This window comes from Tauraco erythrolophus, chromosome 9 (genome assembly GCF_009769465.1).
Source record: "Tauraco erythrolophus isolate bTauEry1 chromosome 9, bTauEry1.pri, whole genome shotgun sequence".
Taxonomy (NCBI): domain Eukaryota; kingdom Metazoa; phylum Chordata; class Aves; order Musophagiformes; family Musophagidae; genus Tauraco; species Tauraco erythrolophus.
The window spans coordinates 21,813,458-21,883,229 of NC_141473.1; the positions used below are offsets into that span (position 1 = coordinate 21,813,458).

At 45.2% G+C, this 69,772-nt stretch overlaps 4 protein-coding genes across 8 annotated transcripts in view; 1 reads left to right on the forward strand and 3 right to left on the reverse strand.

Moving 5' to 3' along the window:
* Positions 1–4,188: 4,188 nt before the first annotated feature.
* Positions 4,189–11,537, forward strand: LOC104369883 (cytochrome P450 2H1). Of its 4 annotated transcripts, XM_086616888.1 has the most exons (10): positions 4,189–4,368; positions 5,807–5,969; positions 6,850–6,999; positions 8,708–8,822; positions 9,004–9,024; positions 9,247–9,448; positions 9,889–10,030; positions 10,318–10,505; positions 10,721–10,862; positions 11,352–11,537. In XM_086616888.1, the coding sequence occupies exons 1-10, from the start codon at positions 4,189–4,191 to the stop codon at positions 11,531–11,533; spliced, it is 1,485 nt and encodes a 494-aa protein (XP_086473014.1). In that variant the 3' UTR covers positions 11,534–11,537. The 4 variants fall into 4 exon arrangements, with proteins under 4 accessions (XP_086473014.1, XP_009983061.1, XP_009983062.1 ...); XM_009984759.2 differs by lacking the exon at positions 9,004–9,024 and having other exon boundaries at positions 8,708–8,877; positions 9,272–9,448; XM_009984760.2 differs by lacking the exon at positions 9,004–9,024 and having other exon boundaries at positions 8,708–8,868; positions 9,272–9,448.
* Positions 11,538–18,296: 6,759 nt separating this feature from the next.
* On the reverse strand, positions 18,297–22,367 carry BLOC1S2 (biogenesis of lysosomal organelles complex 1 subunit 2). 2 transcript variants are annotated; one of them, XM_086616607.1, is made up of 5 exons: positions 22,294–22,367; positions 21,312–21,428; positions 20,365–20,484; positions 19,345–19,449; positions 18,297–18,835 (listed from the first exon to the last, which is right to left on the reverse strand). In XM_086616607.1, exons 1-5 carry the CDS (start codon positions 22,343–22,345, stop codon positions 18,804–18,806), a joined length of 426 nt encoding a protein of 141 aa, XP_086472733.1. In that variant the 5' UTR covers positions 22,346–22,367; the 3' UTR covers positions 18,297–18,803. The 2 variants fall into 2 exon arrangements, 1 of the variants encoding a protein (XP_086472733.1); XR_015222339.1 differs by having other exon boundaries at positions 18,803–18,835; positions 19,216–19,449; positions 22,294–22,348.
* Positions 22,368–23,976: 1,609 nt separating this feature from the next.
* LOC104384556 (broad substrate specificity ATP-binding cassette transporter ABCG2-like) lies at positions 23,977–41,027 on the reverse strand. Its single transcript, XM_086616653.1, is given in 17 exon segments — positions 23,977–24,092; positions 24,095–24,123; positions 25,021–25,133; positions 26,072–26,181; positions 27,556–27,699; positions 28,071–28,181; positions 28,184–28,194; positions 29,525–29,614; positions 29,996–30,078; positions 30,619–30,884; positions 31,729–31,845; positions 34,082–34,233; positions 35,334–35,491; positions 36,247–36,399; positions 38,700–38,814; positions 40,107–40,166; positions 40,744–41,027. Coding segments are annotated over 17 exon segments (2,112 nt in total).
* An 18,012-nt stretch (positions 41,028–59,039) lies between these two features.
* Positions 59,040–69,772, reverse strand: part of PKD2L1 (polycystin 2 like 1, transient receptor potential cation channel) — a 17,010-nt gene continuing 6,277 nt past the window's right edge. Inside the window, 18 exon segments of the mRNA XM_009984742.2 lie at positions 59,040–59,252; positions 60,268–60,415; positions 61,203–61,339; positions 61,551–61,668; positions 61,991–62,112; positions 62,964–63,062; positions 63,753–63,873; positions 66,063–66,244; positions 66,969–67,013; positions 67,015–67,122; positions 67,124–67,142; positions 67,514–67,718; positions 67,721–67,740; positions 68,103–68,327; positions 69,200–69,326; positions 69,329–69,371; positions 69,373–69,425; positions 69,428–69,455. Of these exon segments, the coding sequence (XP_009983044.2) occupies positions 59,040–59,252; positions 60,268–60,415; positions 61,203–61,339; positions 61,551–61,668; positions 61,991–62,112; positions 62,964–63,062; positions 63,753–63,873; positions 66,063–66,244; positions 66,969–67,013; positions 67,015–67,122; positions 67,124–67,142; positions 67,514–67,718; positions 67,721–67,740; positions 68,103–68,327; positions 69,200–69,326; positions 69,329–69,371; positions 69,373–69,425; positions 69,428–69,455 (2,013 nt within the window).

The following is a 69,772-nucleotide window of genomic DNA, read 5'->3' on the forward strand; positions in this document are numbered from 1 at the left end:
ATCAGTCCTTCCCGATTCTGTCATCCTAAATGCCTATTCTAAGGCTTTTCAAGGTCTACTCCACTCTTTTGGGATTGCAGCTTCACACTGAATTCCAGCTAAACATCCACCATCAGCTTGTATGGTGGTATAAAGACACGCCCTTTTTGTTCTCTATTCCTTTTTTACTAATGCGTAATGTTTGATTTGCTTTTTTGCATATCCTACTTGGCATAGAGACCCCTTAATAACCTGCCTACAGTGGAGGAAAAAACAATTAATAAGAAATCTGACATAGCATCCTCTTCGATGACTTCAATATGCCAGAAAAACAAAGGGTACGGGACGTTCTCTAGGAGTGCTGGCAGATTTCCAGGCTTCATCAGTTGTGGAGCCTTTTGATTTTGTCTGTCCAGGGTCTTCGCTCCACGGCAGCAGGAAGGGGAAGCATGCTCTTTTTACACATCTTGATTCTCCCAGTCACCTCCCAGCCTCCTCCTAGCAAAGAGAAAGGGTAGAAAACCTTGTAAAGGCTACATAAAGATGAGAAATTTGGCCTATCTAATGAGGTCCTAATGTTGTTGACAATTTTGCAGTTTGATCTACAGTCTTCATGAGATCAGGAAGACCTTTCCCCAACAAAACCTATTGTGGCCAGACAGCCTTCCTCATGCATTTCTTTCCTCATTAAAGCACCTCAGACATACAGTTATGTCTCAGGAGTGAGAAAAGACTGAAATGCTGGAGGTCTTCAGGTGTATGTACAAGTATTGTGCAGCCTTCGCAAAGTGCTTGACTGCAGCAGATAGCCCAGGAGACTTTTGAAAGAGGTTGGAGCTTGCGCAGTTGGAGAAGAGAAAGAGAAGAGAGAAGAGAAGAGAAGAGAAGAGAAGAGAAGAGAAGAGAAGAGAAGAGAAGAGAAGAGAAGAGAAGAGAAGAGAAGAGAAGAGAAGAGAAGAGAAGAGAAGAGAAGAGAAGAGAAGAGAAGAGAAGAGGAGAGGAAGAGGAAGAGAAGAGAAGAGAAGAGGAAGAGGAAGAGGAAGAGAATTATTTCCAGTTGGACTGGACTTACAATGGTCATCTAGTCCAACTGCCTGACCACTTCAGGGCTGATCAAAAGTTACAGTATGTTCTTAAGGGCACTGATACTAGAAATTTGATTGCATATCCTTGCCTCTCAACTTACTATACAACATCATACTGCCTGGGGCTCGAGGGAAAAGCTGTCCTTTTCAGAAGCTGAAGCTGATTTCAGTTTGTTTGTGGTATGTATGTAATTGTGTAAGGATTAACCTATGTAAAGCTGTTCCCAGAACCTTCGATACCCATCACACTTCCCAGTGCATGATTAACCAGAAGGTAAATATTCTGATGTTGTAAATGTTTACAGCCAGATAGTTTCCCTTGCTGGGCAATATTTCTGAACATTGATCCTGAATATTAAAAGGAACAAATATTTGGAATTGTTACTTTTATTTGTATCTGGAATCCAGGGAATAGACCTTAGTTAATAGCCTGCACCAACTTTCCACTGTGGAAACTCTGGATACCCGTCCAGCAGGATGAGGGAGAGACTTGGAAGAGCAAAAGTGACAAAATCTCCTTGGTCAAGATAAAGACGGTTAAGGAAAGAGAAAGGAAAAAAAGATAAACAAGTGATGCAAAGGCTCAACAGCTCGCACCAGAAGACTGATGACCAAACAGTGTCCGAGCAATGGCTACACTGGAGAGACAACTGCCCAGTTTTTATTGCTGAGCATGATGTTAGTTGACATGGATTATTTCTTTGGTCAGTTTGGATCAGTTGTCCCAGCGGTGCCCTCTCCCAACCTCTTGCCCACCCCTAGCCTGCTACCTGGATTTGGGGATGGACAGAGTAACGGAGAAGGCCTCAACGCTGTGCAAGCGCTCTTCATCAATAGCTAAAACACTGGTGGGTTATCAACACTGTTATAGTCACAAACGTAAAACACAGTGCCATGCAGGCTGCTGTGAAGAAGCCAGATCCAGTACACATGTACATGATCATGGTGTACAGTGCGAGCTGTTGTACATAAAACACAGTGCCAGATCCAGTACAAATCCAAGACTTTTGGCAGTTAAATCTCTTTCCAGTGAAACTCACGGATCCCTTCAAGACATTCCAGCTTTGTCCCTTCCTCATTTTGAAACTCTCCAGGGATCAGGCAAGTAATTAGATAAAGAATAAAACCACCATTTCTGGAGCAAAGCCCTGCTTTTCCAGCGCATTAGGCTTCACAGCAGTGGTTCACCCTCAGGGCTGCCAATAGAGGACTGCAAGGTACCTCATCTGCAAAGGCAAAGGAAAAGAAAATGCAAACAGCTGCCGTTTTTCCTTGATGATGATAAAACTGGCTGTTCTCAGCAATATAATCATCCCTCCAGACACAGCCTAGAAGGCTCCTCTCAGTTTCGCTCATCTTTCCACTTCTGGTTTTAAATACCATTGGTGTGCAGAATTCAGAGCAATGCCCGTTGTACCAGAATTTGCAGAATTTGTTGCTGATGAAGAACATCATTAGGACTAGGAGAGATGTGCAGGGAATCAGTCATCTGCCTCAAAACAGATCTCTAGCAGTCAGATATGTAAATCTGTATACTTCTCCTGAAGTTCCCTTTGTAGTCAAGGGAAACAAACAAACTTTTTCAGTGACTGACCCATTTCACACTGAAATAGGTGCATAAGAAAAGTCAGATGACCTGCTCTCTGGCGGGAAAAGTTTTTTTCCTTGCTGCTGTAGAATCTACTAGTCCTCAGCTAATTGGGCTAGAGATAAAATCACCCATCCTCTAAATCCTATTTTGACAACTCAGTAGAAAACAAAGTCTGGTGTTCACAGTATTGCTGGCTATTTTTATACATGTGAAAGTGCAGATGTGAGCATTCAAAAACTGATTGAACCAATGTGGACTCTATTCTAAGCAAATGAGTTGGTGCAGGAAAGAGAATGCATTTCACACCCCATGACCATTACCTGAGGGACAAATGAGAAACTTAGAGAGAGATATAAAAGAATATAAATATGGAATATTTAAGGATATGTAAGAATAGATCTGTTTTAACACTTCCTTCCAGTGACACACCACCTAAGGGATCAGTATCATGCTGGCTATGTATCTCAAAAGATATAATGGGATGGGCTCATTGTTGGCAGGTGGTGGAGCCTGTTTCGCTGGCTTGGAGGAACTGAAATGGTCTCTGATCTTGTCTTTTGGGGAGGATCTGTCTCATCTGACATTAGTTGCCTGAAAGCCTGGATAAGCTCTCTCTCTAGCATGTGGAGAGAAATAGGCAGTGCCAGAGGACACTGTCATCCATTTGCTCACTTACTATCAAAAGGTGCTGGACAGAGACCTAGGTGTCTGAGGTGAAGAGCAGGAGAGTGGTCAGTGTGATCAGAGACTATGGGGTGATGGGGAAGGGCTCTAGGGCAAAAACAACCCAGGGAGTATAGAACTGAAGATTTCTCACCCCTGCTTGGGGATCTGAGGTTGTGAAACACAAAGCTTCTCAAGAATTGGGGTGTGGGGGACAGAAAAAAAAAGTAAAAAATAAAAAAGCAAGCCCTTTCAAACAGGATTGTTCAGGGAGAGTATGCTAGAGAGCACTTCCGTTTGACCCACACCATTTTTCTTGCCAGCATTATCCACTGCATTGGCTTTGAACACGAGGAAATATCTGACCTTTTCTAATCAGAGATAAACATGAAAATAATATCCTTTGGCAGTAATTCTCATTCAGAGTGAATTTAAGAGCAATTCCATGTCTCTCTCTTATGAGATTTCATTCAGTGATGAAACAAATTGTTTTTCCATTTCAGTAATGTTCCCATTCCCTGTAAGCATGAGTTTAAGCATATACATAGCAGCATATATGCATAGCATGTCTGCATTTTGAGTTTGTTTGCCAGCGTCAGAACATGATTTCTTTAGTCCTACATGAGTGACTACCCAAAGGAACACAAGCTGGAGAGGTAAAAAAATCAGTATGCAAACAAGGAGTTCACCCTCTGTTTGTTCATTCCTATCTTGAGCAGATTAATAAGTAATCTCATATCCCAGCAGGACTAGGAAGACACTATTGGCTAATTTCATCCACGTGCTTTGGTATCACAGCATATAAATAAGCATGGATTTACAGGGCAAACATCAGGCTCTTCTGACACACCTTCTCTTCCTCAGCCCACCATGGAGCTCCTGGGAATGACCACTATTTTCTTGCTGGTCTGCGTTGCGTGCCTTCTTCTCTTTGCCACATGGAGAAGCATGTCGCGAAAAGAGAAGGAGCCTCCTGGACCCATCCCACTCCCCATTGTTGGAAGCATACTCCAGCTGAACCCGTGGAACTTGCCTGAAAGCTTGAGGATGGTAAGGGACTGTTTTCTTCTTTCCTCTGTTGCCTCCCTTGCATGTAAAACAAAGTCCGGCCCAGACTATCTCAGCTTAATTCACAAGCTTAATTTGCATTGTCCAAATGCCCGACTCAAACAGAAACAAAGGGGTTTGCAGCAATACATGCTTTGGGAGTTTGTATATTGCAATAAGCTATGTGGCTAATCCTGTATATTGCAAGTCTAAGTCTATATCTTTGCAATCATCACACTAATGATGAGTCCTATGCTGACCTCATGGCAGTACTGCAATTTGCAGTGCATTTGCAATCAAGGCACTGATGCTATTGCACTATTCACTATACTCCTCCCGTGTCCAGCTGGTTACCACGCTCGCAACACAGCCTGGTCCTTTATTGGGGAGGATGCTACTCCATTTTGCTGCCCTTGCTCCCTAGCAATTTGGTAGGATCTCCTGGGAGCAGAAGCAGTGAATGAAAGAATTGAAGCAAAAAAGTCTGGAGGTGAACTGTGCTGTCCATTCCCTCCCCTGGCTGATGTCACCCATCTGTCAAACAAAACCTGTGTGTTGCAAGGCCTGGGAGAGGGTAGGTAGAGGGAGTTCAGCTGGAGTGCCTGTTCCTAAGGGCATTGTGAGGGGATGGTGACGGATGGATGGAAAGGGCAGGTGTCCCTGGCTTCTTCAGAGCAAAATTGTGGTGATAGCTGGCACTACCGTGTGTATCATCAGATGCACACATACCCATATGAGCTCCTTTTTGCCTTGGTGCTTGTGAACATTGAGAATCATGACCACCCTCAGGCATTTTGCTTTGTTTCAGAGCACTAGGTGATTCAGTTTCCCACCACAAAAAAACTGGGACTCTTAGCTAGTTTGCTCTTAAAAAGTGAGCATGAGAAGAAGAGTCCCAGGTTGGACCAAGCAGGCAAAGGATCTTTCTGCAATTGTAGCCAAAGCAGATGCCTGGGAAAGAGTACATGAATAGTGCAAGGATGCAGTGACTCTCCACTGATATAATCGCCCAATTTCCAGAGGTTTGTGGCCCAGGAGATTTGAGAGTCAACTGTGCTATGAGTGTGCTCAAAAGCGCTTTAGGCACTTGCTTCCATAACGGTATGTAACTGCTTCTTGAGCCTGTGTAAACTGTTATCCACTGTGCCCTGTAGAAAGGCATTCCTGACAGTTTTGTCACCTCTATGAAGAACTATTTTCTTTTCTGGGATTTGGAATCGGCACCTCAACATTTCCATTCATATCTCCTATTTCTTGTACAATTCCCTCTTCCCCTGGCTGTATTTCATAGCTGAAAGATCTCTACACTGCTGCCAATCAATGCCACACCTCAGCGATGCTGGTACAATAACACATCACCCCTCAGACCCCTGCGCTACAAACTTCTTTTCACACAATTAACGTTCAGACATGTTGTTCTTTGTGTTCCTCTTGGCTACAGCTCAGCATGAAGTACGGTCCTGTCTTCACAATATATTTAGGCCAACAAAAGGTTGTGGTGCTGTATGGCTATGATGTTGTGAAAGAAGCTCTGATTGATCAGGCAGATGAGTTCAGCGGAAGAGGCGTTCTACCACTGATTAAAAAACTCTTCAAAGGCACAGGTATGACCTTGGTAACATTAGCATAGAAGGCTGATGCTTTCAGTGCTTCAGGACCACAGCTGAGATGGCAGTAGAGCAGGGAAGGCTGGATTTCATTTATTACTTTCATTCATACAAAATAGCAACAAAACACTAAAAGCCCAACTCATTGCTTGGCCCCTTGAATAAACTGGACCCCTGAGAATTGTTTAAGGTCCCAGGTTGACTTCACCGGAGTGCCTTTCTATTTTCAACATGCTTCATATTCTGGCTAAAAGTTTGTTCATTAAATGTGCCTCTAATGTCTTACATTCATTCTCTCATTTGTGAAAATACTGGCAGTATGCATACAGCCAAGGAACCAGCAAAAGGAAAGTCTAGAGCACAACAAAGACAAGATAATACAGGCTGTTCCAGTAAGGGCCACATTCAAGATTAGGCCTGGAGCTTATTGACCAGGACAGTTCCCTGTGTGGCATTTATCTGGGTAAATTGTACCTATTCCGTGGTACTGTAGTACAGTGTCAATGGTTTTGTCAGTAACGATAGGCTGCGTGAAGGTGCACAGCAGAGCGTTTGAGCAGTTACGTCAGTGCAAAGGCCATGAGCTTGAGGCCAAGATCAATTCAGTGCCAGTATTACCTTCTTACTTACATCCTAAAGTAATTTTTCTATTCTGGGAATAAACTCAGCTTTAACAAAAAAGAGCTGTGACAGATGGACCAGATTTGTCACCTCCAGAATTGCAGAGAAGTTATGTTTTGGGACATATAGCAACTGCAGTATAACTCCACAAAGAGCTGTCTTTGTATGTTGAGCATTACCGTCTAGCTCCCTTTCAGGGGGGAAAAAAAATCCTAAAAATTTCCTCATGGAGATCTGTTTTTCTTTCCTGTGTCAGGCATTGTGACCAGCAATGGGGAGACCTGGAAGCAGCTCCGACGATTTGCACTCACCACCCTGCGGGATTTTGGGATGGGGAAGAAGAGTATTGAGGAGCGAATCCAGGAGGAAGCTCGTTTTCTGGTGGAGCGGATCAGGAACACACATGGTAGGACATGGACTTTGTGGCTTGCTGGGAGACCCTGTGTATCTGCAATGAGACAACGAGGGGCGCAAGGCTGCTTCACCAAATCTATGAGCCAAGAATTGGGTTGTGGCTGCTGTTTCTGCTCCTCCTGGGAGTGGGTCAGTCAAAGGCACTGTGACAGTATGGAGGGATAAATGTAGGAGACTGGTGTTGGAAAGCATCCTTTAACCTGTTCTGCTTGAGGAACAAGACAGGAAGCAGCAAAGGGAATGGCTTGGTCCCAAAGCCCAGACTTTGGTGGAATTCAACCATGGAGACAGGTTGGGCACTGCCAAGGAATCAAGAAAAAGGCACTTCTTTGCCTTGTCTCCTGCAGCTTTAAGTAAATGGATCTTGAAGAGATGGGTGACCAGAGAATTCATTTACAGATATTTGGGGTTGGGTCTAGTCCATCTGAACATTATACAATACCTCTCAGTACTGGCAGGGGCATGCAACAGGAACAGGGACTGTAAGCTGCTATTGAGGGCAGGGCAGAAGGTAACCCCCTTGGTTTCAACTTATAAATACGTGTTCTGGTAGTATATAAGACAATGTTCCTTCTAAGTACTTCCCCTGAGAGTGGCACAGTACCAGCCTGGATGTCAGGCTTCCTTTCCACAGACAGCCTTCAATGTGCACTTATTCTGCAAGAAGGATCTAAAAGAATGCTGAAGAAGCACTGTTTCCCATGAGCCACTAGAAAATTCAGTCTGGCTTCACAGATAAACATTCCTGCTACAAATCAGAGAAAACACTCTTACCTGCATTGCTCTTATCCTTTCACTAGCACGGTAATATTGTGTTTCCTATGCTCCACTACAATCCTCCATCTCTGGCTCACCCTGTTATGGCATCTTTTACTCTGTAGTAAAAGGCTTTGCAAGCAAGATAGATACAACTGAACAGTGCAAAGCCGTTATGTACTCTTAATGCAAAAAATAAATAGCTAGGACTAGTTATCTGCTAGGCTTGGTATCAATATACTCGCCATCTCTGATGAGACATCTGCCGAGTATTCAGTATATAAGACAATGTTCCTTCTAAGTACTTCCCCGAGTATTTTCTGACTCTTCGTTTTTCTTGTAGGATTTTATACCTTTTCATGTTGTTGCTTCTCCTCTTGAAACCATAAGATGCACCCTATCACTGTCTGCAATTATATCTTTCCTTTCATTCTTGGCCCTAATCTCACTTCTCACACTGTAGTTCTCTTCTCAGAAGCTTATGCAGCTGTCAAAACTAGCCTTTGATCACAGGTATCTATATCCCTAGGAGAGGGTTATACAACCGAGTTTATGCTAATAGGATTCATAAATAGGGTGCAATAACCTAAAGAAATGGCTCAGGCAAAGTCCTTACGGCTTCATTGAGTTTTGTTGGGGCTTTTTAGGTCATTTCTAAGAAACTGTCTATAAGGTGGACTAGCATGTGTCAGCTGAAGAGGAACCAAGCTGCTCAGACCAGTGTTCTGCTGAGAACAAGACAAGAGATATTTAAACCATTCAAACAGCGAAATTAGTTCACTTAATGTCAAGAACAATAAATTGGATAAGCCGTTCACCATCCTTTCAAAGCACTGCAAAACTCTGGGTCTCAAGAGGATGCAAAACTTCCATGGAGTGTCAGAGGAGGGGATGGTGCTTGAAATACTGAAAGCAAGATATGAGGGTCTTTTTTTTTGTTGCAGAGCGGCCCTTCAACCCTGGCAACTTTCTAATTCACGCTGTTTCCAACATCATCTGCTCCATTGTCTTTGGGGATAGGTTTGACTATGAGGACAAGAAATTTCTAACTTTAATTGAGTTGCTAGAACAAAACAACAGGCTCCAGAACTCTATCCAAACACAGGTATGTACAGTTTTATTTAATTAGTATATTTGTTAATGATTAGAATATTTTATTAATGAATATCTATTCATGTTTTTCATTTCAAAACAGAGTGGATTTTCCTAAATTTGGAGAACATTTTTGAAAGCCAAAAAGGCAGTTAAATAACCAATTCCTGTTCTTTTTTGTTACTTCATGGAATTGGGATTATGTGTCCAAAGAAAAATAATAATTGCAAAAGTTGCTTGAGTGAAGTCTATCCTTTAATATAATGAAACCATATAGTAAAAGGCATTAAAATCCAGTTGAATAATAAAGACCTACTGTTCCAAAAAGTTTAATTGCCCCATTTTCATAGTTAGAGTTAAGGGAACATTTTATTGTATCCACATTAATCAGAATGTGCTTTTCCATTGTTTTACAGCTATACAATTTCTTCCCAACTGTCATGGAGTATTTACCTGGGCCTCATCAAAAAATGATAAAAAATATTGAAGCAGTTGATCAATTTACTTTAGAAATCATAGCAGAACACCAGGCAACACTGGATCCCTCTTGTCCTCGAGATTTTATTGATGCTTTTCTTAACAAAATGGAACAGGTAATGTAAGAGTGAGAGATTTATTGAATTGTAGAGAAAAACACTGCTTGAATCCCAGCTTCTTTTCAGTTGTGGCTGGGCACTTGGCTTTTGCAACTACAGAGGGGAACTTGCTTTTCTTGGCACATCAACTTCATTCTGTCCTCTCCATTTTCTTACCAAAGATTTTTAAACACAGAATTAACAGCACTAGCCAAAGTTAGGAAAGCTGAATACCAATCAGGTTGATGCAATTCGATGTTCCTTCCCTATTCAAAAAGATTCATAATATTATTTAGTAAAAGAACCATAAATGCCGGAGTTCTGGAGAGTAAGTGTCATATTTTTGAAAAGTCATTATTAGGTGTGTTTAGAAATATCCATTATGAGTATAGGACTCTCCTTTTTAAACAAGCTGCTTATCTTTGACATTCAAAACGTTCTGTCAAATCTTCCTCCAGGAGAAAGGGAATGGTCACTCAGAATTCACCGTTGAGACCTTGAGCAGAACCACACTCGACTTGTTCCTTGCGGGAACAGGGACCACCAGCATCACACTGAGACATGGACTCCTAATTCTCCAGAAATACCCAGAGATAGTAGGTAATAGAAAAGGAAATAAAGAACTGAAAGCTTTTCAGTCGGTCATGGGATCAATGTGGACAATTCCTGTCACTACCACATGTGGCAATGGTTCCCTGCCTAAGGAAACACAGATTTGCAGTGTGGAAATGTGTATTAGTCTTAGTTCTATTCACGGGAAAGAGATATTTGTACTAAGTACATTCATTCCTGGTGCCCTAAAAGCAAGTTTTGCAGTAAATACGGGGAGAGGCTTAGAAAAACAGATGGGGGACTTGTCCATTCAACACTTACTTATTTCCTAACAGAGAAAATTCAAAAGGAGATTGACTGTGTGATTGGCCGAGAACGAAGCCCCTGCATGGCAGATCGGAGCCAGATGCCCTACACAGATGCTGTGGTCCATGAAATCCAGAGATTCATTGATTTCCTTCCACTTAATGTTCCACATACCGTGATCAAAGACACCAAGTTCAGAAACTATTTTATCCCCAAGGTCTGTTCTACTGTGTCTGAGAATCAAACTCACCATTAATATTAATTAAAATAAATCTTTGCCATACCAATGGCACATATTTTTATTCATCAAATGCTCATGTTAAACTGGATAAACTTTGATTACCCTTCTGTTCAGCTCTGGGAGCTTCTCAATGCCACTTTGCTATAGTGTATCTCCATTTAAACTTTCTTTTCCTCTCTTTGTTAATTCAGGACACTATAATATTCCCTATGCTCTGTTCCGTCCTGCATGATAGCAAGGAATTTCCAAATCCAAAAAAATTTGACCCAGGACATTTCCTGAATACAAATGGTACCTTTAAAAAGAGTGACCACTTCATGCCATTTTCTGCAGGTAAGACCTTTTTGTGTTTCAGATCCTTGACTATCCTCTCCTAGAACCTCTTTGAAAATTTTACTGGCTCTGTCACCATGGTCTGTACAGTGATGTCTGGTGATCTGCTAGAGTCGCTCCTGGGCAGCTCTAACCCCTGTACTAGAGTTTCAGTTGACTTCCTTTTTTACCAATCAGAGAAGCTCCTCCGATGCATTCTACAAGAAGAGATGTATGAAGTGAGACTCAGCCCTGCAACTTCTCTCTCTCCAAACATACCATCAAACAGCAGCAGAACATGAGAACCCAAAGCCTTCAAACTACCTTTGTGCACTGAACACTCGCATTGTCCATGACACTCAGCCCCTAGTTTAATTTGTTTGCTTCCCCAAAATGCTGTAGCACTGACTGTCCATTCTGAGATGTCTGAACTTTCATGGAACGGGGGTTAAAATAAGTTACCAGCAAAATACTCCACTGTCAGCTCACTTTTTACTGTTTTGCTTTCAGGAAAACGCATCTGTGCAGGAGAAGGTCTGGCCCGGATGGAGCTATTCATATTTTTAACATCCATCCTGCAGAACTTTACTTTGAAACCTGTTGTGGATCGCAAAGACATTGACATTACCCCATTAGTCAGCACTCTGGCAAACATGCCCCGACCTTATGAGGTCTCTTTTCTTCCACGTTAGCCAAGTGAAGACAGTTGCCAGCTCCCAGACCCATGAAAGCCCTGGTTGAATGACAAAAATTTCTTAGTCTCTTGAGACTGAAGCACTCAGATCATTGCTACATATGTATATTATGATGCTTAGGAAAAAAAAAAAAATTGTATGGTGCTTTTATAATGACGACAGCCAGCTCTAATTAGAGACCAAGTAGGCAACTGCATAGGGAAGAAGACAGCTCCCTGTGCAAAATTATACAGGCTTTCCTCTGCACCTATCACACCCAGCTCAGGTTCCTATCTGGTTCCTAATGTCCTGACATGTCAAAGTGTGTGGACAAATGCTCTGAGAGCCCTGCTGCTGCCGTCCCTGTCACCTGATTCTCTCAGCCCAGCAGGAACAGATGCTTGTAGCCCAGGGTTTCCACAGACTCTGCTTGAGGTACCTCTCTCCACTGTATTTTCAGTTTGTTTCTAACTCATTTTTATGGATAAGCATAAAACAGTAGGGTTTTTTTTCTATTAGAAGATGACCATCTACTGTATTCTTGCCCCAATGCATATTATCTCCTATGACAGGGATGGAGTTTATTGATGACTGAACAGATGGGTCCTCTCCTGTGTGATTATAATGAAGGTTTGTGAAATTACAATTTATATTGCAAAATAAAGAAGTAGCTCCCTGAACTGTTGTTTTTCTGAGAGCCCAGAAGAACATCTTCTATTGAAAAACCTGCCTCCACAAAACTTGTACCTCCAAATGTCTTCCAAGTCTTGTACTTATCTGGCTGCTCCATTTCACTCATTTATATGAAATGTATTATGGCTTGAGGACTGAGCTGGCCAATGACCTATAAAACTTCCATCCTCAGTAACAATGAGGGAGAAGGATGGACTGACCCAACAAGACCTACCAGAACCCCAGCTGTGGTTACAGAGCTGTCCGTTGTGGCTAAAGAGGACAAATTAAATAATACTGGGATGCCCCTAGGGCCATTTACTAGATGATCGGCAGCTTGAATCTTCCCATTATTTTATGAAGTGCATAAAGATCACTAGAGCAATGTTACAATCAGGCAAAAAAGACATAAAAAGAGTTTACATGAATTGCCCAGCACACCTGTACAGATGCAGGACTGGCATTTCCTGACTTGATCAGATGTCCTGCAATTTATAATTTATAGCAATTACAGTGAAGACAGAAAGCTGAATCTGTGCCACATGGAAAAGGATAGCAACTGTAATACTACCACTATGGCATTAACTGTTTATGTGAAACAGGCACAACTTCTTTCCTGTCAAAGTATTAATAAGCTAGATAAACCATGAGGTGGTAGCGTGGCATTGCAAAGGCAACAGCCACAAATGTCACAGAATCACGGAAATATGAATGAAAGAAAGACAGATGAAAATATCATCTGGTTTGCCACCAAATACCACAGAGGATCAACTATCACAAGTCTCACCAGATAAAAAGAAGAAAGCATGCCATACTTCCTCTTCAGCTGTGCCATGACTAAAATAGGCAAAGCAAATGGCCCAGGAGCAGCTTGCCTGTTCCAGACACCTTCCTCCATGTGGAAAAGATAAGGAGGCAGCCAATGCAAACCAGCAAGAAAACAGCTTTAGCTCCCAGAGACTCCACCATGATACACATAGGCTTTGAGATTAGAGGAGGGCTAAAGCTGTGCCCTGGAAGCCTCACTTTGTGTCGCCTGTGGAACAAAAATCGGTGCAATGGTAACCAATAACTGCCCACAATTCCTCTGGGTTAACCTGCTTTAGCACCAAGCAATATTGCCACCTCCTGGGAGACTAAGGATTAGATTTGTCAAAAGTCAAATGCTTAATGAATAGGATTTAGTTTATCAACCTTTGTTGATCACTAAGCTGAAAATCATCAGTTTAAAAAATTAACCGTCCTTGAAAAGCTCTACATCTCCCACAAAGTCATACTGTTTGCCCTCTCCCTGCTGGCATTCAGTGTTGCCTAGAATTCTTCTACCGGGACGGCACAGACAGTGCATTGCTTGGTCATGTGCAGGGCTAGGCAGGGCTACGTGAACGCGCAAACCTGACAACTGTCGCTTGGCCACATCAAGAAGTGACTTCCAAATTCAATTAATCCAGTCTGTGCACTGTTGCTGTTAGGTCCCAAATACTTCTTGCAGAATATAAGCACCTCTGTGAGCTCAAGTTTCTAAGATGTTTCTAAGAAGCTGGGAGGCAGATACAGAAGCAACAGTCAGCTGGGAAAGCACTACCGAAGAAAAGAACAGGCAAGTTCTCAAAACCACCAAAGCTGTCCCCGAAATGGCCCAGGAGGCAGCCTCTCCATTTCAGACATCATCCTTCATGATGAACAGACAAGGAGGCAGACAATGCAAACCAGCAAGAAAATAATTGTGCCTCCCAGGGGTTACACTGCAACATGGAACAGGGATCTGCAATGGTGAAGGACTGAAGCTGCATCCTGGGAGGCTCATTTTATGAAGCCTACAGGAAAAACAACAGTGCAAAGGTAACCAATAGCTGCTGTCATTTCATCTGGATTAAACATACTGGCTAGAAGAAATCACTCGCTGGCAACAAACTCGGATGAACTGCTTTACTTTTTAAAGTCTTTGTGACCCTTATTAAAGTCGGCTTTGTTCTACTGTAGTATCAGAAAGCAGGGACAAACGTTACTCATTAACAAACCTTGCATTAACAAACCCTATCATACTTTCACAGTATGCTTGTCTTCTGCCTATTACTGTTGCTTATTTGTTTGTCCTCTGATAGCATGCTGCAGAAGAGAGATTTAGCCTCACCCTGTACCCCTGCATCTCCTCTGGAACTTCTCACAGACTCTCCAGGTGGAATGTTTGAGTAGCAATCAAGTTGTGCCTCTGCTTTTGGGCTACACATTTCCCCAGTGCAATGCAGTTCACACACACCGAGCGCTGCCTCTTCTGTGGTGCTACTCTCCAAGGACCTGCCATCCTTGCTGTGATTTGAATTCCACCAGTCACACAGAGGGCCCTCAGGCAGAGATGGGAATAGTTACTCAGAGACAGAAGTGGCAACACAGCTGTCAGCTCCCGGCCTAACTGGGATGCCACCGTGACTCAATCCTCCAGGCAGTCAAGTTGTCAGTCTCTAAAATTTTCTCCCAATGAAGACTCACTTGTGGCACAAGCTCCTCTTCCCATTTTTGCTTCCTGGAGGTGGGATACTCAAAAGTTTGTGAAGGAATTTGCTATTTCTTAGCTCTCTTACCTGAAAACACCAAGCACTCGCTGGCAATGCATGGCTAGATGGATTTCCATCTTCAGTGTTCCTGGAGGTTTTCATCTTTAAATTTTTAAAATAGCATTGCATTTTTCCTCACATAGAAAAGCAACTTTTTCAACAGACACAACATTTGCTCCTTACTTGGCCTTTCCTCCTTTAGCTGGTCAAAGCTTTCTCTGCTGACACATCGCTCCCTGGTGGCCCTCCTGCAATCCTGTCAAGGAAAGACCATGAGCAGAGAAATGCCATATTATTTTTCTTTGAAATTTTCCATGTCCCGATCACACAGAGTTCTAGACCTTCCAACACCATGCTGGGTTGCACGTGGTGAGTGGATGTCTTCAGCAAAGCAACTGTCAAATGCACCTGTGATTAAAGCAAGACGTGGCTAAGCCAGCAGTTCTACAAAACCAGACCCAATCAGGACTGTCACTGGCGTGTATTTAAACCTACTCTTCAGCCTGCACCAGGACTGTCAATGGCGTGTATTTAAACCTACTCTTCAGCCTGCTCTTTGCCTTGCTATAAACATACAAACCAGACACGGGGCCTCTGAATAAGAAGAGGAGGGATGGGGCAGGCCCGGAAGCTCCATGCAGACTGAGCGCTCTCCAGGTGAGGCAAGTACAGAGGGAACGAGACACACTGGTTTTACTTTCATGTGACCGTATTTACCTATGCACTGTCACAAAGTCCCCTTGATCCCTTTGGCATTGAGGGGTGAAGAGCAATACTGGTCGGCAATGGATGCATGGATGCTGAGAGGGCACCATTGCGATTTTAGTCACAACACTGACGGTGTCCTCTGCTTTCACACGTCCTTGGAGACCTCAGGGGCGCCAATTAGGGCTTACAGTCAGTATGTGTGTACTCCAGAGTGGTGTTTTGCACAATGACAACCTGCTCAATCACAAATTTCAAGTTCTCTGCCAAGGGCCCTCGTGCCCCTGAGAATGTGTTCTTGCTTGCCGAGCACTAGCCTGTCCTTGAGTGCAGCCCTTTCTGTCCAAACACTCTGGGAATCCTTAAACCTAACACTCATGTTAGAGAAACTTCCTACTGGGCTGCTGTCATGTCCATAGCTGCCTTTGGCAAAATAGCATGCTCCCGGCACACGTTATGGAAGAAAAGTCTTGCTGCTTCATACGTTAAACCATGCTTAAGAAGGGTGAGGTACATAGCTGCTTCTTCTTTTAAGAAGGACTAGCAGCCCCGAAACATCTTTACTATTATGTGCTGCCCCATGGCCTCAAGATGGAAAAGTGCCCTACTGGGTCCAAGGCAGCTGAAAATGCTAGAGGATGGAAACACAAAACAGAGAAGAGAGCTGTGCTGTTCTTCATGGCCACTTCAGGAACTGACACAGCAAGGCTGCTGTGATGATCCCAGTGTCAGGGAATCCTTCTTACTATGGAACGATGAGGTTTGGCATTCCAGCGGGAATGCGAACAGTATGCGTTACGGAAAAGGGAGGGTGACTGGGGCACATTTTAAGGCAGAGCAGTGCTGCCATACATCCAGTTCTGTACCCAGCTTGGATCTGTGGAGTATGACTCCCATTGAGGGTTTGAGCATATGGTCCACATCCAATAAGGGAGTGGACTTGCAACTACATTGGCGGTGTGCTGCCATCAGAGCACAGAGCACGTCCAGGCCATTCTCTGTTCTATGTTCAACACTTGATTTGCAGGTTATCTGCCATGAGCGGAACTTTGCTTCCCGCCATGTGACGGGACAAGTCGCTGGCACTTAAGGCTTGATATTACTTTTATCACATGGAGATGATCACAATTCTCTGGACAGCAGACGGCCAGCTCTCCATTGTAACTCCTTGGGATACAACTCTGTCACCCCTTCATCTTGGCCTCTGCACCTTGCCAGAGTGCAGAGTCAGCTGCATCCCTGCGGTGGAGAACAATCCCTTTGTGTGCCAGCACCTGCTCTGTGCCTCTAGCACCATCTTCCCAGAAAGAGCTGGGAATCAAAGAGATCATGACGCAGAAGATCAGTGGTCTTGTTTCAACCCTAGAACAACCTGCTCTGGTAAGCATTTCAGTGGATGGTCAGCTCTAGGTAATGTCCACCTATCCAGAACCATTTCCAACCTGATATGAATCAGTAACTTTTCTGTTCTTAGCCATGGGTAGGGGCCAGGGAGGGGACGTACAGGGAATCAGGGACTAAGCTCCCAGCCACATGCAAGTGCTATATGCTCTAATGAAAATCCTTATCTTCTAGGGAATAGAGGAACTCCAAGTGGCACCCTCAAGCTTTTACATCACTAGCCAAACATCTGTGATTCTCCTCTACAATGACAGAGAAAGGAGAATACGATTAAAAACACTGGTGAGTCTTGCTGACTCACCTCTACCTCTTGTATTAACTACAGATGCATGAAACACTGGAGAAACAGGACTTAACAGACTGTTTACCACCTTGTGGTACCACTTCCCAACATCAGAGATCACCAAGCAGGCCACTGATCAGGCTGTCATTCAAATGCCACACTCTAGCCACAAAAATTTTCCATCTGGCTGGCTAGGTCCTCTTGTCCAGCAGAACTGCCAACACACCATGAATCCTGAGAAGATGATGATCTTGGAGGATGTTGCTTTGATAACAATACTAAAATGTTTCATTTGCTTTCACAGGTAGAAAAGTCATCTGTGAGCTAACTATAGATAAAAGCAATACAGATGCAAATGGCTGGATACCTCCTGGAGACTCAATCCTGTTCTTTAAAGATGCCCATTCCAAAAAGGCCTTTCATCAAAGTGAACTACACCCTCTCTCAAATCCCAAGTCAAGGCCAGAGAATCATAGAATAGTATTTTCTATTTCAAACCCCTGATTTTTAAAGTGATGGTGAAGTCTCTCAGAGGTCATCTGCTTCACTGCTTTTAAATAGCACTAGGGAAAAGTATCCATCTTGACTATCTACAGTGGCTGTACACTGACAGCATTACGGGCTTTACCACACTGGCACATGACTAGACATTCTAAACAGCCTGTAGGAACTCTGAACTACTTCTTTCCTACATCAGCATTTGTACCCTCCTCTGCTGCAACTTACTCAAAAGCCAGCTTGATCTAATCAGGGTCAACAGGTACGGCTCAAAAAAAATTTGGAATAGGAGTACTTGTTCAATAAGATGGGCTCTGCCAAATTAACAATTTGGAACAGTTAATCTGGTAGAGAAGCAGCTTTTTGTGCTGAACATGCCTCTTCAAAAACTACTAGATCAAAATTCATTGCTGAAGTAGAGGAAGGATCTGCTAAGTGAACTGAGTATGTGATAAAGCAACACTTCCTGCAGTTTCACCTGAAGCCCAGTCAAAGAATGTAATTCCAGGAATACTTGACACAGAGTTTAAAACATGTGTTCTCTTCTAGGATCTCCAGTAGCTGGAAGGAGTTTGTCTTTCTTTACAGAGCCTTTGGAAAATAAAAAGACAATTTACATAATCTTTCCAACAGGAATATGAGATTCCAGAGAGACAAATGCAGCAAGTTGTTTTATTGTAAATTTATAATAATTAGTCTCTCTATTTCAAACAGATAAAGGGATACCAGAATGAAGTGTTTTCAATATGATGCTCATAAGCCCAAAGGCCCCAGTATCTTCTCAACGCAGAGCTCAATGAAGGAAAAAAATGACGTGTAGGTCCTGCTGCTACTAAAGGAAAATGTCTTTATAGGTTGTGGGGGGCTTTTCCTAGGTAGACTATTTCATGTGGCACATAGGACTAATACACAGACAGCCAATATATCAACACAGGGGTTAGGGACAGGCTTCTACTTTTCACTGCAGAACAATGGAGGCAACAGAGCCTCTTGAGAAGACGAAAATATTATTCAGCCTGAATACAGCCTACTGTATTCAACAAATAGAAAAACTTATCAGTCTTGATGTTAGCTGTAATCAAATTCTTGTCAACATAAAGAATTGCTGTTGTGCGCCTTAAACAGAAATCAGTCTGACTCAAAGCCCAACTCCAACTTAAAGACTGCTGTAATTTCATCGTTTCTCCAGTTTTTTGTACTTGGCTTCTGCAGAAGAAAAAACAACAATATTTCAGGCCTGGATAGGTAAAAACTTCGAATCCTGTAAGCTGCTATACATCTTAAAATTCAAGTTAATTTACAGTCTCACTTAGGGTCATTCTTTACTAAGCATTCAGGCAAATAAAAGTGTACAATTAAAATTTTTAAGAACCAGGTGTGCTTAAGTCAGACAACAAGTATTAATTAAAGCCAAGGGGACTTGAGTGTCTGGTAGAACTTTATGAATCCTTCTATTTGCAGGATTAAACATCTGTCTTTTAAATTTGGGTCACTGCATATTGTAGAAGAGAAATCGAGCCTCACAAATAAGATGTACCAGTCCACCTCCATATAACTTGTTATATTAATCTTTTCCTAATGCTTACCACTTCACATACAATGTTCATTGCTCAAAAGCAGCATATGCAACTCTGCAGCTCAGATTTGTTAAATAGAGGAAATACACTTGCAAGGGACTATGATGCTAGGCAGTAACAGTAGAGGACAACAGATACCAAGTTTTTTGGAATACGCATCCAATTTATAAGCTGCCTGCTCCAAAGCTGCAACTTGATCCTCAATTAGGTTGATTTGTTCCAGATATGGCTGAAGAGCAGCATCTTAAAAGAGCAGAAAAATTGTATCTGTCAATTGTCAGCAACTCACTTCCAAGAAACAGTTGAAACACAAGAATTTCTCATGACATTCTTCAAAATGAACAATTTAGAAGCTCCTTCCTTCCTCTGACCCAAAATCAAGTGGTGACACTGATAGCAATGTTCCAGGAAAATATGAAATGCTTAAGAGTACTGGCTAAGCTCAATACAAGTAATATTAAAAGGTGAATAAAAAGAAGTGCTATTTCCTATCAGATCCAAAATTTGGTGTAAAATAGGACATAAATTCAGATGTATTTTCTCTTATGCTAGTCTACATAGTTTATAGCCGTAAATATACTGGAGCACCTCTGCTACGAGGACAGGTTGCGAGAGCTGGGATTGTTCAGCCTTGAAAAGAGAAGACTTCGGGGGGACCTAATAGCTGCCTTCCAATACCTGAAGGGAACCTACAGGAAGGCTGGGGAGGGACTTTTTACAAGAGTGTTCACTGATAGGACAAGGGGAAATGGGTTTAAGTTGAAGGAGAACAGATTTAGATTAGATCTTAGGAAGAAATTCTTCAGTACGAGGGTGGTAAGACTTTGGAATAAATTGCCCAGAGAAGTTGTGGATGCCCCCTCCCTGCAAGTGTTCAAGGCCAGGCTGGACGGAGCCTTGAGTAGCCTAATCTAGTTGAGAGGCGTCCCTGCCCATGACAGGGAGGTTGGATTAGATGATCTCTAAGGTCCCTTCCAGCCTATGCCATTCTATGATTCTATGATACACAAGATTGGCATTGTATAGTAGCATGTCTATTTCAGAGAGTTTTCTTTCCTTCAGCACCTAATAGAGTGTCAACTATCTGACTCTTAGATAACTTTATTTCCCAAACAGGTGTACTGTTCGTTATACCCCTACCTTATTTGGTTTACTTACATTTTTGATTTAAATCCTTCAGATTTCTACTGATGTTTACAGCAATATCTTTCATTTCTAGGTACTTTAAGCTAGTCAACTTATTCATGTTTTCCAAGAGTTTGTAGTCTTCACTGGTGGCTTAAAAAGAAGAGAGTTTATTTTAATTAAAAGTTGATGCGGTTTGAATTTGGTGCAGACTTCTTTAAGAGGACAAGATATTTCAAACCAATAGCCAAATGTAACAAAGAATAGTGCAGATGTGTAACAGGTATTAGTGTAATGCTCTACAAAAAGAGAGATGACATTTTGTGAATTGTAAAAATCAACTGGACTGATGAACACTCATTCACTTGCAAGTCTTTTTTTTGAGAGAAAAATTGACTTATTCCTCCTATTTCTACTCTTCTTCTGTCAGTTAAACACTTATGTTTACAAAACTGATAATCCAGTGGTGTTGTAGAATGCTTTAAAAATTAGAGCCTATGGAATCCACTAACTTGCTGAGCAGTTTATTTTTCTCCAGTTAATGATGCCCAACAGTTTATTCTAAAGCATGAATGTTGGAAAACATACGTATGATCCTTGCTCTCACTCAGAAACAAAACAGCTGCACATGTTCTACTAGTTGTGCTCCTCTTCTAGTCCTTCTTAACCTAGACCCCTTTTGTTTGTTTATTCGTTTGTTTTCCCATGTACAAGCTTCTGCAAGACTAAAGAATATTTTTTTTTTAAGTTGCTGGTATCATACTGAATTCTTTTGCAAAATATTTGTGCTGTTCTGGGATTTCATTAATATGACTAATCGCAGTGCTGTTAGTAGTCTAACAACATGCCATGCTTGAACTGCCAGTCTGGCTAGATATGATCTAAATAGGTATAGTTTGTAGAAACTACACAGCAGATTTCTTTAAAGGAAATGAAAAGAAACAAAAACTTACTTGCAGGTCAGTATTGCAGTGCCTTACCTGTCAGTTCACCTGTTAAATAAGTGGCCATTTTGTTGAACATGTCTTTACACAGTTCATTGATGTCTGCCTCTGCTGGTTCCTTAGCTTCCTCTGCTGTTTCAACAGCAGGATCATCTAATCAGGTTACAGACAGGGTTAAGAAAAAGTCAGCAGGTACAGAAACATACTATAAAGATTAAATGGTCCCATTTTTTTCCTTTCAAATTGACTACACCCACTTTCCATATAAGTTGCATACTTTACACTAAGGTATAACAAACCTAAGCAGTTTACTTGAAGTAGCGCCAAGATTATTTAAAAATACTACTTTAGGGAACATTTAAGGGATAGGCACCTGACGAGACACACTTGCAAGTATCAGCCTGGTCCAGTGCTTCGAACAACAGGAAAGGAATTTGGGGAGAACTTTTGAGTGACTTTGTGCACAATGCTACTGATGTTTATTTCCAGTTACTGACCCAGAACAGAAGTACCGCCCCCCTAGTCAGTTTCACGAAGCCCTACAACAGACCCCCGCCTGTGGAAAGCCATAATCACCGCTTTTCTTCTCCAAACCCATTCCTACAACAACCTGCCCCTGTTCTGCTCCTCGCAGGGACAGTCCAGCACCTCCTTCTCAACCCGAGAGGTTGCTCCTTCCTTTGTCGGCAGCTTTTGCCGCCTTAAACACAAAGGCTGCCCCGAGGCTCGCGGGTCCCGCCGGCCGAAGCAGCGGCGCGGGGGGCCGGCGACAGAGACGCGGCAGCAAGCTGCTGGCGGGACGCCCTGCCGGGCGCCAGGGGAGCAGCTGGCGGGCCGACATACGCGAAGCCGCGGGCCTGCCCCGCGGCCGGCCGCCGCCCCCCCGCCGGAGCCCTTCCCGCCGCAGGGCCGCCGCTGCCGCGCCGCGCCGGGAGCGAGCCGAGGCCTGGCAGGGCCCGGCCACCGCCGCGCGGCCACGGGGCGAACCCGGAGACGCGCCCCGGCCCCAACTCCTTACGCTTGGCGGGCTGAGCGCCGGCCTCCGGCAGCCCCTCCGCCGCGGTCGCCATGGCGACGAGCCCCCTCCCGCCGGTCCCGCTTCCGCCTTCGACCCCGCTCAAGGCCGCGGCCCCGCCCCTCTCCGCCGCGGCGCCTGCGCGGCTACGGGCGGTCAGGGGAGGCTGGGCAGCGCCGGGCTGGGGGCTGGCCGCCCTGCGCGCTGGGTCGCAGCCGGCGGGGCTGCTGCCGCCGCCGCACCCGGCTGGCTTCCCGCCGGGTTGCGGAGCAGCCCCGCGCGTAGAGTCGTGGCCTGCGCGCCGCACCGCCTCGGGCCGCGCCGTGACGGGAGGCCGCTTCCACCGCCTGCGGCGAGCGTGTGGTGGCTGACAGCGTCAGTTGCGGCAACAAGCACGAACGAGCAGCCTTCATCACAGCAGGCGGCGGAAGACAAATACCGAGATGTAAAACGTGGCACGAGTTTCCTTTTTACCAGCTGCCACAGGCAGCGGAGCAGCGTAGAAAGAGCATGGTTTGTGCTCGGTGTGGCCGCGCTGCCAGTTTGGTAACTTCCCTTCCACCACGACTGAGTCATTTATTGCAAGAGCACCAGAAGCACTTCTCACACTGCAGGCCAGTTTCAAGGGCTGCTGCTAGACCAGCCCTCACAAGCAAACTCTCCAGCCTCGTGTTTTGAGGATGTCTTCCTTCAGCTTAGCTGGTCCGCTTGCTTAATGCAAGGGAGGGGCTTAATGTGGCTTAGAAGTAGCTTTGCTTTTGCTAGTGATGTGATGAGGATGCTACAGTCTGTCCTGTGGTGTCTGTGGTAAGGAGTAGCTGCTGTAACTGACTCAGCAGTGTCTACATGGATTCAGGCTGTACATAGATGGTGCAGCTAAGCATTAAGTCTGTTAAAAAGATCTGTCATTGCTAATTATACACATTTTTATTTAAAAAAGAAAGGGAATTTCCTCCCCTCCTCTTAAGTAGTAAATGTATTTTTTGCTGTTGGTGGTTTTTGGGGGCAGTTTTGGTTTTGGTTTGTTTTGTTTTTTTTTTTTTTTACAGTACAACAGTATATATTTCTCACTCTTCTTAGATGAGATGTCTTACACCACTGCTGTTTAGTTTTTAATCAAGCAAAAGTTGTTTCTGCAAGTAGCTTCCATGGAGAAGCTACTAGAAGTAGAACTGTTCTTTCTTGGCAAGAAGCACTCATTCCTTGTAATGACTTCAAACTCAAAATGTATCTTCAACACACTGTGAATGGTCTCTGGCTCTCCTCAGATGTGACAGGCACTAACAAGGGGCAATATATCAATGCATAAACGCCATCATCACCTATACCATTTGTGATAGAGAAGCTCACATGTTCAAAGGAAAATGCTTCCTTTTGAACATTTCTTGTATAAGTTGGTCACAGAAGAATAATGCTTTACAATATATAGTTTGATATGTAACTAAGGAATTATAAGAATTATATTCTCTTACAAAAAAAAATCACTTATGCAATGTACATTATGCATTTCTTTTTAAAAACCAAAATCATACAATCATGTGGAGATCGCACTCCAGAAAAAAGTAGACAGGGTTCCCAATGGAGGTCCAGTAAAGTCAGTTGAAATCTTTTGGCAATCTCCAGTAGGCTCTAACAAGCTTTGCAATTTTAAGACTGGAGAAGCTGCAGAGCAAGGCAACGCAGAGTCTATGTGAACTTTCTTATAAACCGGAGTTTTGCATAGGCAATGGTAAGGAAGATAACAGTCATGCAGAAGAGAGCCACTATGTTTTCCCACATTGCCCAGTCGGTAGGTGTGATTCTTGGCTGCACAGGTATGCTTCACCAGAACACCTGCAGAAAAACATGGGGCAGAAGGTGGTATTACTATATGGTGCAAGTCTTCAGGTAGTTACTTTTATTCCTGTTCCACAAAGATTCTTATACCCTCAACTCTGCAAAACAGATCACAGAAAAAGAGTAACTTCATAATCTATCACTAAAAAATGCTTAAGGGACAATCTAGATCTCTGATTCTCATCATCTTTCAGTAGTATCCTCACTGTTGTTTACAGCTAGCTGGCAATTTATGAGTAAACCTCAGAACACATTAAACCACAGTAAGTACAAAAGCATTAGTTTCGCACAGGAGTCATTGGAGGTCTGTAACAGGGTTTTGTGGTCCAAAAGCTGTGGAAAGAGTGCTCTAGCACTGTTCCCTGCAATAACCTCAGCTTACCAGCCCTCTAGCATGTGTCGTGAAATACTTGCCTTGCTACACCTTCAGGTATCAATAGTCAAGAGTATTTCAAATGGGGCAGTTAGCACTGGGAGCTAAACATCTTGGCTCTCTGCTGTATCTGCAGGGAGATTAGTATTTACAATAAGCTCTGAGGGGCAGGCGTGTTTCTGATCTCAGACCTACTGCTTCCCAACAACTTTGTAGCTTGCATTTCCATTGCAAGTGACCCTGGGTTTAAGAAAACTGATAAGCCAGGGCTAGGTTATCAAAACCAGAATTTAATTTAGCTCATCTGTCTATTTTTAGGAGTGAAGTTTCATTCCTTCTTCACTCCTGGGTAATCGTGAAGTTTTACTATATAATCCTAAAATACATTATTTTGGGACATATTATTGAGACTTGCCTGAGGGGTTATTCTGTGAATAATATAAAATCTGAAACTGTCAGACTTCTCTTTAAGCAAGCCATCACAATTCAGGCCTAAGAACCACCATGAGTCAGACGCTTACATTTCTCCTGAAGTATCAGAGGGACAACTGCCTGCATCTCCCACAGATGCTGTAACATTTGGATTCTCCTCACCACAGAAGTAGAGACCTCTCAACTCATTCACTTCAAGAGCCTAGGGAAAGAGGCAGACATCAGATTTTTACAAAGTAGTGATTTGGGATGCTAAAAACTGAAACACCTTAAAGGAACTTGATGATTAGAAGATATGTATCTCCACTCTTGGAATCATATATGTTCCTTTTTATTTTGAAGCTTTTAAATCACTGCCTTTCTGAGAAACTCCTCCAAGTTCTACATGCAGGATAGTTTGGTGCCTGAGTCTTTGGCTTCAAATGTTATGTCAGTGACTTAGCCATGGGTTTCTGTCTTGCCAGCTACAAGTTCCTGTTCATCCACTTTCATCTGGGGCAATCTACTGACCCAGAAAACCATGTGGCTGCTTGCAGACTCCCCAGCACCAGCACACTGACGCAGATGGCACAGTCAGCCAAGGCAAGAAGGAAGGTTTCCCTTGCACTGGCATCCTGAGCTAACTGCAATCTCAGGGGAGACTTCCACATTCAGCAAGACTGATAAAATATCTCAGTGATAACCAAACGGGTGGTTTCACATCTCCCCTCTTCCTTAAGCCTACTTTCTCTTCCACTGCCAATCACATGGTCCTGCCCACACCACCCTGCACCAGCTCTGGCATTCGTTTTGCTCATTTTTACTCAAAGGTAGGGAACTATTCCTCCTAAATAGGCTTGGCAAGGATGAAGACAGGAGCTGGAAGCACAACTTCCACCTGTGTATGAGTGGGTGACCCTGCTGTGTCCTAGTTACTGTGTTTGAAGCAGCTGCACCCTTACTTTCTGGTACCCCTATCTCTTTATTAATTCAGAAATGGTAGTAATTCGTATTTCCTACTTCAGACAAAGCCATATAGGGTTCATGTGAGGAAAGAAACCAGATCTGACTTTAAGAGAACTTCATTATACTCAAAACCTCTCCAGGAAGAAGCAGTGTGGCTACATTACTCACAGGAGACCGATACTACTTTTTACTCACAGCAAGGCGTATCGGGGAAATGCTGAAGTACTGGAGCCAGCTCAGCCAGCCCATTACAGAAGGGAGGTTTACTAGAGGGCCTGAAAAAATCTGAAATAGAACAGAAGAGACTAATGATCCCAAACTCTGTTTACTGCAAACCTGCCATTCCTGCAGTTGCCCACCAGGGTACACTGAGATAGATGCTGCCTGTGCCTACAAGCATGAGGTTCAAACCTTGCAGCACTCCTAGTCAGCTGGCCCAACAGCACACCCAACTACTGTAGTTGAACTGCGTGCAAAGAGGTCAGAAAGGTTTTCTACATCCACATGTAAGCTAAGAAGCATGCATACTAACAACTTCTTACTCTAGAAGGCTGTGTCCTATGGCAGAGTTAGCCAGAGGCTAAAGCAGGATGACTGGGGAGGTGAAGAAGTAGAGAATCAAGAAGGGAAACTATGAGGAGCCTTAAGGCTGTTACTGTTTCAGCTCCTTCTCTGACCTACATCTTTTATCTGTGCTCTCTCCTACCTGGAACAAGGTTGCTCTTTTACTTCCGAGCACAAATGTACTAGCTAAACATGACGCTTCATCACAAGTGTTTTTGTGCTTATCCTGTTGTCTTTCAGGATGTCAACAATGCCATCCTTCATACTGTGACTTAACTCACTGTACATCAGCTGCCTTCGCTATGCATGCACACTTCTCACCTACAGCAAGCATTTGAAGTGATACACTATCACTTAGCATACTGCAAAAGCAGGTTAAGTTGCAAATTGAAGAATAAGGGATGCACTGTGGGTGCAGAATATGTACAGACAGCTACCAGGTATCACCTGACAGGAGGTACTTTTTAGTCTAAAGTAAATTGATAGGCCTCACAGTAAAGAACTTTCATCGCTAATATTATCTCTTTGAAAAAGAATTCACATCCCTGATCTATGAGTAGTCAAAACTCCTTTCTCTTTCACTTGCTTTCTTGCTTACAAGTCCTTTAAGAAGAGTATTGAAGTAATTTCTGGAACTCAAGGGCAATGCTGAATTAAAATAAAGGGAGGATAAGCTCTTGGTAATCCCACAGGGCTACAAACATTATGCAATAAAATCAATTGATCTAAAGTTATGTCAATATTTTTTCCTTTTAAATGATATAGTTGATAACTTAGATTGATAATACTGGAAATGCAAGATATTTTTAAAATCAATTTTTGTAAGGACATTAAAAAAAAAAAACCACGCTTTTTTGGGGGCACACTGTTTGCAAAGCTCTGATGGGCATCACACCTAATGAACTGCATCTGAGCAATGATTTAATCCTTAGATTACAAGTTGGCAGAAGTACATCTTTGACCACAGTGACAATAAAAACCACAGCATGGGGCTGATATGCTATTGGACTGTGGATTCTCAGCCTGCTTAGGGCTGGCTCAACCCAGGCCTCTCAGCTGCTTCCTCATCTCCCCAAAGAAGCACACACCCCTTATATACTTACAAGCATCACAACAAAAACAAAGAGTGATGACCAGGTTGGCGACAGCCACCACATCCATCCCAGCACTGATAGCCAGAGACATGGCTGTGGCAGTGTAGGACACCATTACCAGGGTCCGCAGATAGAAGAAGAAGCAGCCTGCATCAGCTTGGTAACCTCAAAAAAAACAGAAAGAAAAGAGTCCAGTAAACAACTACACTATGGATTCCAGAGAGGCACCCTTGGACTCCTATACAAGACAGGGAAAGCAGGAAGAAAGATGACCAAGTTTGGAGTTGGCAGGAACCATGCATGCTCCAAAGGTGCAGAGAGCATTACCAAAAGATGTGATCAAGCAGGTCCCCGTCTTAAATTGCTGGTGTCTCTTTCCCCTGCCCCAGAGTCCTCTGAAGTTATGACGCCAAGCACTTAATTCAGTTGAAGGTTGAACTAGTTTCATGTTGTAGATATAGGAATTAAACTCTGGCTAAGTCAGAAATCAAGCGGGTTGAAAGATGATAGGTTCAACAAAAGCATCAATTCTTTACCAATCATCCAGTAACTGATGCATGAGAATATGATAGCTGGAGCAGTTCTCATGGGCAACAGATCTCCCATCATCAAGGCCAGGAAGTAGGCAGACACACGGTAATATCCATGGTGTATTGATGGCTGCGAGGACAGGAAGGAGGGGAGTTGTACAGGTTTAGGGGGTCATCTAGGAAGCAGGCTCAGCATGTGTATCGGGTTTATCCTGATTCAGTTTCTGTTCTCTCTACCACTGACTCCTTCTCTATATGCAAGTTGCTTATTTTCTCTGTGCTATCACTTTGCACTCTGTAAAGTAAGGGCTGCTCTATCTCACAGGCCCGGCAGTCATATTGAGAGCCCTCCAAGGAAAGTGAATGAAGGCTATGTGACTGCTAAGTATATATTGGAAAAAAGCTCCTAAAGCTTTTTTCAAAGAGAATGATCCTTAACACAATAGCATGTGAAAGTATTAGACTGCTATTAACTGGGAGAACACTTCCTCCACAGCTAACTCATACAGCTGCTTCCAGGGAGAAGGAATGATACCCAACAATGGGAAAAACACTTTTAGGATATCAACTCACCTCCAGTTCAAAGGGCAATTAAATGTCATTATGATTGTTTTGCTGCTTAATTGGAACTCAGGAGAAGATACTTAATCGGCGAGGTGCCACAATCCCCATTGACACAGCTGGTAAGCAGGGCAGACTAGTAGGAAGTGTCAGTGTGGGGTAGATTCACTCCTGAGCAGCTGTTAGGGGCAATATTAAGCAGCTCTGAGCAATCTGGGGGTGGACATGTGCATTCCAGGCACAAATCTCCAATTTCTTCTTTACCACATAGGATCCGTCTCTTGCCCTTTCATCCCACAAGCCGGAGGCTATTCCAAGCTGCGTTTTCAACATATTATATACTCACATGTATCTATACAGATACGTGCAGGCATTTACATACAAATACACACATACAAACACATACACATATTTCTATAGACAGAGAGATGCACTTGATTATTAGGGAGCTCTTGTAAGCCACCCAGAAGCTCTCTTCACCTGAGCATCCCTCGCAACGCTTCTCCAAGAACTCTCCCTTGACCTTCGCACAGTCTTACCACTTCAGGACCATTGCAAGACAGCATTTCAACCCTGTCAGCAAGAAGGCAGGCAGGGTTCACAGTCTGCAGGATTCACATGCAGACTTGAAAAACACTGGCACCAAAAGTGGGTAGGAAAAGCACTTCTCAATAAACTGTGACACAGCAAGCAAGGAAAAGCATGTTATTCCTCCACTCCTTCCCCCACCACTTAGCACTTCAGCTCCCTGCTCTGCAGACCAATTTAGCATTGCTGTTACAATCTGACATTGCAAGGGAGCAATCAAGTCTTTTGTGGAAATCATTTTGTTTAGCCTGTAAGACACTCCCACCACGTCACTCCGGGGTATGAGACAATCTAAGTACCTCACGACTTACAAAAATAGTTTCTTGTCTCTGATGAACAGCTCAATTGCAGAGACACTGGAAAAACACTGGTTTGTGCTGACAAAAAACAAGGATCCAACCCTAGAAGGCAAAACAGAACAGTCAAAGAGTGACAAAACAGCCTAGATCAACTCTGACAGCCTCAGACATCCTCAGATCATTAGGTCAGTGCTCTTCTGTCTCTGTCACAGAACAGACGTATTAATTGTGCTACTGTAGATCTTTGCTGTAAAACCAGGTTTATTCCTTTAGCTTCCTCTTTCACATCTCCTTTGTACCTATGTGTGAGCCCGGCAGAACTGCGGTCCATTTAGGACATCTGGCAATACCATGATGCAGTGCATTGAGGCTTGCAAACCCAACCCTCCTCTGTGGTCCAAGTGGATCCCAAGGCCTTTCCTGTGGCTGAAGCCTGTCTGCTATAGATGCAAAGCCACAGCTTTGCTCATTTTTCTAACTTACCGATTCTGAATGCCACTTTGATCCAATTTTACAACCAAAAAAGATAGCACCACAACCAAGGCTAGAGTCATGGTCACTGCAATCTAGAAGCGGAAAGAAGAAAGGGAGGAGTCCTTCAGATAAGTAAACAGGGACAAACTTATTATTAAGGCATAAGCAGGGTTTAAGATTCAGACCTGCCTAAAACTTTGCTGTTGTGATTCAATGTATACCTATGACACACACAATTAAAAGTCTTATAGCAAATTTTCCGAGTTTATCCTCTTCAATTTTCTCTTTCCTCTGATCTTCTTTGGTTGGGAAAGGTTAGCAGAAGCACACTAAAAGAATAACCCAGCTTAACATTTCATGCCAGGCACGAAGTTAAGGTCACCCTAGAAGCTCCCCATGTGAACTAGAGAATAGAGTGTTTCTCCCCATTCCCCAGTGCCGTTTTCCTTGTGCTAAACCAAAATGGAGATTTTTTTTTTTTTCAAAGGCAACAAAGATAGCTGGCCATCTCACTCCACTTAAGTGGCAGTGGCACAGGACCAGCTGCCTCTGGAAACAAGTCTGTCCTACAAACTGCAGATTGCCGGACTGACAGCAGAGGGAGTCCGAGACTTTCAGCAATTGTTACCCACTTGTGCAAAGGAGGCCTCTGGGCTCCTGATGAGGTTTTTCAGGGAACGATTGGACACCCAGTACAGCTGGGTGAGGAATCCATTTGCGTAGGTAATCTCACGGCCCTGCTTGGGTACTCGCTGCTTCCTTCCCTGTGCAAGCTCCAGTTTCGCCAGTGCTTCCTTTGTGTTCTGATACAGGCTGGAGTTGAGATATTTCTGGTGCAGCACATCTACCACACTGCTGTCCATGTTATCTTTTGCCACTCCATTTTCATCGCTCTCCTCTGAGTGAGAAAGATGAGATATGACTTGTGATTCCCCAGGAACCCTACCTTCAGACATGGCCCATCAACATGCTCAGCCACTTTGGAGGCTGAATGAAAAAAAAAAACAAACAACAGGAATGCCCAGAGAATTGAATTGTTCAAGACTTGGCTCTGATTAAGAGGCTTGCTTGATTGAGAGAGTTTCCCTACAGTTTTAATTGAACCTAGCTAATCTGCCTCTTCTTCGTGGCACAAAACCCACCATATTCGTAATGAGACACCAGAAAACCCTTGTTTCACTGAATTTTGAAGAAATCAATGTTTGCTCAGATCCATTTCCCCATCCCCAAAAAGCACTGTTACAAAAACTGTTCCTTTATAATCCTTCAGTCATGGATATGCTACAGCATCCCCAAACAACTATTTCCCAACATTTCACTCGCTATATTGTTAGACAGTTTGTCCTCTAATCTAGTTCCAGCCTGTCTCACTGCCCTGTAAATCCATTACTACTTAGCCTATCTACCCTGTCTTCTCTGCAGCAGCCTTTTTTGTGACTGAAAACTTCTGTCAGCTGTCTCTTTCAACTAAGCCATTCTAGTTTTTCAGTCTTTCCCACACAGGTTTTATAAATTACTCATTTTATCACTGCTTCTTCTATATTACTGAAGGAAGAAAAAAGAAAAAAAAATTCTGAGCTCTTTAAAGAAGCCCACAGCAAAGTGTATCTATTAGCAGGAAAAATGAAAAGATAATGAAATGCCCTTAGACTGGAGGAAACCCAGAGAATAAAAGCTTGCCATCACCACATAAAACTTTCCTTCTACACTAGCCAACTGTGGATTTCTCCTTCACAATTTACCTTCTCCTGCATCCACAGGTATGTGATCTTCCTTGCTTGCTGCCACAGCAGTTGAATCACCATTTATAATATCAAGGAAGAAGTCAGCTGGATTGTTGAAGGCTTCGCATTCATATCCTTAAAAAAACCCCAAGAAACGCACATTCAACATGTTTGTATTGCACATAGCACAGCCTGGAAGGTCAAATCTAATACTATATCACGCTTCCACAACCCTGTTACAAGCAAACTTCACTGCTTTCCATAAGCCTTAGTTTCCAGCGTTAGAATGGACAGGGTTTAGGAGATGGTGAATCTAAGGTTATCCATACAGAACATCCAAGTTGCATATTCTCCACTGATTTCAGGGGAGGAGAAATCTGTAACTTGTTTCTACACAGCTCAGCATAGACAACTCTTGCCTCCTTCCCAGTGCTGTTCAACCACATCCCACTCTGAAAGACACACCGATCCTCCGTAGAGGTTGCTGGATGTCTGCTCTGCAGCTTCAGATGCTTGGCTCTAGAAGCTCAACTCTTGCTTGTGTTTCCTTGGTCACAAGGGAGAGGAAGGGCTGTCCGAGAGCAGCTTCTTATAATATGGTTCTAGCTATGAGATGCTGAGGAAAGGGAGGTGGCAGGGAGGGGGAAAGCAAGGATGCTTCTTGTATGCCATTCCTGTGAGAAAGGAAGTGAGGTGGGATACTAAGAGGAGGAGTAGCAGTAGTGGGACTGGTTAAAGCATCTCCCTTAAAGCCAGGGAAAGCTTACAATCCAGTGTGTCCATAGCTGCATCTAGACTAGACTGGAAATGCACTCCACATTCTCTGTCCACTAGTCAGACACCCTCACGCAGCTTACTTGGAGAGGGGGCAGCCATTCAACAGTGCCATTATTAACCCACCTCAAGATACTCCATGATTTTTACTGGCTGAAGGATAGAAGCCAGAGAGTAGTGGTCAATGGGACAGAGTCCAGTTGGAGGCCTGTGTCCAGTGGAGTCCCTCAAGGGTCACTACTGGGACCTGTATTGTTCAACATATTCATCGATGATTTGGATGAGGGAATAGAGTGTTCAGTCAGCAAGTTTGCTGATGACACTAAACTGGGAGGAGTGGCTGACACACCTGAAGGCTGTGCTGCCATTCAGAGAGACCTGGACAGGCTGGAGAGTTGGGCGGGGAGAAATTTAAGGAAATACAACAAGAGCAAGTGTAGAGTCTTGCATCTCAGTAAGGACAACCCCATGTACCAGTACAAGTTGGGGACTGAACTGTTGGGGAACAGCACAGGGGAAAGGGACCTGCGGGTCCTGGTGGACAGCAGGATGACCATGAGCCTGCAATGTGCCCTTGTGGCCAAGAAGGCCAATGACATCCTGGGGTGTATTAGAAGGGGTGTGGTTAGTAGGTCGAGAGAGGTTCTCCTCCCCCTCTACTCTGCCCTGGTGAGGCCGCATCTGGAATATTGTGTCCAGTTCTGGGCCCCTCAGTTCAAGAAGGATAAGGAACTGCTTCAGAGAGACCAGCACAGGGCCACAAAGATGATTAAGGGAGTGGAGCATCTCCCTTATGAGGAAAGGCTGAGGGAGCTGGGTCTCTTTAGCTTGGAGAACGGGAGACTGAGGGGGGACCTCATTAATGTTTATAAACACATAAAGGGTGACTGTCATGAGGATGGAGCCAGGCTCTTCTCACTGGTATCAAATGATAGGACAAGGGGATATAAGCTGGAACACAGGAGGTTCCACTTAAACATGAGGAAGAACTTCTTCCCAGTAAGGGTAACAAAACACTGGAACAGGCTGCCCAGAGAGGTTGTGGAGTCTCCTTCTCTGGAGATGTTCCAAACCCGCCTGGACGCGTTCTTGTGTGATCTGATCTAGGTGGTCCTGCTCAGGAAGAGGGATTGGACTACATGATCCTTTGAGGTCCCTTCCAATCCCTAACATTCTGTGATTCTCCTCTCGGTTGCCCACCTGCATTCAGACTAGAGCAGATTCTTGGATCAGCCCCTACAGATTGCTGCCAATCTTCAGGTTCTGGTTCAAAACCCAGTGGCTCTGCCACCTAGGCCTGGTAGAAGTACAAGCATCATCTTGTCAATTGTGCATCACGCTTCTAAACGTCCAGGCAATTCTGGGCTTTGACCTGATGCAAGGCAAAACTAAGGCAGGAGAGAGCCAGGCTGTGTGTTCCCTGAAAAATTTCAGTTTTATCATTTTGTTTTTTCCCTGTTCTAACGTAATGCTGTTTAGACTGTATGTGTCCTCGTGATAAAAGAGCACAGGACTGTTACTCAGTGCTAGGGTAAGAATGTACCCACAGATTAAACCCATTAGCCAGTAACCTTCGCTCTTAGCACAGAAGACTTACCAATAGAACTAAAGTAATCCAGGGCCTGCTTCGCAGGACCATGGTACAGCACCTTTCCCAAAGCTAGTAATGTCAGACTGTCAAACAGCTTGAATATGGAATAGCGGGGCTGATGGATGGAAAATATGATGGTTCGCCCTCTTCTTGAGAGCCTGAAATAGAAACAAAATCTCTTTCAAACACACCACACCTTGCATTTCAGAAAGGCCATGTTAACCCAAGCGAAAAATAAGTATCCCAATCCAAGACAAACACATCAACTTCTCCGGGTCTCGACCAGAAAAGCTGTAGTTCCCCCTTCTCTGTCACTGTGTCAGGTGCTGCCTGCAAGACCTTCAGGACAGCACCCATCATGACAAGAGACCACCATGGCTGTCCGGGTAGACAAAATATGATGTTGTCTGTAGCTAGCAAAGCTCCAGGGCACGGCTGTGCATAAACCCTCCTCACGTGTTTTCTCTACCAGGCTTCAACCTGACTACCTGGAATGGTCCTACTGCACTCAACAGTACTACCAGGCTTGACACAGCAGGCTGTGGAAGTCTGGCAAGCCGAGATGTCTCTTAGCTCTTCTGCTAAAGAAGAGCTCTCTAGAAAAGTCAAAACTAGTTTTCCTTCAGGTTGTCAGACACTCTATCAAGTGCTTTAGCACTGATGCCCAGCAAGCATCCTTGCCAATCAAAGACTCCCAGCCACAAAGAGCAGAGCAAAATGTGCCCCCAGGCAAAACCAGACAACATGCTACAAACCCAGGACGAGGGTTAGGAACTCATTAAATAAGCCTTCTTTCGTCTTCTCGGTACTGGAAGACAGTTCATCTCCAAAACATAGGAAACAAAAGTAAACACTGAGGGTAAATCTGCATGTGATGTCTGATCTGAGTTCAAGGCTGTTGCCAGAGTAGAGGAAGAGACTTTGAAATAGACTCAGCTGGAAGGCCAAGAAATTATGATTACAAGGCCTGACCTCCCAGTCCACCCCTCTCTGTGGTAAAGGGAAGCTGTCCAAGCTACATCTGCTTTTTGGGCTCCAATCCACTGCTTGCTGTGGAAAGATTCCCATCAACTTCAAAAAACTTTGGACAAGATCCAAATAAAACATTTACTACCACTGAGTCTATTTGTCTAGCTTTTTTTTTTTTTTTAAAAAATAAAGAGCACTGTAGCTACTCAGTCACAACAGCATCATTCCTTTTTTTGACTAACGAACTGACAACAAATTTGCAGCAGAGCTCTGAATAACTGACTCTTACTTCTTCAAGAGGATGAGGACTGCATTGGCTGTGCTGGCGTCCAGGCCAGTTGTTGGCTCATCCAGAAAAAGGACTGGTGGCTCTGTGATGAGCTCCATCCCAATGTTGGTTCTCTTCCGTTCCCCTCCAGACACTCCCCGGATCAATTCAGTTCCCACCTACAAAGCAGAAGCAATCAGGTATTTCCAACGAGACTTAGTCAGTGCATGCTCTGGAGTTCAGGTCTCTCCGCACCCAGCAGCCCTTTCCATTTTCAGAGTCCCATTAGTGAACTCCAGGGCCAGCGGCAGATGATGGGTCTGACTCAGTGTGAGGGACTGTGTAGCAGTAAGCAGAGCCTGATTTTCGGAGGTACCAGGCACCTTATGACTTCAGGGAACAAGGATGACACTGTGAAGGAAGAGCCAGAATGAGGCCACAGCAGAGGTGGCATTGCTGTTCAGGGACGCCTTTTGTTGGTAGCTCACCTGCTGCTCAAGTAAGACTGGAGTAAGTAAAGTAAGAGTAAAAATGCTGCTGGGAACAAGCTCTGCAAAGAACGTTTCCGTCAGAGCCCAGCTGTCCATCCCTCACAGCCTTCAGCACCGTAAAAACAATTTCCCTGTCTTGTCCCACAAAGCCGGGAAGCAACTGAGCAGCTTTCCAACATGCAATGACTAAGCAACTTTTTCACCTTTGAACTTATACAACATGCTGGACATGGTTCAAAATGTTCCCCTTTTAGTGACAAATACACATCACCTCTTTCCAAGCCATCTCCTGAGCTGGAGACTGGTTTCTTGGATGCAGTACGGCTCAGTCAGGTTCCTGCTTAACTTAGTGTCGCTGCACTACCTATGCCGTACTGCCCAGAGGCAGCAGTTCAGTTTCCAGAGGTAGCAGGATTCCTGAGAAAGGTATTCTTGCTGCTCACCTTAGCATCAGCCACTTTGTTTAATCCCAGCTCGCTGATTATCTGGGTGACTCGCTCTTTCTTCTCTTTAACACTGATGGAGCTGGGGAGTCGCAGGGCAGCAGAGAAGTGCAGGTTCTCCCTCACCGTCATTGTGCCCATGACAACATCATCCTGAAAGCAGCACAAATGGACAGTTGCAAAGCCTTCCCAGCTACCTGACTGGGCACCAGAGACCCTGTAGTGGTGGTGGCTGGATAAGCTGTTTGTGGAACACAGTGGAAACTGGACTGAGGGACAACCCCTGCTTCAAAACTTACACAACACGAAATTCAAGGTCACTCAGCCGCAGTCAAGGGGAGAATGCAGCTCTGCAGGCTCCCAGCTTATACCAAGCACCACCTCAGCCTGCTTTCAGGCTCAGGAGTACAAGTGCAGACAGCACCATTTTGCACTGCACATGCGTTTTCCTTACCAGCCAAAGGGAGGCAGAGCAGGTAGCTGGTTTTGTAAGAGTTAAACTTCTGCCAGTCCACCTGAAGCCAACGGACATTGCTAGTTCTCAGTGTCCAATGTAGAGACACTCATGGAGTCACCCAAGTCAGCTCTCTTCCTGCTTACAAGACATAGCTTGCTGTGGTCCAGAGCACCTGCCAAGTTATTTTTTCCATGTCTCAACTATCTATAACTCCTGAGCACAAGACCTTATTCTAAGGGCTACCCCTTTAGAAAAGCTTCAACAGTCACGTGCATTTTGAGTAAGAATCAGATCTATCCAGTTAATAACCATCCGAGCAGCCTACATCAACCTGTAACAATCATGAGCCAAACAGAGTTGATGTCAGGTCCATCCAGAGCTCCATGCCTCTCCATCACCCCTGCTTTGATATTAGAGCCTATGCTGCATCCCACCATATTACGGGAGAAGGGCTGCAACACTGGGCAGCAGCTGAGAAACACGCCTGTTAATCAGGCACCTTTCAAATCCGGGGCCTTTTTGGAAGACACGGCCCCTAAGTGGCAAGGCAGCAGGTTCTTGCCTGCTTCGGGACTCCTTCCACATCAGATGTAATCGATCAGCAGCAGCACAAAGGATGTGCCAGCCAACCATGTTTGGCCGTGGAGTTAACAGACGAAGACTGAACATGCTGCTGTGCTGGAAGTATGTGACAGATTAATCAGGGTGTAAGTGTTATGATTAATTGGCTTCACTGCCAAAGCTGCTTTAGAAATTTCCTACCATCGCTTCCCTCCTCAGCCACCCTTAGTCTCTCACTCTAGCCTCCCATTCCTCATCCTCAGATCCATCGATACAACTGTTGGGTCACCACATTGGAAACTAAACTGTGAATTTAAGCTACCTTAATACCAAACAAACTGTGGCACGACACCCTCACTTGCAAGGCATGAATGGAGAGACCACCAGAAGTTTTATAGGGATAACACATGACTTAACATGTTTATATACTCATCTGCATAAAACAAGCCCTGTAAGCACGTATGTATTTATGTATTTAGACCTTAAGTGTTGTTTGTAGTTGTTAGGCCATCTTTATTGATCTGGGAGGTATTGTACAGGGCTGGGAGGGCAGAGAAACCATTTAATGCCTCACTCAGTTGTCTATCATTTTAAGGCTGTTTGGTTGCTTTGCACATTCGAGAGACAACCGTCTCAAACTGGGACCACTTGCAAGAAACTTCCTGGCCACTTGTGAAACACTGAGGATTTGGGGATCTTCGACCTGCAGGAATGAGACTCGGCATCAGCCTCAGCACATGCATCCTCCCAGAGCCCCGCAGCTGGCAGCCTTCAGAAAAGCTGCCTATTTCACATCTGCCCGCAGTCAGAAGGCTGGATGGTTTCCAGATTTGGTTGTTCATATGGCTGTCAAGATTCCCCTTCTCCTCAGCTCCCCCAGGGCTTTGAGAGTCTATTATTGGTCCAGGCCTCCACCCACTTCCGCAGATTCAGCCGGCTTTTCCTGTCTCCGAATGGGCCAAAGATCTGTCTCAGCCAGCCAGAATCAGAGGAAGAACAGCAGGGATCTACTTACTTCCTAGAATTATTGTCTTATAGCTTGAAGGTACTTCTGCCAGCTAGAACTGCTTCTGAGTTTAACAACAAGAGATTTTGGGTGTTGTGGGTTTTTTCCTCACCTTTTTATTTTTTTTAAAACCTTGCTAGTACTTCAGGGCAGAGCCCCAAAAAACCAAGCCACAGTAGCCCAGTGGTTTGGGCATCCATGTGGCTTTTGGAAGACAGACACCTCCGTGCTTGACTTGGTTGGAGTAACAGTTTGATCCTCTTGTCTTTCATAGTCCAGAAAAATACTAATACTGTAACACCTGAGTTATCAAATCAGACTCTGTGGGGATCATTGAAAGTTACCTAACCTAGTAGTTCATGCTTTGCTTATCTTACGCAGTCTTCCCTCCCAAGGGCTCCCAGGCCTCCACTGAAGGCAGGTACTCACCTGCACAACATATCCTGAGATGCACTTGAAATTTGGAGGTTGTGGGATGCCATCTATAAGCACTTCTCCAGACAGGCCTGCTGGGTCCTTTCTGGCAGCCAGCACATCTAGCAGACTTCAGACAAATATCAGGCATTAGCTTGTGCCATAACAGCTGCTTTTACCTTTGACTGGATAAGTACCACCAGCCAGGTCTGCTGTTACAGCCTGCTCATGGCACACTGCAGACCAAAGGGCATAGAAAGGGGCCTCCTCTACTCTGGGGGCTTTAGCTCTCTGTACAGAAAGCCTGGTGTAGATACAGGATTTTGCAGCACAAGGTGTGCCGCAGCAGTATGACAGTATACAGACCCTCACAATTCACAGCAGTCAAACCCCTACAGAAATGAACTCAGTCTCCATATTAGCAGCTAACCTCAAATGCACAGAGACAAAAGCACCCTGACGAGTAGCTCAGTCTGCTCTCCAGCCAGAGCAGCACAGAAGTAACTACTTTGATCTCAAAGAAATTAATCCAAATGTGTATAAACAAGACTAGAGTTAAGATTAATTTTATAAAGTAATTTTCTTTTAACATATCACTGGATTCTCCTTACTGCCAAGGCCAGCCTGTCTGCTAGCTAAGTAAACACTGCCCTTATGAAATGCTGCTCTTGAAAACATCCTGGTTAGCCAGCAGTCTCCTTAGAGAGGAAGGTCAAGGGTCAGCACAAAGACACACTTGTGCGAACCCTGGCCATATTTGCCAGTCTCTGACATTCTCAAAGGCTGAGAGTGACAAAGAGCTCTCTTCTTTCCCATAGAACCATACTAAAACAGTATCAGCACTGGCTGGAGATAGTCTGCATGGTATTTGTCTGTGCTTTCATCCAAAGAGCTCGAGCACATGTGCACCCCACCACCAGGCCACAGTCAAGTCGGGGTGAGGACCCAGAGCATCATGCAGACTGACATTACACCACATCCCTGTCAGTTGTTATAGAAGGGTTTGGCCTAGCATCTCCAAGGAAGTCTTGCTGCAGTGATTTCACAGGGGATGACATCTCTTCTGCCTCAAGGGAGCTTGCACCCTCCCTCCGCCCCATTACAGGTCTAGGACAGAGCCTACAGCTGAGCTCCAGTCACCCCAGTTCAGCCTGGTATCTTAACTCAGGCCACCACCAAAGGTGACTGCAGCAGTACGGACCACCAATTGGAGCAGATGAGGGGTGTCACACTGCTGCAGGGCAAGAATCCCAAAGCATTGGCTTGAGAGAGGGACATGAGGTCAGACTGCATCACCAGATTTCTGACAGGCATGCCAAGGTCAGAGCCTGCGGATCCTTCACATCTCCTCCAACTCTTGGAACCCCAAATCCTCTTTGGACAGCTGACTGTCCATTTGAAGGAGCAGAAGAAAGTACTCACGAAGATTTACCGCTTCCTGTTGGCCCCAGGATAGCATTCAAGCCTGGCTTCATAATGCCACTGGAAGAAGGAAAGAGTTATTTCCAAATGGAGGACTGTTCACATGCAGCTCATAGTAGAGGTAAAGTGTGAACAAAATGCTGTTGAAAGGAAAACTTAGAGATTATTAAAAACTTCTCCTTCAATCTGAAATCAACAAGCATTGTTCCTTTCTTGTCCCAGACTGCCAGTCAGAAGACAATCAGCGCTGGACATAAAAAGCATCTACAAAAGACAGAAATTAAGTGTCTTCCCTGCTGAGCCAGGTCTTGAAAAGAAGACGTAACTGCTCTCTGCTGCTCATTTCCTCCGACTGCAGCTTGAACCATAGTTAAGGGAACCCTCAGATCTTCTGACAGAAGAGTTCGCACAAGTTTGGTCCTAATTTGCTCAGATCAATAACTGAAATTGCTCCAGCTAGATCCCAGCTATGTTGCCTAAAGTCAAATTAGAAAGTTCTCATATGAACTGTGGACTGGCAGGAGGGTAGTCATTTCTTTGCCAGCACAGCTGGATCTGGAAGGTGACATTGAGGTCACCGATTCACAGCAGCAGATTAATTCCTACCATCCGGTATTTTACTTAAGCAAGAACTTACTAAACATTATGAAGGATCTTCTTTTCCACAGTTTTCCGTTTCCACAGGAATCCACTGGATTGCTTAATGAAGTACTGGATGTTATGGAAGCTCACAACAGAGCCCCGAGGGGACTGGAGGGACTCTCGTGTTGGAAGAGAACGTTGGAAATTGCCCGCTTCTTCCTCTTCTCCAATAGAAATAATGCTGTGATCAAACGTGTCTGCCATCATGTCCTTGTTACCCAGGTCAAGCTCCACTGCATGGAGTTTTTTGAGGTCACTGTTGTTTTGAGCAGTTTCCATCTGTTGAGACAAAGAAAAAAAAAAAAACATGCAGGGAAGAAGACAGGCGAGCAAAGATTTCTGCAGAAATTGTCTTGGAAAAGCAAGTTCATGCACACCTCACATCCTTACATGTGCCAAGTTTCCAAAAGGATGGACATCCGCACTGGAAGACATCCAGTAGTCTCCAAAGGCACAGAAACACACAAATTTAGAACAATACACATAGCTTTTACGAGTGAGCCATTTTGTTCTTGAAGTGATGCTAGCTCAAAGAGCATCTAATGAGGTAAAAGCCAAGGCCATCTGAGATGATCACTGTCTTGCTCAACACAGTGAGGACTACAAAAGCAAGCTGCTACCACTTAAGCTAAAGAGACTCAAGCTCCCCTCCTTCCGGCGTGACATGCTTCCTGCTCCCTCCCCCAATCTGCACAAAGCCAGCAGAAAAAAACTATTAGTGAATCTGTACAAAGAACCACTGGAAGAAAAACAGCTGTGCTTATGAAAATGAAGGCCAGTCACATGCACCTTGTTTGCTAGCACAAGGTTATTTCAGAGATATCAACGTGATCAAAGTAATGATTACACATGTTGCTTATCATGTTTCAGTCACACCACTATCAAGATACTTCACAACTACAAACAGGAAGAGAAATTTGGATCCGTCTGCTGGCACCATTTACCCTGAAGAACAGTAGAAGTTCCCCCTCCCACAGAGAGATCTGGGACATCCCATAGCAAGGAAAAACATGGCACAAACTGATACCTTAAGAAAAATTAAATATGGTATCTAAACACAAAATTATAAAGCATTTTGGTTCAAGCAGATAAGCTGCCTCTGTAGCTCAGATGGGACCACCTGAAATGGAGGACATGTGAACAGCAAAGGGAAGGAATTGTTCTCCCTCTCCATGCATCAGAGACTACATAGTAGGAAATATATCAACATGGGTATAACCATTGATATCGAGTCGCTTATTAGTCACAGCAACAGAGCTCTTTTGTCAAGGGGCTGCTTCCCTTTCTGTTCGCTCTAACTGATGGAGACCAAGTTTGGATCCCTTCACTCATTTAGAAAAAAGAAAAAGTTTAAAGTTTTTGCCTTGATGTTGCCTGTGCAGAACTTGGAAACCCTGCAGTCCTCAAGCTCTGCAGCCTGTGCAAGGCCTCGGCGTAATTTGTACCCTGCCTTTTAGCCAGGTGCCCTCGCAGCCGTAAACCTTCCTGTGCCCTTTCCTGGGAACTACAGAAAGGAAGAGAGGAATTACTGCATGTCCCTTCCAGAAATTGAACACAACACGTTAGACTAACACAAGTTAGTCTAATCATTTACTACCCTTCCGGCTGTTGGCATGACAGCATTTATTGGAAAGATAAAAAATGTATGGTGATGTTGCAGAAAGTCAAGGCAGTCACCAGGCTAACTAAGGGAACAAGGAGAGAGAAATGTCCACACAGACCAACCGTAGCTGGTTACTGGGGTTTTGTGGGAAGGCAGATGTATCCAATCAATCACCCTTTCCCCACCATCTGCACTTCTTTCCTCCCAGGACTGAGAGGGTGATAACCAGTAGGACCAACAATATCCACCACTGCAGAAGTAGTGGATTTCTCAGGGAGAGAGATGGTCAGCCTTTTAAGAAACTGGAACTACAAGAGCCAGATTAAAGAAACAGGAATTGCCCTTTCCTCTCTGCTGCTTCCCATTACTTAAAGCTCAAGAAGTTGCAGTAGTTTTTTTCCTATATAAGTAAAAGAAAAGTGGTGGGAAGAAGGAATGGTTGTTTAGCTTGGACACATCCTGAACTCTAAGGCTTGTCACCCCAGGAAAGCCTCGCTTATGGGAAACAAGAAAGAATACGCTGGTTACATCAGCAAGAGAAGGCTTCTATGCTTGAAAGGTTGCACAACAGATCAAGAGGAAAAAAAAAGTCAGGATGGCAGTGACACGAGGGACAAAGAGCCAGTTAGACTTTTGAACACTTGACTGTCTTGTATACTTCACATCTGTTCTGGACAGGTTCTGTAGTTTATTACACCATAAACCTTTCTATATGGGTTTTTGCAAAGCTACTGAGAAGCACTGGCAAGCTAAACCACTGCTGCGGGTACGTGCAAGGATGAGCGGAGAAAAGCTTAGCAGAGGCCACAGGCAGGGTCAGGCAGCAGCAGCAGCACCCCCTCGCAAGCAGTGCCCCTCCACTCTCCCACTCTCACCGCACGGGCCGGTTCCGTTACTCAGCCGGTGCCGCGAACCGACCCGGCCGACCACGCTCCGCTTCCCTCCCCAAACCCGCGCCCGCCGGCGGGGCAGCCCCGCGCCCCGGCCGCGCCGCGGCACAAGCGCTGCCCACCGGCGGGCTTCGCCGCGCCGAACCCCGCCCCGGGCCGGGCCGGGCCAGACCCTCCCCGCACCGTTACCTCCCGCAGCGCTCCGGGCGGCGGCGACGGCGAGAGTCGAGCGGCGGCGCAGCCTCGGCGGCGTTTTGTAACCGGGTCCGGGCGGCGGGTTATATAAACGGGCGGCGGGGAGTGCCCGGCGCTGTCACGCAAACTCCACCGGTACGCGGGCAAAAGCAGCGGCGGAGCCCCGCTCCGCCAGGCAGCGCAGCGCAGCCCGGCCCGACCCGGCCCGCGGCTGCGCGACCCCCGGGGCGGTGCCACCGCTGAGCCGGGCCGCTCCGGCTGCGCGGGCCGCGCTAAGGGAGCCGGTTTCCCCGGCCGGCGGCGCTGGGACCGGCGTGGCAGCGCGGCGGAGCCCCCGTTCGCCGGGATGCCGAGGGCTGCCCCGCGCTGTCACCCCGCCCTCCCGGGAGGGCGGGGAGAGGAGGACGAGGAGCGGGGAAAGCAATATTGTTCTCTCATTGGAAACCGCCGAAGAGGGGTCTGGGCGTCCGAGAGGAGATGCTTAGTAAATAAACTGCCCTGCACATCCCTGGCACAGAAGGGTTCCGCTGGCGGGGTGGGAGGCAGCACCCGCTCTCTCTCCCGCCCTCCCACCTTCTGGAAAGGTCGTCACACCCAGGGGATGGTTCCAGTCCAGACGGGTCAGCTGGGGCCAGAGGCAGTCCTGGGAGCCCCTGCAAGGGTGATAAAGCCACACCGATGTCACACCTCGGGAGGCAGTGTGCTCCTCAGGTGTTTCCCTGCTGGGCCTGAGAGGGTCAAGGCAGCCCGTTGGGATCACCCGTTGTCCATCAGGCTGCCGCTCAGTGCTGCCATGTGTTCCCAGCTAGGAGAATGTGTGAAAGCAGGAAGATTGGATTTCCTTCAGTTTGTTGTCAAGGCTTCTCTTCAGCCTCCTGTTCCCAAGCACTATTGTCTTTATAAATAAGCTTTCTCTTCCCAGACTCTTTGGTGTTGTGAATGCAGGAAAGGCCCACTTTTATGGTTTATAGATATGATTTATGTAAGTGCTGTCAAGTCACCATATTAATTGCTTCTGGTTTGACAACCCCTGCAGTTCTCTACAGCATCGCGTTTTTCTGACAACACCTCGTGCTAGCTCAGTTTAAGGTTCAGTTAAGCTGAAGCATACCTCTAGCTACCCAATCAATACCAGTAATGAAAACTCCGAAGGCTCACCTATTCCCTTTCTGGCACCTGTCTCCGTCCAGGCACATCGTTGCACTAGATGCAGTCGGCACACTAGAAAGAGGACACATCTCATGCAGCTGTATTGCTCTACAGGGCTGATAGGAGTCCAGAGCAGGTGGGATTATGAGAGTATTGAAATAGCCTTGGAGACCTGTCAGGAGAGCAAGTTTTGCCATAGGTACACTGAGGATCAGGCTTGCTGAATAAGGATGTTATCTTCAGTCACTCTGTGGGTCAGAAGCAGACTTGAGTTCATGTTTCATTTGTGATTTAACTTCCTTTTTTTGAGGAAAATCTGCCTATGTTGAAGAATTCTGCCCTAGTGTTTCACCAAGCACGCACATCTGTCTGTCTCCAAGCTTGTTTCAAATGCAAATACTCACTAGCTCTCAATGTGCTGCAGTGACAATCCTCTCATCATGTGCCTGGGACAGTGAAAAAAAAAAAGTCTGTGTGCTTGGGAGCAGAGGTGAGCATTCTCTGAGTCATGAACTTGCTGCTCCACATAGTGCCTGCATACTGGTGCAGAAGAAGCACTTGCTGAAGGAGCACAGTTAAAGGTTCGGGTTGCTTTTGACAGTCAGTTTCAGTTGCTCAGCTGCTCCTCAGACAGAGGTGATGGAAGCCTCTTTGCTGGCAGTTTCGAGGAACCACGCAGCTCCTCCCACACTTCATGGAATGGAAAAAACACTTTTCTGACCCCTGTACCTAAGCACATCCTGATGGCATAGAAACAGATGGAGACCTGAGATATGGGGAGGAACCAGATCTATCAACTACTGTAACTGGCTGGAGACTCTGGCTTTCCTCTAGCCCATCCTGCAAGCAACAGTCTTCTGGGCTTCTTCAAGGACCTTTTGATCCTTGGCCTGTTTCATCTCCCACCCAAGCTGGGAGTGTTTTTCATCTCTATCATTTTACTGATCTGGTTAATCTAACTCATACTGCTGCTGAGGAAGATTTCTGGCAGTACAGAGGTAGAAAACAGCAGCTAGGGGTGTGCGTTTTTTAAGATGAATACTGAAAACAAGCCTGAGGAGAGCCTGATGTTATGCATGGTATTTTTCTTTCACTACAGCACTCTGTAGGTCTGTGGGTGCCAGCACTGCTTGCTGCCACTCATCCACTGAGAGAGAGACATTTGCCTTGTAAACTATCAGCCTTTGCTTCTGCTTAAAGGATGTATTCTTTACAGAAAGACAACAAAGGCATTAGCCCAGCATAAAGCTCTAGCAACCACCAGGATACAAAGCCCTGTTGCTTTTACTGAGTGATATTAGACAAATAGTGCTACAGACCTTGCCTTGATACTCTGTGATAGCAAGGCGAGAGCAATCTGGGTCATGTTTCAGATCTGATTCAGATTTTAGCAAAGGTTTGAGTTCTTTGCTCTTGCTCCGTAGCCCCTGCTGCCTTGAGCCTTTGATCTGTCTGCCACTAGAGGGTTGCAGAGCAGGAGAGACCATGATACTGTCCTGGGCATGGGGGAAGGGACTTAACAGAAAGTCAGGCTGTGAGGAGTCCTCCTGAAAAGCATCATTCTCATTTGCAGCATCTTTCCTACAGGTTCTGGTCACACTAGACATGTCCTGCCCGTGCCTCAGCACACAGAGTGGGTAAGTTACTGAGGACTACAAATTCCACTGTCTGCCAAAGGTCCTGGTCTTTTCATCCCATCTTCCTGCAGCCTGAGCTACAGCACCACAAAAACATCTGTTTGAAGGGGGTGCTGAGGGTTCCCTTTAGTCCAGTTTTCCACATGGTCCAAGACTTGCCACCAAGTCAGACATGGCTTTGTCTAGCAGAATCACCAGGCACAAAATTTTCAGATGTTTTTTCACTGCTTTCTTTATGATGCTGCTTTCATTGCCCTGAGGATCCAGGTTGTTTTTTAATCCTGCCTAATGCTGAATTTCATGAAGCCTAGTAAATATTTCAGGGACTTGAGCCAGCAAGACAGTGCATGAAAAATATGTGCAGGTGGAACTGCATGCTGATGAGGATCATTTCCCTCTCTACTGAATACAGCAAGAAGCAGACCTTAATGCTTTCTGTACAAAAGCAGCTCTGAGACCAATGCAGAAGACAGCAATATCAGACATGGTGGAAGTGTAAGAGGTATTTCCTGGCTCTTCTTTCCCAAAAGCTCCAGTAAACCATTCTAAAAGAAACACCATACACACAGGTGTTGAATCTGCTGCATCTACAAATTCACCACTCTAGGCACAAAAAAACCCCATCATTTCATGCCTTTTCCACCCTGATTGCTTATCATGTCAAAGCTAGTGCTGACTGGCCTCCCTTACTTGGTTAAAGTGCTGCTTGTCTTGAGGAAGTTGGCTTTTGCATGACTTGCAGGTTATGTAGAAGACACATGACTTTGTGAAGTTTCGTTAATCATTTAGTCCGTTATCTGAATTCATAGCAGCACTAAATCCTTAAATAGTTAAGGATAAGAAAGGATTCAAACAAATGTAAGAGTAAAGGAAATCAATATTTAACTAGTGTGCTACACTGTGATACCATGAGTTTGACTCTAACAGAAATTACAAATAGCTAAACTATAGGATCAACAGAACTACACATGGGTGACATTTGGGTGAAGCAAGTAATCAGACAAGGACATGATATCTGTACTTCAAAGTATCTAGCGCATCTACACCACCATTGCAGTTCTTCAGTAGTTAAAAAGCTAACATCATAAATGCGGTCAGATATTTACAGTTCCAACTTTATGGTTTTAGTAATGTTTCAGAGAACCTGGGACTACCAGAATATGTACAATAAAAATATAGAGAGACACTACTTTCCCTTACAGTCTAGATAGATGAAGAGAGGGAGATAATACAGGTAGAGGGAGCAGAAACTGTGAGGTCTGATGAGAAAGCTGGGAACAGAGACTTAGACCAGGGATACATCTCAGTCATGCTGTACAGCAGCTACTACAGAGGTAAGCTTTGGGAGTTTGCTGAGAAGAAAGGAAGCTCCCATCCCCTCTTAAACAAAGCAGATCTAGAGAGACACCAGTCATGACTTGTGCAAAGCTTTTGACACTGTCCCGCACAACATTCTTCTCTCTAAACTAGAGAGGCATGGGTTTGATGGATGGACCACTCGGTGGATAAGGAATTGGCTCAATGGCCGCACTCAGAGAGTAGTGGTCAACGGCTCGATATCCAAGTGGAGACCGGTCACGAGTGGCGTCCCTCAGGGGTCCGTGTTGGGCCCGGCCCTCTTCAAGATCTTTGTCGGTGACGTGGACAGTGGCATAGAGTGCACCCTCAGCAAGTTCGCCGATGACACCAAGCTGTGTGGTGCCGTCGACACGCTGGAAGGGAGGGATGCCATCCAGAGGGACCTCGACAGGCTGGAGAGGTGGGCCCGTGCCAACCTCATGAAGTTCAACCAGGCCAAGTGCAAGGTCCTACATCTGGGTCATGGCAATCCCAGGCACAAATACAGACTGGGTGGTGAATGGATCGAGAGCAGCCCTGAGGAGAAGGACTTGGGAGTGCTGGTGGATGAGAAGCTCAATATGAGCCGGCAATGTGCTCTTGCGGCCCAGAAGGCCAACCGCATCCTGGGCTTCATCAAGAGGAGCGTGGCCAGCAGGTTGAGAGAGGTGATTCTCCCCCTCTACTCTGCCCTCGTGAGAGCTCACCTGGAGTACTGCGTCCAGTTCTGGAGCCCCCAACATAAGAAGGACATGGACCAGTTGGAGAGGGTCCAGAGGAGGGCCATGAAGATGATAAGAGGGCTGGAGCACCTTTCCTATGAGGACAGGCTGAAAGAGTTGGGGCTGTTCAGCCTGGAGAAGAGGAGGCTCCAGGGTGACCTTATAGCAGTCTTCCAGTACCTCAAGGGGGCCTACAAGAAAGATGGGGAGAGGCTGTTCAGGAGGGCCTGTTGTGATAGGACAAGGGGTAATGGTTTTAAAATAGAGGGAGGTAGATTCAGATTGGATATTAGGAAAAAATTTTTTACCATGAGAGTTGTAGAACACTGGAACAGGTTGCCCAGAGAGGTGGTGGATGCTCCATCCCTGGAGACATTCAAGGCCAGGTTGGACGAGGCCCTGAGCAACCTGATCTAGTTGGAGATATCCCTGTTCCTTGCAGGGGGGTTGGACTAGATGACCTTTGAAGGTCCCTTCCAGCCCTAACCATTCTATGATTCTATGATTCTATGACTGCCTCATGTTCTTACACCTTTAGGACAAAGCTTGGGTCTGCAGACTAAGACGCAGTGCCAAGCTAAGCTGGAGCAGCAACACAAGTTCCCCAGTGCAAGAGTCTCACACGTTCCAGCCAAGTCCTGGAACAGGACTACCTCACATTCAGTTTGCATTGATATTTGCAAGTCAGGAATGGGTACTCCATCCTTCTGCTTCCCTTTTGAGGGCTTCAGTGCCCGCAGGAGGTTAACAGGATTAAAGTGTGCTTTATCTCTCCCAACTCAGCTCTCCAGAGGTCAGCTCCCTCCCTAGCCATGAATGTTGACATACACCATGTTACACAGACATTTCATGTCCTTCCTCAGGAGCAAAGTCCAGGCTGCCCCACCAGCCATACCTAAAAACTATTTAACTTTTAGCCACTTCCAAGGCCTGGGCTGCTGCCATTAGTATTTGTTGTGACAGCTCCAAACAGATTCAGACTTTCTTGCAGTAGTGGCTGTATGCCCAGAGTTGCAGAGTGTACTTCTTCCCCAGAGCAACAATGCACAACAGCAGAATGTGAGATAGTGTGACAGTAAACAGCATGTATTCTGGAGAAAGAGAGGTAAGAAACTAGCTCTGTCTCATCCATAACTTCCCTCTTCCTTTGTGCCTTCCTAGATGCCTAACTGCTATATGACCTTGACAGAGAACTACCATGCCTTGTCCTTCCAGGGCAGGGCAGAGCATCATGTTAGGTGAAAGAAAAAGGCAAAGTGCAGAGGCTCAGAAATCTCAGCTGTCCCCTACTCTGATGCAGACTACAGGAGAATCCCATTCACCAATAGGGAAATCGAGGCAAAAAGATGAGGAATCACCAGGTAGAAAGTGTTATCAAAGAAAATCCAAAGCAGTAGGCTGGACTAGATGTTTGAGTTAAGGACTAGGGCAGTAACATAGATGAAGGGGAGAACAAAAAGAAGGAAGCACTTGGGTGCACAGCTCACCCATTAATGTCACAGGAAAAAGCTTCAGACTCCTAAACTACTTATACCAGCGCTCTTAGTGCTCGCCTTCCAGGTTGCCCAACTGGTTATGTTCCACTAGGTCTCAGATGCATCCCAATACTTAGCTATTTCTTTCAGTAGAGCCATTGCCTGGTGTTTGTCTGGGCCAGGGCATCTCAAATTTTTTGACAGTACTGCTCTGCTCCTCTTCAGACCTAATTTTTCTCTCCTATTTTAGAAACTGCTATGTAAGTGGGTGTCGTGGGTTAGGCTGATCCGGCAACTAAACCCCATGCAGCTCTCCCACTCCAGTAAAGTGGAGAGGAGAAAAATGTAATAAAAGAGCTGAGGATCGAGACAGGAACAGAGCAGCACCCACCAACCACGGTCCCGGGCAAAAGAGGCTGTTTTCTTAAAGCAAAACTATTTATTAACAGCTACCTACAAAGAGAAAAGCAAACAAAAACGGTTACTTGAGAGGATAACAAGAAAACAAGGCCAGGTCTTAAAAACAACACCACCCCCCCCCGCCTTTGCCTCTTCTTCCCGGCTCTACCTCCTCCCCACAGCGGCGCAGGGGGGCAGGGAATGGGGGAGTGCAGGTCAGTTCATTCCAAGTTGTTACTGCCGCTTCTCTTAAAGGAAAAGGAGTCCTTACACCATTGTCCCTTGCTCCAGTGGATCCCCTACTCACGGCGAAAGCGTGAATCCTACCTGCTGGGGGGCAAATCCTTACCCCATCGGATTTGCCCCAAGTGCGGGCTTTACCAATCCTGGACCTTTAAGGAGCTGTAGCCACTCGCTCTGGCGTGGGCCATCATACAGACTTTAAATGCGCTCCGGCGTGGGTCGTCATATCGACCTTAAATGCGTCTCCGTACAGACTTAGATGCGTAAATGCGCCTCGACCTGTGCCCATGATTCACAATAGTCTCAGGCTCAGGCATCTCCTTTAACAAAGCACCTCCCCATCAGCGGGGGTCAGCCCACGGACTCTAGATGCGTACCGTACTCAGGCTCTGGCATCTCTTCTCGACGTGGGTCCTCCACGGGCTGCGAGTGGGTCTCTGCCTGCTCCACCGAGGACCGGCTGCAAGGGGCTGCTCGCAACAGGGACTCAGCCGCAGCACTAGTTGTTCTGTTCCATCTTCACTGACCTCTTATCTGTGTGGCCGTTTCTCTTAGATTTCAGTCCTTTCTGGGTGAACTCGGCCCGGTGGACACCCCGGGAGCGGGGCTCTCCCCGAGTTCCCCAAGCAGCTCCGCCGCCACCATCCTTGACGGGGCGGGCATCGGCCCGGAGCGGGCACCGGCCCGGCCGGGAGCCGGGAGCGGAGGCCGTGCCCCCCCTCCCGTCTCCTTGCCGGTGGGCCAAGGCACACACCTTTCCGGTTCCTTTGTCCGACGTAAATAGGGCAATTCGCAGAGGCATCGATTGGCTCAAGCCCCGAGGGGGATGGGAGTCCAGTCTGATGGGCAGCTTCTGCCACCCGGACCTCCCCACCACTTCAAACCATAACAGTGGGCATGACTAGTGCATGCAAAAGGGGCAGAGGTTGTCCAGAGCTACCCAGGAACCACTGAAGGGCAGCTGGGTATCCTAGGGCAGGAGACTGTTGGCAGTGATTCAGGAGAGGCAGGGGGAGTAGGGGATCATAATAAAAAAGCTAAGATAGGTCTGAATGGAGAGTAAATTAAAGCCTAGGTGTGTAACACCAGGAGAGGCAAGTGTTTATGGCACTGAGCTGAGCAGCTCATCTCCTGGTCAACATATTTATGGGTAGCTCCTGCAGGCTCTCAGACTGGGAGGGAAAGGGAGTAAATCTTAATGACTCACAGAGGAGGGACAGGATAAGAAACTGAACACTTGTCATCTCCTCTGAAGGGTATGAAGAGGCACATGTGAAAACAATCCATGGTCACCAGGCTAAGAATGCAGGAAACATGAGGACTCTGTAACTGGCATTCCTTGTTCTGTGTCATCTCGATGACTCCTGACCACAGCACCTGGACACAGGCCTTGGGGCCCAAATTCTGAGCAGTCCAATTGGACACATCTCTTGGTGTTCATGAGTACGCAGGTAAGAGAGCAGAAGTGGGTGCAATCGGTTCTGTTTTAAAATAAAGTCACCATTGAGCTTTGCTGCATTTTGTTTTCCCTGCTCCCGGTGCCTGCATTGCCCACCTCTGCACTGATCGCTGTCCGATTCAGCCTTCTCTCCTGCTCTTCTTTCAGCAGATCCTCAGCAGCACAGCCCTTACCAAGGCCACTTGTGTCTCACTCCAAAGCTGATGACTCTCGTAGCCCAGTCCTGTGGCCAGAGCATGGCCCACAGACAACTCACTTCCATCCAAGTACCAGGGCCTTGCAGATCTGTTGACCAGGTTGGGCCGTTCTCATCGAAGGTCTTGCTTCTCCTCCCTAGTGCAAGAAATAGGCAAGCATGTAACATAGTCCCTGAGATTTTCCTTCCTGAGAGGTCTCTCAGCCCTCTCTCACAAATCCTGCCAAACCTAATGAGGCTGATGGACTTAGAGCTGGAAAGTCCTTTAACAAAGCATGTCCAGCATACAGAGGAGGTGATCCAGGCGGCTCTTTCAGTGCTGTACTGCGCACTTCCCCTCCACCTTTGATGCTCTTGTAAAGCCTAGGCATAGGCTGGATGTCACAAGTCTCCTTCCATCACTGTTTGCCTCTTTTGAAGGCAAACTCCCAGTCACACATCTCAATGTGGTCCAGTAAGCAGCCCACACACTGAGCCTGATGCTATGGGACTTCCACTGCCTTTGTCTCCATGTCTGCATGGTGGAGAGTGCAGGCTAGTGGCATGGCCTCTTCTGGGCCTGTATAGGATAAAACCATTAGAGGCAGAAGAGTCTGCATTCCTGAAAGGACTCAGAAAGGCTGACATCTCTCATTGCCCTAACAGTTGTCTATTCTACAGGAAACTGTAGAAAAGCTCTGCTCTTTTGTTTGTCCCAGAAAACTTTGTACGTGATTTCAAAGCTTGCTTTGCTTTGTGAACTCCAGACGTGTCTGAACAACCTGGGTGGTTTGACACATTGCAGCAATGTGTGTGTGTGGCACACACGTATATGGAGTTTTCCTATGCCTGAGCTAGCTATTTGCTGATACTTCTGATGCTTTTTGAAAAAGGGGACCCTGCAGGTAGTCACAGCCAACAGAAATGATCACTTGGGGTGGCTTCTCAGCCCCTTCTCAGGCAGCACAAGCACAGCTGGCTTCAAGCTCCTGCCTTGCACGTTGCCCTGATGGGCTGTTTCTTAGGCTGTTACTGTGCCTTCTGGCACCCTGAGGAGAGCCCGCCAGTAGAGAAATGACTGGTATCTTCTAGGGATGGCAGCAGTCAGGGTACAGCAGCATCCGGAGCTGGTTTGGGACACCCTCTGCCTTAGAGTCCTGTCACTGCCAGGCACATGAGCTCTCTTGGTAATTTGTTGTAGCATGGCTCAGTGAAGCCTGGCATGAGCTCAGGCTGGAGACCCATCATAGAACACCCACATTGTTTTGTCAGCTGAGCGTTTGCATTCCTCCTTCAGTGCTCCTCAGCCAGGGCTGGCCCTAACTCACCACACCCTGGGGGCTGGCACCCTTCTGCCACCCACCACATGGCTGGCTGGCAATGAGCTGTGCCCGGCATTTGCCACCTCTGAAATTGGGCCATGAGCAAGGCTCCTTAGTCAGTTCCTCAAGTGTTGAATTCTGCCATCTCTCCAAAACCTGGTATATTCTTTTTAATGTATCCCTTGGCCTTTGAGCTCAGGAGAAGGGCTGGACCTGGCACTCACTGGAATTCCTCCTACTTCTGCTCTCCCAGTGCCAGGCTCCTTGCTTTCAGGTTTGGAGGCCTTGAATCAGGGCTTTCACGACCAGCAAAAGGGCAGTATGGCACTTCATCTGAGTTTGTTATCAGCTGGCTCATCACATGATGCTGGCTTCTCCCCTACCTTTTCCCTTGTTACTGATAAACTCTATGAATACTGATAGTTGTTCCCTGATGTTGATCTTTTCTTTATAAGTGATCCCTGCTATAATGTGTTTGTAAAATGAGCAGAGGCAAGGCAGCCTCCAGCCAACAATTTCCTGTGCTATAAAGGCTGACCAGTCAGCAGCAGCTGTAAGCTAATACTAGCACTTACTAAAGACTTTTCACAAGACTGCAAAAAATGAGCAAAATCTGCGCTAGCCCTGCTTAAAGGTTGGAGAGAGAAGAACTGTAACCTGCCAGAGATGGGCAAAGTTTGCAACAAATACTTGGGTGGAAGGATCTAGTACCATAAAGGGTGTTTTGGAAACCCTGGATTCTGCTTCTGTCTTTTTGCCACTGAGAAAGTAATTTTTCTGTGTCTCAGTTTCTCTCAGTAAAACAAATAGGAGATTTGCTACCGACCTCCTTTGAAAACAGAACAGAAAAGGGTCTGTAGGTGCAAAGGCTTATAAGTGGTCCTGACTGACATCTACTGGTAAACTAAATACGGTTGATAAGGTAACTCCAGAAGCCTGGGCTGTGTTTTGGGGGGCTCTGGGGATTTATGTGTTCCTTTGAAACATGAAAAGTTAGGCCTGCTCATTGTTGAGACAAATGCATCATACTCTTGGAGAGACACCGAGAAGAGATGCAGCCGGGAGCTTCCGTGCTAGTGGCCACAGCTGGTTGGGGCTGCCCTTGCCAGAGTCCTGAGCCTGCTTTCAGACATCTCTGCTGTGCCCCTCCCTGCGTACATCAATGAGTCTCTCCATGCCTCACTGGTGTTTTGACACCATGGTTACTGCTTTCTTCTCCCTTGGCTGGATCTGAGAGTGCCTTAAGGCAGCCTCCCCTTCAGAGCACACACAGCACCCACCACAGCAGGGCTCAGACCCTGGTCACTGCGACTGCTGACACAAATAACCACAGTGTGATATCTCTTCAGAGGACCTTATACTTTTCCAAACCTTCTCCTGAAGATTTTTAACCACCTCAAGGCACAGTTGTCTTCTGCAAGACAGGGGCTCCACTCCCAGACACAGCGGTTTGGAAGGCGATCCTCCGCAAATTGGAAGAAAACACAGCCATGCATCTGCTATCAAGGAAAAAGTATTTTACTTTCCCTATGAGACATATATCATCTGAGTAATGCCAGCTCCTGATGGGAGGCCTGACAACACACTTGTAAGGGACCATATCGGATATTTGTCTCAACATTGCTAGAATAAAAAAACCCACCAACTGCGGATGTCCATCTGAACATTGCTGGAACGAAAAATCACCAACTGAGCTAGAGATCTCCTGTTTTCTGATGAACTTGAGAGTGGAACAAATTCTAAGAAACTTAACCCCTGCGCATGTGCCCAGACCCAGGGTCCAGAGAACAGGGGGGCCTGGAGACCACTGAAGACCCCAAAGACCCCCGAGAGATGGTATTGGGCATGCGCATCACTGCTGGGTGGTGGGTGGGATTAAGCAAAACAGCTTCCAGAATATGCTAAGTGATTCTTGGAAGAAGAATTAATATGTAATAAGGAACCCAAATAAAAGAACAGAAATGACCAACATTGGATGGAACATTTCAGAATGTTAATGAACATCTTGAAACAACAAACAGAACATTTTGGAATGTTTAAGAACAACTCAAAACATCGCATTGACCCACGACATCGGATGGAACATTTCGGCTGTTGACAGAATGTTCCCCCACTGGACAAGTCAGACTGTTAGGACGCCGCAACTCCATGGTGGTAGCTATCCTCTAACTCTTCCTTTCTTTTCTTTGTCTCTCTCTGTCTCTACATTTGTGTTTTCCTTTCTTTTTCTCAAATAGAGTTGTTTGGCGCTTGACTCCGTATTGAGTCTTAATTCTGTTCCCAAGAATACGAACAAAACCACGCTCTGGTCTATGACAGGCGCGTGACACACAGATCTGAAAGGAGAAGCTATATGAACTTACCATTCACTCTATTTATGTTATTTCTCAACCAGCTTAAACACACTATTGACAATTACACACAAGCGATTGCTGGGGACAAATAATTGCCTTGCCCTACTCTAGGACACATCATATACATGACAGCATGTTAACAAGGAACAGACAAGACACAGTTGCATGGAGAGGTACAAGTATGAGAGAGAGGCCCACTAATGCGGGCATAGGCATGCACCAGTGACAGAACTTGTGTTACACGGAGTGGCACTGGCACCACTGAAATCACAGCATGGGGTGAACAGAGTGGTCTTTCTATCAGAAAGGGGGAAAGGAGCTCATGGACCAGACTGTTGGTGACACCCAGGAGACCACTGCAGCCTGTGATTCTCGTCTGATCCCAGCCAGAGCTGGCTCAGGGCTCCTCAGCAGGGAAGGCTGACTGCTGCCCCTTTCCCCAGAGGAGAGGGGGCTGCCAGGCTGCTCTTGCCAGTGGGAAGAGGGGAGTCCTGGCAAGCTGTGCTTGCTGCTCCTGTGGTTACCATGGACAGGCAGAGTGAGGGCCAGACATCTCTCCCAGCTGCAACAGCTCCATGGGGACTCCATGCTCTCTCTTTGCAGGGGAAAGGTGGCTTCCTGGGATTCAGGCATGAACAAACCCTGCAGTGCAAACACAATCAGTGCATTGCTCATCCTGCTGCCCTAAAGAGCATCCCACATTGCCCGTAACCTGGTTGCCCGAGGCTGATAGTTACTCTCCCACGGATCTGAGCCCAGATGCCACAGCATTGTCCTCTTGCCTTACCTGCCTTCCCTGGCACTTACTTCTTGGGGTCCCTGTGCAGAAAGGAGCAGGGTGGTGGAGGTTCCCTCCTGGTGTGAAGTGACAGCAGGGTTCTTGTGCTGCGCTGCAGTGGCTGCAGCATCCCTGCCTCAGTGGGTCAGTTATCTGGGCGGCTGATCCTGCAGGTTATTGGCACAGCTCAGGAGGGGAACAGAAACATTGGGCAATGCAAAGAGGGAGGTCTTGTGGCACCTTTTCTATTGAGCAAAACAACCAGGCAAGGTACTCTCCCTGTGACAGATGTGAGGCTTTATAAAGCCAGGCCTTACAAATAATCACTTTCACCTTCATTTTTTTGGCAGGACCCGACTTCAGGATCCTCTTGCCCTCACAGTAGTTGTTGCTATTTTAAGGATTTGAGCCTCAGCCAGCAACATATCTTCCACTAACTCTACCAGCACAGAATCAATCCCCTGAAGCAGACAGTTGCTGCCTGGATCTCTCCCATGGTGCCAGACTTAGTTCTTCACAGACCAGTAGCCCAAGTGTTTGATATCTATGCAGTAATGCAGGCTCAGGACCTCACCCAATATTCCAAGTCTCTGGAAAAGGCAGGCACTCCAGAAACTTCAAAAGAGCAGCCTACATTTTTGATTTTGCAATTAGGCCTCAATAACCATAGTCTGCTATTGAGCCAGGATCTAAAACAAGGTCTAACAAATGAATTTGAGGAAGAACCTGTCCCTGTGCCGTTCAACACACAGAGCACCCGATTCATTACCTGCAAGGGCCTGTGTGCACTCTTCAAGCCCGTTAGGAAGCACATAGCTCCTCTGTTCAATTACAACTTAGCATATGAATTTTCTGTTTAATTAAAATTTGAAAAAAAATTTTAAAAGGCCTGTTTCAGGAAGTTCTTCTGACATAGATTGTTTTCTTCTGAATAAAACAATAGCTTCAATGCTGAGAGTAGGAGGAAGTAAGAAACATCATTCTTCTGAGTTCAGCTGGAAAAGCTGAAGGTAAGAAGCTCTCGCTCAATTCTGAATTCACTGGAACTGGGAGTCAAGAACAGCAGCAATGTCTCACAGCTAAGTCTTAACCCCAATAGCAGGAGCAGCTGATGGGAAGTGAGCTGTGAGACCCTGCAGTTCCTGCATCCACAGCTCTTGACCGAAATCTAAGCTCCCTGTGGCCCGAATGACAAGATCTCACAGATCCTGCTAGGCTCTGGCAGCTGAATGACCCTCTACTTCAGTTTATTCATGATATCTTGTAGCTGTGACAACCCCGGAGCCTGGGCCATCAGGGACAGGTCTTTCAGACATTCTCAGGGAGGCTTTCCCCCAGAACACAGTGACGCATCCATCTTGAAAAGGTGGCAATACAAAATGCCATTGCACAATGTCTCCACTAAACCTATCACTGCACTGTATAGCACACTAAACATTACTATGAGTTTTTAGCAGTGGTCTGGGACAGCTGGCGTTTGCATTGGCTTTAAGCCTACAGAGCCTATTTGAGGTTAACTACTGTAGCATATCAGCAATTAAGATATTTGAAATACATTTACAGTAGCCCTGTAATAGCTGCAATAGTCTGCACTAACTACAAGGAAAGAGAAGTCTCAGAAAAGTGAAAAATGCCTGGAAAAGAAGTATTTTGCATGTGATCGAAAAACTAACATTCATCTCATTTCCACAATATTCCTAAACCAAAATGGTGCCAGCACATACAACTGCAACAAAACTGTTTCCTTGACAAAAACCAGACATGTCACAATTTTGTACATATGATGCTAGTTTTGTGAAGTACCTTGAAATGCAATTTAAGGAGTGCAAAAAAAAAAAAAGAGATTTCTTAGTGTCAACAGCTGTGTTAGAAACCATATAACCAGAGGTCTGTTCCTTAACACTCAGACCTCAGACTCTACCAGTAACAACTGCTTCTCTGTTTATGATACTTCAATTCTTCTCCCAAGTCTCATTTTAGTTATCCAGAGTAAGGTGTTAGCGTTCTCTTTTCTCAACATCTGAGTCTAAGGTACAGAGAGGGTTATCAAAACATTCTGGAAACGAACTACAACAGAACAAAACTGATGATAACCAGGTAGACACAAATAACTAAATTTCTCCTGTCCATCTCACACCAGTTATTATGTTCTTTGTTTACATGATTACCACATCTTTGTCCTGCAGACAATTGTGTGTGTTGAGAACAAGTTGCAATGTGCCACTTTGAACGTAAGTGTTCACAGAGTTCTGGGGTCACTACTTTTTGGGGAAAGGATAGAGAAAAGTCTTTGCGTCAGCCTGTTCAGAGGCAGAAAACTAATATAACACCTGGTTCCAAATCTCTGCCTACACCAGAGATATGGGGGCCTGAAGTTCTAGCTCTGTGACATTACACATTATTATGCTGGAAAAGAGCATCCCTGATTTTTCACATCACCAATTCCTTTCAACAATGTTATCTGCATCCAGCTGTCCTGATTTTTCTAACAGTGGGGAAACTGACAGTGACTTAACACTGTGGGAGGCAGACTCAGAGCACTGGGATGTGCACTAGAAGTGCACATCAGACTGCGGCTGGATGTTCTTGGGCACTTGAGATCCTGGGACACTTGACCTGGGCGAGGTGAGATAGACTCCATTTTGGGAAAAGTTGCCACTCAGGTTGTTTCCCCGTGCACATTCCATTCCCCAGCTTTCTGCTTCTTCTTTCCCCAGCTGATCTAGGCTCTGGGGGAGCAGCTCTTCCTGACTGGGTTCTTCCTCCTGTAAACCAGAAGAAAGAGTGACCTGCTTTGTTAACAAGCTACCAAGAAGTCTAGCAACATTCTAGGGGAGAGACAATGTGTGCATGATACTTAAATACCTTCCCACGTTCTTCCAGAAACTACTACAACCTGCCTGTCTATTAAAGATCCAATATACTGTTTGCTGCAGTGTACTGATGAATGTCCATTCAAGGATTAGACAGCCATCTCTTTTCACCCTCTACAAGAACATTCACAGAAATCCTAAGGCAACGCAAATCTGCAAGCAAGCACTTGAATAATCTTTCGGGCATGTTCATGCGAGAGGTAGGAGACTCCAAACTACTCTTTCAGATGCGAAGGGATCACAAAACTACTCTGCAAGACAGAAAGGCTTCTTTCTGACTCAGCTAGGTCACTGTGTGCTGTTGGACTATTCTTGTTATGAAAGCCATGAAGATATGAAGTAATGACATGGCTCCCACATACCTTTTGGCCTTTGACCTTAAAGCTGAAGACTCAAAATATGCTGGTTGACTGAATACAGCCAGTCTTTGGCAAAAGTCACAAGTCTGCAATGAGATACTATGAGACCACCACTAACAATCTTCCACCTCATATGTGATAAATAATCCACAGGCAAGATGTTAAGATCAGAGTCCACAACCTGTCATGAGCTGCTCTTGCTGGGAAGGACAGTATGATCTTTTTTGATGTCTGAGAACAAGTAGGTGCAAAGAAACTGAAGACAAACAAATTGCATCCACTGCCACAGGAATAAGCTTGCCTCAAAGGAGCTGGAAGGTGTATTTAAGAGTACCATGGTTAACTGGGGGCACATGAAAGCAAGAAGCTTTTTGACACTATGCTTGAACAAAAGAGGCTTGATCATACAAAACGCTGACCCTGCCCAGCCCTTTTTGTCTTATGTCAGTGGGGATTGGGAAAGCAAAGATGATACCAGGTCCATTTACATAGCAGGGCTGGTCACCTTTCCTGAAACTGGTTCAAATGCATGATGGAGGGCCACCAACCTTGCTAGCATTATCCAGTGGCTTTCCCAAATGGTTTTTCCTCTTCAGCTTGGTTCTTTCCAGCATGTCTAGCTTGTTCACCACTGCATCAATCTTGGAGCCAATGCTGTTTATGGACTGTTCCAGCTGCAGCACACGTTGCAGGAGGCTGAGGAAGACACGGAGAGCATTTGCAATCTTTTTCTTGTGCTGAACAGCAGAATTTGCAACAGAAATCTTATGGACAATGGGCCAGACCTCAAACAGGAATGAATGCTCTACATTAGAGAACTGATTCATACCCACTGAAAACATAACTCCCTGCTACACTATGTTTTCATCTGTAATCTGTGATTCTGCTTAGAATGTATCCCAATCAGTTTGGATCACAGTATAATCCCATTATTAAATATTGCACCTGCCTCTCCTTTGATAACAGCCCTATGTGGATTGCTCAGTGTTTCTCAGTAGCAGAATCAGGATCTCCTGATTCTCTGTGCTGTATTTATCCCATGCTCCTGCTGTGGAAGAAACAGCCAAGTGTTATTCTAAGACCTTGAGGATGAAGGCCAAATAGTCTATAAACCAAAGATATTTATTCCCACAAGACCTTCTATAAAGGTATTAGTTTCCCCTGGCCCACTTATCAAGCCTACCTTCTGACCTGAAGCACGACAGCGTATTGCCTGGGGCCAGCTGACAGCTGCAGGGGTTATTCAAGAAGCAGAAAGCAAAATTTCTTAATCCAGTTGTTTGCACGAATAAGCAAACTACATTACAAGAACTGTCCCAGTTCTCTCCTGACCTGCGCATTTACATGTGTGTAAGATAAAAAGGGACAAGATCTTACTGAAACTGCTCAGCACCAGTGCAAACAGTTACATTAGGGAAGGAAGCAGCAGGGAATCAGACCCCTCATTTGCAGAGGGGTTAAACTACTGCCAGCACAAACATACACTTGGAACTCTTCTTTGGAGACCCAGCTGGCCTTATTGGCGTGATTATTCCTTTCTTCCATGTAGGTCAGATTCTCATCCAGGTTGTTATCACCATAGGATTTCCCCAAATTTTCAATCTCTGTATTCAGAGCAACCTAGAAGATAAAGAAACTCCTGCAAAGCTGGCAACTAACTCTGTGTCAGCTTCACTGCAAATAACACACAGCCTCACAGGCACTTATATAGTCAGCTACTCTCCAGGCAGAGTTTGTGGTATAAGCTAAGCAGGCAACTCAACGATTCCTGAGGTCACTTTGTAGTGATCTCTACCAAATAGAGGTTTTTTTCCCCTTGCCCTTTTTTTACCCTTTTTTCCTCTAGGTCATGCTTCATCTCCTGTTGCTCCTCTTCATCAAGGATGTGGTTGCCATCTTTGTCGAACTGGGAGAAGGCTGCTGTGATCTCATGGTCTGCATGGCCCAGTCTGCAAAATAGTAGAAAGAGAAAGCTCAAGGCACTGAATTACACTGTTAGGCTCTAACAGTGTGGGAGCACCCCTTTTGAAATCAGTGTACTGTTTCCTCCTGCTAGTGACAAACCTAAACATCTCAAATGGGAAAGAGATAGTAACACAAACCCGTGTGAAACAGGAGATTAAATATGCGAAGAAAGATGATAACTACTTTTTGAATCTTACATTGCCCAGATCTGAGCTAACTGCTCTCCCAGACTTGAAAACCAGAGAATTTAAATTACTTGTACAACCAAGAGAAACAGATAAGTGGTCATCCCTTAAACTGACTCACTCCTTCAAGCTGTTCTTGAAGTCTTCAAAGTCCAGCTCTTTCGTTCCATTCTGCAGTGCTTTCTGCACGTCAGAAATACGCTCCTTCTTCAGCTTCAGCCTCATGAGCGTCCGGTTGTAGCTCTGTTTTCAAAGGTGCAAATAGGCACAGAATCATGCAGGCAGAACAGCGAAAAATAGGGCAGAGCTGACAATGCAATATGGGTCAGCAGATGCTGAGTAATATAGGAAGATTTTGAGCTTTCTAGAATCAAAACCACAACACTGCTGAATGGGCTCCACCTCTAAACTAGGATCAACTCTTCAAAGTGACACCAACATGGTATCCAGAGTCTCCACTAGAAAGTTTTCCCTCTGCTTTTCTTCTCCTGACTCTCCCTTTATCTGAACTCACAGTCATCAGCTGTTTAAGATAATGTCTCAAATACCATTCTTTGCAGAATATTGTTTCCACAGCACAGAAAGTTGTGACCTTCCAGGACCTTTTCTGGAATTTGCCCAGGGGAAATCCAGACGTAGTCCACCAGATTCCCACCATTGTAACATGCTCAGATCAGCAGAATAGAACTGCCATTTTATTGATCAAAGTATACTGTATCAAGGACTGAAAGAGCGTTGTCTAGAGACTGTCCTGGGAAGAGAAGTCTTTCAGAAACACTAACAGCATGCTCAAGTAACAGGATTCCCCAACCCCTGCTTTCTCGTCTTCACATTGCCAAAGGATCTAGGAGAATGATTTATCTCAGAATGGAACTGTGACTCCTGTGTGCACCAGGAAGGTGGATTTGGAGTTGACAACCACTGTCTTTCCTAGTAAATTCCACCTAAGTCAGGGACTCCCAGAAAATGTTTCAGGATCCATGGCAGGAGGGGCTGGAACGAGATGATCTTTAAGGTCCCTTTCAGCCCAAACCGCTCTATGATATGATTCTATGATTTAGCTAGAAAGTAGCACAGCTTTCACTATTCATCACCTGCTTCAAGATGTCTGAGAGCTGCAGCTCATCTTTCTGGCTTGAAAGCTCCTCCTTGACTTCTGAGTAGGTGTCATTGATGATGGCCAGAAACATGTTCTAGAAAAAGGGGAAGAGATAAATAAGCATGAAGGCATCTCACCTGCTCCAGCAGCTGAGGCAGCAAGAGACAGGCATAGTTGGCAGGGCTAAATTAATCAAGGAGCTGTTTCTGCATGGGGTATCCCCTGGGCAAATTAAAGTGGGTGAAAGGAAGGTCCACTTCAGCCACATAGTGCTTTCTCACCGGGGAGGAGATCCTTGCAGCTAAAGCAGTGGCTGTAAGTACATTTGTTCCCAGCTCAAACACCAGCTTTGGTAGCCTCTCCTGCAAGATCTTACATTACACTTGGATTCCTGGCACTGGGTGTTTAACCTGCTCATTATGAGCATCCCTTTGCATCTATAGTCTAGGAAGCCAGAGGCTGTCCCCCATGTTTTGTTCACTGCCACTACAGAGCAGTGAACTCTCTTGATCCCCTTGAATTCAGCTACAATATTCAGTGATATTCAGAGTCAGTTTTAGTCTTCGCCTTAAAGGATGTAAATATGGCCCTTAATTACCCTGATTACAAAATCTTCAATTGCAATTACATATTCTGTGTCTACTTTGGTCTAATTGCACTGCAAAGCTATCAGAACCTTCCTTTCTCTCTAAGAATTTACACTGCACCTAACTCAGGGATTATCAGGAGATGGTCTCTCAAACACTGCTGTCAATACAGGGGTGAGGAGGGTTTTTTTGCTTACCAGGAGCACAAAGAAAACAAAGAACACATAGGTGACGAAGTAAATAGGCCCAAGGACCCTGTTGGCATTGTCAATGGAATTGTAGTCAAAATCACCGAGAATGATCCGAAACTGAGTGAAGCTGGAGGAGAGGTAGAGCACAAGGTCACACAAAGGCACATACATTTATCCTACCTCCTCAGACAGTATTGAGGTGAACCCTGAACCTGCCTGCAGCCTGGATAGTCACAGGTGCAAGCCAAAGCAGGGTATAATTCACTCAGACTGACGGGTGAGTTAAAAGTACCCATAGTATTTCAAGGAAAAATGGAGCTGATCTTGTTAGAGCAAGAGTGGGCTGTAAAGAAAAACATGGTTTCCACACAAATTCCTAGTTACCCACAGTGTGTTTTGATCTAAACAGGAGTTCAAAACAAAACAAAGCCAGCTTGAGTTTTCCCTTATAAAGGCATTTGACTCAATGAAGACTTCTCTTGCAAGAGAGTTCATGAGACTGTGGAGAGGATGTTAGTACTGGCCAGTGCTCTTCAACCTTTTGCAATTCATAACCCCTATGATGAAGCAAGTTTAAGTCTGTTGATCAGAAGTTTGCTTTTCTCAGTTACCTCTCATAGAGCTCTTGAAGGCAGGACCTGTATGCCAGAGGCCTGTGGAACTCAGGCTGAAAACTGCTGCTGTAGCAGATACCTCCTTTAATATTGCATATTAACTGAGTGAGCCCATGGACTGAAGGGCTGTCTGAGCTTGGTGTCTTAACTCACTTTTCCAACACTGCCTTCTGTGGGTGCTTATCCACCCAGTGGTTATTCCCCATCTCAGGTATCTTCATACATTATTTGTGGGACTTCTCTGGAAACTGATCGGTGAAACGACCTTCTCAAAAATTATATCCTCCAATTAAAAAAAAAAACAAAGGAAAAAAAAAAACCAAAAAGAAAGACAGACAGACTGTGAACCCATAGGCAGGGAAGGGGACCTTGAGAGCCTGAAGCCTGAAAATCCTGTCTGAGAAATGCAAAGCTCCATTTCAGATTCCCTGCATTTGGACTATTTAGGGAGCTAGGAATGTTTTGCAGGTCTAAGGAAGAGGAATATGTCATTGCTTCCTCTTCTTTGGTTTAAATTTTCTTGATTCAATGATGTTGTAATGTTTTCTTCCAGGAAGAAATCCTTATCTCTCGCTTTGAAAATGTCTACGTCATCTTATTTAGACTATTATACAATATATTTTAGAAAACTTTATGCTCAATTTGTATTAAAATTAGCATATTATGACTACCAACTTTGAGAATGAGCTGTTACATTGAAGCAGAGCTGTTATCTTCTACAAAATCAGATACATTTATAACTCATATAAATAATAAAAATATTGATTTTCTGAATTTATCATTTCAGTGTTTAAAGCTATCATCTTGTTAAGATAAATGCATTACTTCTGCTTTTCCCTGTGAAAACCCTGTAGCCACAAACAGTGTTCCTTCCGAATCTTTGTTTGAATAAAAGTGCACTGTCTGATGAAAAACAGAAAAGTTTTCGTGCAGCTGTTGCACAGACACTGAAACTATGTGATCAGCAAATGTGTTTGGAAGCCAGAGAATTCCAAAACTCCAAAGTTTGTTTGGATCTCTTCCTTATTAAAAAAAAAAAACAACAATACTCTGAGCCTACCTCAAAACACTTGTTTTCAGCTATTTAGTTCTTACCACCAGAATTATAGAGAAGTTTAACCTAACTAGGCATAAAGTCATCTGCTGGTATACAAAACCACAATTTGCCAAGGTCTCAGTGGCAGTCAGACAGCACCATTCTTACCACTGTGAGTAGTGAGAAGGTGACAGAAGAACCTGGAGAACAAAAACTGAAATTATCAGCTGAGTTACGATGCTTTTCTGCAGAAAGATTTTAAACTACTCTGTATGTTGAGTACCCATGATGTGCTTAACAACTCCACATCAAGGGAAAGCTGTCTAGACTTCAGCAAACTGAAACTGCTCACTAAACTATTATCTTGAAAAGGCTGGGCTTTCCATTGGATCATAGGGCTGCTCAAAGTCTGGGTGGGATCAGCTGATAAATACCAGATAACCAGAAATCTGTCTGTAACCCTCAATTTTCTCACTTTTGTCCATGAAGATGTAACTGTTGGAGGACTGTGAAGGATTTATTAACCATTGTGGCTGCTTTATTACAATGAGATACAACAGATGCCTGATTGTTATTCCTGTTTTCTATTGGGGAGAAATTGGAAAGCAGTTAAAATTATTTTGGTGAAATCATAGATAGAAACATGATTCTGATTTATACGCTTACATGCATTTAACAAAGGTACTGAAGTTTTCCACTTGTGTCCCAAAAAGAAGGTAACCCAGCTGGGCATAGGCAAAGAAGACAATGAAGAACATAATGGCAAAGCCCAGGATGTCCTTGGCGCAACGTGCCAGTGTGGAGGAAAGCTGGGTCATTGTTTTGTTAAAGCTAATGTACTTGAATATCTGCAAGAAGAAGAACACAGACAAAGCTAAGTCAACCATCAGCTAGGTCAGTCAGCCTCGTATATGCACGCTTAGGTAAGACAAGAGGGTCACTATAGTACAAAGCACCAAGATGACAGCTAGTCTAGGGCTGGGGGAATGGCGGCTTAGCGTTCAGGATGTTTGTCCCAGGTGTACCACCATCTTCCTGTGGGATCATATGTGTATGATTCTGTTCCCTGTGTCAAAGGAAAATATAAAAAGGGACTGCTATAAGGACAAATGTCTTGAGGCTAATAAGGAGCCCGAAACACAGTGTGGCTTCCACTATGCCCAAGATACTTCGAAATGCAAAGGCCATGCTGCCAACAGACAAATACTTTCCAGTTGTTAGGTGGCCATCATGAAAGGAAAACACAGTTTATCAGATTATCCTCCAAAATACTAAAATAGTACAGAACAGACAAAGTTATATTGTACTCAGCATTTTCCAAAACCACTTTACACACAACGTTTGAGCTCAGTCTCCCTGTCTGTTATCTCCAAATAACTGGCCTCAGATGCCAAGTGAAAAGTTGTGTGGATTTACTTGCAAAACAGAGCATACACACTGAGGAAAATCCTTCTCCTGTTATACAGCTGTAAACCCTCATTCACTCGAGGGAGGGAAGAGTCAACCCACAAGCTATCTAGAGGAAGAAGTCTGAGACTGGAGGCCTAGCACCTCCCAGACCCCCTACAATACCTTGATCCAGGCAAAGAATAGTTGACTGCATTCATATGTGTTGTACCTGTGTCTGCCAGAATGCCAGGAACTCAAAGTCTGCGTAGGTGTCAGGGTGTTTCAGCAACTCTCCCAACAGTCTGTTCACTTCAATGGTGCGAAAGATGTAGAAAACCAATAGCGACGATGGAGAAGCTGCAAAGCGGAAGAATCTACAGTGACCACTGTGCCTGTGCTTTCTGCAGAATTAAAGTGTCACAGAATTCCCGATATCACACCTCACAACTGCAATCTAATGTGTGGGATGAAATAAGGTCTTAATGCACCTGAATGATGCCCTGGCTTCACAGCCTCTCAGGCATCTCTTATAAGAAAACAAGGATTTTCTCACAACAGCTTATAGAAAAGCATGGTGTCCATTTACTCTGCTAGTTCATTTTGCTAGTGGAGCAAAACCTGCGCCAGCTATCGTCTTACCTACATCAGTTTCCCCATTCCTTCATTTCTTTTGACTCTTACACCTCGGTGCCATTGGTCCTCCCAAAAATGTGTACAAGGATCCTCACCAGAATACGACCACATCCAGGATGTTCCAGATGCTGGTGAAGTACTGAAGCTTGTGGATACACAGCTCCAAAATCTCCTCCACCACATAGTAGAAGATGAAGACACAGAAAACAATTTCACAGGCAACAATGAAGAAGTCCCATGCACTGACATATCGTATAAGCTTGACCGTCCGGATTTGCCAAGAGGGAATGGCACCACCATGGCTGGAAACTCGACCACTAGCCTTGAAGGGGACAAGAAAACTCTGCTAATTATAAACAGAGGAATGGGGGCTCTTAGATAATTTTGAGAGGCATCAAACCTGAGCATGAGCTGTCCACCAAAGTGTGAGTGGAAGAGTTGTGCTTGTGTTTATGCAGCCTTATCTCTGCTACTTCACTGCCCATGATAGGAAAGGTGAAAGGTGAAAAGAAGTGTGACTGGTTATGTCAGGAAGACCAAGTTTCTTACTAATCTAAGCAACATCTATTGACAACACTCAGTCCTACCCCTCTGGAGGACAGTATTAAAATATTTACATTTTAAGAAACTGTGGCATTGAGGAGAAGCAAGAGGCAGAAGACTATTCAGTGGAACTTGGCTTACCTCAGAACACAGAACAGATTGATATTTGCATTATACACAGAGAAATCAATGAAGACAACTCGTGTCCCCCGATCCAGCCACAACTTCTCCTTCAAGACTTGCAGGGCTTCAGCACTTTCTTCTCTGGTCAACTTGAGGTCTATGTAGTATCCTCCCCCACTGTAACTAGTTACTCTTCCCCAATGAGATGAGCCACCCAGCTCCTCCTCAGAATGGTATCTCCACCTGCAACAGACAAGCCATAAGCAAAGGCATCACCATCCCAGGCTTGGATATGACCTTGTAGCCAGGAGAAATTAGACTATATCTTCAATGGACAGAGCAGTTTTTAATTAAGAGTTGGCACTTAATTCCTATTCCAGATCTGAGCCTACATAAGTTCTTCATTCTTGATAGTTTTCTGACCTATTGCTTCCCAGCAGTGACACAACACCACTTGCAATACTATGGAGGGAGGGAAGATTCTACAGGTTCGTTGGCTATTCCACAGTCTTGTTTGCATGGAGGTTACTCCCAGGATCTGCTGTATTGCCTTCTACCATGTTGCACACAGCCCTTTTCTTAGAACACACTTGCACTCATATGTCCTTATGAAAAATAACATCTCATTCACGACCAAGACTCAAGCAGCAAGTAAAGAGTTATTAAATTGTAGCTACCTCACATTGTTATATAGAGAAACAGGTTTTCAAGGTGAAAGAGATGCACTCCCTTTCTCTGGCTCCTGGAATCCAGGAGTGAAGCAGATAGCATCATCCATTTGATAGATCTGGTCCCAAAGGTCTCTGTTTATCCTCACCCTCTTAAAAAAAGACAACAATCTCCACCTAATTCTACACTGGATTTTCATGGCTTGTCCCAGCAGGTCTCACTCTGCCACTGTTGTGCTTTTCCTCAATGAGACACTTGCCCTTACTGATAGATGAAAAGGACTTGCTGCTGCTGCAAGGGCAATTCCCACCTTATTTGAAAAACTCAACCCTGGCATCCTGTGACTCAGCAGATCTTATTTTAACTACAACGGACTAATTTGGGGCAACTGAAAAAAAAAAAAAAATCACAGGTTTTCTAATCCTAACTGTAAAAGATGCACTTACGCCGTTCCATTGATGAGTCCAAAGGAGACCCTTTCCTCCTTGTCTTCTGAGTATACATCATAGCAGCCTGAGATTTCCTCCTTGAAGTCATCATGGACCACACAGGAACTGTTCTTCACCTTCAGTGTCGCATGCGTGGGACACCCAGCAGCAAGTTCTCATAATAGATGTATGGACTGGGTGCCATGCTCTGCTAGGGACTTGTTGTTGTACCACTTTGTCCATAAAGGTTATCCAGAAGCGGGCCTTGTGCATACTGCAAGAGAGGGAGAGGAGAACAACTTCTTCACAGCCCACATATCAGAGGAATTTTGGCCTGGGCTTGAGATAGTAAGACCTGATCAACCCCTCACTACTCCCCAAGATGGAACGTAGTGGAAGCTTGTGTTGGATAGATGCTAAGGAGGGGAAAGACCAGGGCTGCTGGAGCCACAGGGTGGAAGAGGGATCCTGGGCAGCAGGGTCATTGTTGACTGCTCACAGGCCTGTAATATGATTGCTGCACCTTGCTGGGTTAGTGGAGAGACAAAGGCCCTCTTTGTCCCTTCCACTTCAGTGAGCACAAGGCGCAAG

What these genes read in the sequence shown, in the direction of transcription:
- BLOC1S2 (XM_086616607.1), bottom strand. Translation starts at nt 22,345, where the DNA reads ATGGCGACCGCGGCGGAGGGGCTGCCGGAGGCCGGCGCTCAGCCCGCC. An exon ending in CGGCGCTCAGCCCGCCAAGC is followed by an intron (nt 21,429 to 22,293) that starts GTAAGGAGTTGG and finishes TAACCTGATTAG; the next exon opens with ATGATCCTGCTGTTGAAACA. An exon ending in TGCGTATTCCAAAAAACTTG is followed by an intron (nt 18,836 to 19,344) that starts GTATCTGTTGTC and finishes TTTCTTCTGCAG; the next exon opens with AAGCCAAGTACAAAAAACTG.
- LOC104369883 (XM_009984759.2), top strand. Translation starts at nt 4,189, where the DNA reads ATGGAGCTCCTGGGAATGACCACTATTTTCTTGCTGGTCTGCGTTGCG. An exon ending in TTCTTAACAAAATGGAACAG is followed by an intron (nt 9,449 to 9,888) that starts GTAATGTAAGAG and finishes ATCTTCCTCCAG; the next exon opens with GAGAAAGGGAATGGTCACTC. An exon ending in GAAACTATTTTATCCCCAAG is followed by an intron (nt 10,506 to 10,720) that starts GTCTGTTCTACT and finishes TTGTTAATTCAG; the next exon opens with GACACTATAATATTCCCTAT.